Consider the following 72,089-nt stretch of genomic DNA (forward strand, 5'->3'; position numbering starts at 1 on the left):
ATGCTGGTATCAGTCCTGGATCAATAACACTGGATGGATGCGTTCAGCATGGAGCCCTTGTGTTGCTTTCTTGGTTAGAGTTCCTCACAAATGTCCAGATGATTCTTCTAATGAGGTGTCGACCATGTTTTCAGTTCTTTGGAAGAAAACGTCGCCCTTTGCCATCCTTACTTTTCTTTGACTTCTTCAAATGCAGCTGAACTCCAGCTGGTATTTTCTTGGACTTTGCAGCTGTTTCTGGTCATCAGTTCATTCCTGCAAACCTCTGAAGCTGAACAAGAATGATGCTGCATTGCTGGCTGATCCCAAAAGGTTGATTCTGTTCATCTGGACGTTTTCAGAAACGTTTGCTCACTGATCAGGTGACTTCTTCAGTCTCAGCTGACTGCAGCTTTACAACCTTACAAACAGCACATTTGCACAATGACTGAAAGCAGCAGCAGCAGCACCTGATATATATGATACTAATATAATACATATACATATATAATCCATACTAATGATGAAGGAACTGAGCTCACAGTCCATTGTTCATTCAGTGAACTACTCAGTTTATTTTTGTTTGTACATCACTTATTGCAATTAATAGAGCTCATTCTGTAGTGATATCACATAAACACATGTGACATCACTTCCTCTTTGTTTTTAATGCAGCGTTTGATCAAATTAGAGCTGCATGAAAAACAACGAAACAGCTTCTAAAAGTTTGACATCAAAGCAAATCTAATGTCTGTCACCAAATTCCAGCAGATTCTTCACCAGGTCCCTTTGTGATAGTTTTCATGTTTCATACAAACTAAAGTGATACACAACATATGCAGTGCTATAGGCTGTATCCCAATTCAGGGTCTGCAGCCTTAAAGGCCGCATTTTAAGGCCGATTACATCACCGCGACGCGACGAAGGCTGTCCCAATTCGATGGCTGCTTGAAATGCGGCCCTCAAATGCGTCCTTCATTTCCCTGAATTTTAAGGCTGTGGTAGTGTAGACTTCGTGGCCCAACATATCCCAGAATGCATAGCGCGGCGGTGGGTGTGGATAATTTTGCCGGAAAAAAACGGCAGATGAGGGGCGGCCGAAGAGTAAACTTTAAGTAAGTACTGAATATTATGTCACTTATTTATGTGCAAATGTTTAATAACATGTCGGCAAAGTTATGTGACATTAGTGACGTTTGTACTAACTTGGTTTTAAAGCCTTTACTTTACAATATACGCCGTTCAATAGCTGAGCTTAATCTTACAGAGAATGATCAAAGCTCATGTAGAAACAAACAAACAAATGAACAAAAGATCTTCTCCTTCATTTCTGTCAAACAAAGCTGTATGACACGTTTCCAGCTGTTAGTATCATGGTTGCTAGGCAACCTGGGCAGCGCAACGGAGGCTAGACCGTCCCATTTCACAAGCCTCGCACTTCCGGCCTTAGCAGTCTTTAAGTACGCGGCCCTTGAGGATCGTTGAGGCTGCGTACTTTAAGGCTGCAGACCCTGAATTGGGATACAGCCATACACACATATTTACATGTTTCTAAGAGTTTGATTACCAAGCTGTTACCAACATCCTGCACCATGTTCTTGTTCAACATGGGAAAAACACAAGACTAGACACAAGGATTGAAGCCTTTGCTGTTTATTAGATAAGCCACATGCATTATCATCCCTCAATACAATCAGATTCTGCTTAGAACTGCATTCAAAACTACTGAGCCAATATTTTCAGCTTATATGGCTGAAACATTTTCAAATGATGAGCTTCGAAAAATGAGTGAAACAGTAAGAGCATGTGGAGAGTTTGGAAACATCCCATTAAGAAAGAGAAATCAAACATTTGGATTCAGGCTACGTCCACACGTACACGGGTATTTTTGAAAACGGAGATTTTCCGTTTTTGTTTAAAAAAAAAATCCTGTCCACACGTAAACGCAAAAATGAAGGAAAATGCCGCCAGGAATATGCCAAAGCAATAGGTGGCGATATATTCCAAACCGTGTAGAAATGTTGGCCGATCAGAAGTCTAGAAGCCTGGGTGGTGTGGAGAGCAGGAAAAAGTATTTTACTGCTATTGTTAAATAATCATCATCATTACTATTGCATTAATAATATAATTTACAGTATTGATATTGCATTCAGATGTTTAAACAGTGTGTGTGTCTTTCAGAAAGACTAAGTTGCAGGCTGACAGGAAGTTGCAGAGAGTTTGCAGAAGTGAAAGCAGAGTCTAAGTTATTCTAAGGAGCAGGTTAGACGAGGCTATTTGAATTACTAGGTTATTCAAATTGTCTGTTATACTTTTATATTCTTTTATTAAGCTTTTAGTAGAGGTTCTTGATTAGAACATTTATTCAGTATAGTACATATAGTTTCAGTTAGGTTATTGTACCTAAGGATGAGCCTCTGTTCTGGTGAAAGGTCAGAAGTGCAACGGGTGAGCTGAGAGAGCATGTGAGGACGACATATACACACACACTCAGTTAGAGGGAATTATTTATAGGTGAGAGGTTAGTTAAGTTTACTCGCAACTGTGAAAGAGGAACAGCGTCTGGCAGGATGTGGGGCTCGTGTTCCAGACGAGATAGAAGACAATGTTCTTTTAAAAACCGTGTTAAAGGTCATTGTGGTTTTGATTTGACGTATGTCTATATTCTGTCTGTAAAGTATGAAGGGGCGTCATTAATTCAAACCCTGATGCTATAAAAATCTGTGTATGCTTTGATTAAGTTGGAGATCAGTTCCTGTCTGCGAACAGGCACTGGTCTTCCCACGCGTGTATTCATTAAAATCAATTGGGAAAAAAAAAAAAAAAAAAAAATCAATTGTTTGACCAAGATCTTCTGGACCTGGTTGTTTGTACTCTCCTCCTCAATATTTGAACCTTAACAGTGGGAAAGAGTAAACAAAGATGACGCATAGAAGCAGAACTGAGTCATATGTGTGGAGGGACGATAACTGTGTGTGTATTAGTAAGCATTTCAACACTGCAGAGAATAAAATTAACAGTAACTAATTTCAGCAAAACAAAAACGTGGCGCACAGTGTGACGTCAAAATAGGCGCACACCTTTGACGCTGCATTTTCTCCGTTTTCCTCGTCCACACGTAAATGCAAAAACAGAGTTTTCGAAAATCTCCACCCTCGCAAGCGTTTTTAAAAATCTCTGTTTTCAGTGACCGAAAACGCTGTTTACGTGTGGACGAAAGGTGCAAACGCATAGAAAAATCTGCGTTTTCAAAAATACCCATGTACGTGTGGACGTAGCCTCATTTTAATGAGCTCACACTTGTTGAAAATGCAGAGGAGCTGGTTGTGAACTGAGCTTCAGTGAAACACAACATACTGAGATTCACTGTGGAGCTTTGAGTGGAAAAAGACAGAAAAACAACATGTGGATTCTGGAATAATGGGAGCTTCCATCTTTAAAGGACTGAAGAGGAAGAAGTTTACAAGGAATCGTTTAGAAGAGTTTCAAACATCAACTGATTGAATCCATGAATCTGAAAACGTGTTTGTGAGTGAAAGAGACAGACATGTACAGACTGAACTATCTGTTCAACAGTCAGAGTGTTTCTCTAACAGGAGACACTCTTTACACTCAACTCAGCACAGGGACACCGACGAACCAGGCCAGACATAAAATCCAGGATAAAGAGGTTCAGTGAATGTGGTGTTGAAGGTGTGGAGGTGGATCAGAGTGTCAGAGGAGACTCTGTAGAAGGACAGAGTGCCAGCAGGACAGTCCACATACACTGCTACTCTGTTATCAGAGGAGGAGGAGGAAAGAACGGAAGTTGATCTATCATTGTGCCAGATGTGACGAGGGCCATCATCAGTACAGTACAGACTCCAGGATTGTTGATTCCCTCCAAACAAACAGTCAGCACTGCGCCCTTTACGTCTGATTGTTTTGTAACTCACTGATATATGAACTTGTCCTTTCCACTCGACCTCCCAGTAACAGCGACCAGTCAGACCATTTCTACACAGCAGCTGAAGCTTGACTTCAAATCTGTTTGGATGATCAGGATATGACTGAACCTCCATTACATGTGACACCTTCCTGTTGTTGTCAGACAGTTGGAGGTTTCTGTGTACTGTGTTTGTGTCGATTGTGAGTTGACAGGAATCTGATGGAGAGAACAAACACAATCCAGCTGCAGTTATTGATCCATCATCTGTTCATTGATTGACACTTTGATGATGACTCCTGACATGATGAAGATGGTTGAATGTGTGCTGCTTTGTTTTCATGAATCACATTAAAAACACACTTACACTTCCTCAGACCTGGTCTCAACCATCGGACTCCAGCAGGCTCCACCCTGAAAGGAGGAGGGGGGCTCAGAGCAGGACAGTCTCTTTCAGCATGCACACATGGACATTACATGGCTCTCACACACACACTGTTACACACTGATAAAGGAACAGTCCAACATTTTCACAAATACAGTTCAATCCATACGTGGATCAAACTACTGATGATTTGGACTGATCCTGGATCTGTCAGTACACAACTGTACTGAATGAAATATGACTGTGTTACATGGAGGACCCCCGCATACACACTGTTGTCCTGTCAATGAGGGTTTACAGTGGGGCAAAAAAGTATTTAGTCAGCCACCGATTGTGCAAGTTCCCCCACCTAAAATGATGACAGAGGTCAGTAATTTGCACCAGAGGTACACGTCAACTGTGAGAGACAGAATGTGAAAAAAAAATCCATGAATCCACATGGTAGGATTTGTAAAGAATTTATTCGTAAATTAGGGTGGATAATAAGTATTTGGTCACCTCAAACAAGGAAAATCTCTGGCTCTCACAGACCTGTAACGTCTTCTGTAAGAAGCTTTTCTGTCCCCCACTCGTTACCTGTATGAATGGCACCTGTTTGAACTCATCATCTGTATAAAAGACACCTGTCCACAGCCTCAAACAGTCAGACTCCAAACTCCGCCATGGCCAAGACCAAAGAGCTTTCGAAGGACACCAGGAAAAGTATTGTAGACCTGCACCAGACTGGGAAGAGTGAATCTACAATAGGCAAGCAGCTTGGTGTGAAAAAATCAACTGTGGGAGCAATCATCAGAAAATGGAAGACATAGAAGACCACTGATAATCTCCCTCGATCTGGGGCTCCACGCAAGATCTCATCCCGTGGGGTCACAATTTCAATTCAATTCAATTCAATTCAATTTTATTTATATAGCGCCAAATCACAACAAAAGTCGCCTCAAGGCGCTTCATAGATACAGAGAAAAACCCAACAATCATATGACCCCCTATGAGCAAGCACTTTGGCGACAGTGGGAAGGAAAAACTCCCTTTTAACAGGAAGAAACCTCCGGCAGAACCAGGCTCAGGGAGGGGCGGCCATCTGCTGCGACCGGTTGGGGTGAGAGAAGGAACACAGGATGATCATGAGAACGGTGAGCAAAGATCCCAGAACCACACGGGGGGACCTGGTGAATGACCTGCAGAGAGCTGGGACCAAAGTAACAAAGGTCACCATCAGTAACATACTACGACGGCAGGGAATCAAATCCCGCAGTGCCAGACGTGTTCCTGCTGAAGCCAGTGCATGTCCAGGCCCGTCTGAAGTTTGCCAGAGAGCACATGGATGATACAGCAGAGGATTGGGAGAATGTCATGTGGTCAGATGAAACCAAAGTAGAACTTTTTGGTATAAACTCAACTCGTCGTGTTTGGAGGAAGGAGAATACTGAGTTGCATCCCAAGAACACCATACCTACTGTGAAGCATGGGGGTGGAAACATCATGCTATGGGGCTGTTTTTCTGCCAAGGGGACAGGACGACTGATCCGTGTTAAGGACAGAATGAATGGGGCCATGTATCGTGAGATTTTGAGCCAAAACCTCCTTCCATCAGTGAGAACTTTGAAGATGAAACGAGGCTGGGTCTTCCAACATGACAATGATCCAAAACACACCGCCCGGGCAACAAAGGAGTGGCTCCGTAAGAAGCATTTGAAAGTCCTGGAGTGGCCTAGCCAGTCTCCAGACCTCAACCCCATAGAAAATCTGTGGCGGGAGTTGAAAGTCCGTGTTGCTCGGCGACAGCCCCAAAACATCACTGCTCTCGAGAAGATCTGCATGGAGGAATGGGCCAAGATACCAGCTACTGTGTGTGCAAACCTGGTAAAGACCTATAGTAAACGTTTGACCTCTGTTATTGCCAACAAAGGTTATGTTACAAAGTATTGAGTTGTATTTTTGTTATTGACCAAATACTTATTATCCACCCTGATTTACGAATAAATTCTTTACAAATCCTACCATGTGGATTCATGGATTTTTTTTTCACATTCTGTCTCTCACAGTTGACGTGTACCTCTGGTGCAAATTACTGACCTCTGTCATCATTTTAGGTGGGGGAACTTGCACAATCGGTGGCTGACTAAATACTTTTTTGCCCCACTGTATTTGGAGTTTTTATCCCAAGACTGCTCTGTGCAGCCTTCTAGCTGACTTGTGCATGGTGCAGCTCTCTCCTTCGGGCCGAGCTGCCTGCCGAAATAGCACTACTGATTACCAAATCAGTTCCAGTTGCTCTGCCAGCCTCCTGGCAGTACCCACCCTCCCCAAACCCACTGCACCACCACTCCTCTGCAGCAGAGCCACAGACCACACCCCTACCATATATCTGCACCACCTGTCTAAGGTTGGGGAGCCATCCGGATAAGCCTACATCCAACGAGCATCTGCACCACTGGCCTATGGACCACCTTGAATTTAAAAAGCTGCAGGGCCAGATACCACCAGGTTAACCGCCCAATGGCTTGTTGTACACCCCTCCACAGTGCTATATTTCTGGCCGTTCTCTCTAATAGGTTTCCAGCTGATGTATATGGCAGGGCGTTGGAACCCCCTCTTACCTATTGGGACAAAATAGCCCCCGGCTATCTGATCGAGGGATATGTCTGCAGAAAGTAAGGGAGTGAACAGTCGGAGTGTGAAGCAGGGGGTTCCCACAGAGAGGCTTCTTTACTTGCACAAACACTGCCTGGTACTGTTCCATCCACTGAACCAGATCTGTGTCACCCTTTTGGGTGAGAGCAGTCAAAGAGCTAGTCAGTCAAACTTCACCTTGAACCAGCAGTAGTAACCGGCAAGCCCCAAGAACTGCCTCACCCCTTTTTTGGTCTTGGGATGTGGCAGGATACGATGGCTGTTGTTTTCTCTACCTGCAGGTGCGCCCACCTCTCACGTTATGCCCCAGATACTTCCTTCTTTTCGCATATTTCTTCAGGTTGGCCACAAGCCCTACCATCCTCGGAGTCTCCAGGATCACAGCCACCCACTGCACACTTGCAACCCAGATGACATCATCATGGATGATAATACCATCCATGTAGACGGCACCATGCCAAGTATGTGGATGCAGCACCTGGTGCTGCTCTTCGCTCCCTCAAATATAACAGAACACTTGCACTAATGATAGTTTCATAAGAGCAGATGCATGCTGGTGCAATAAGCTGTACGTTTTACGTCCAATGGATGCATGACCTGATTAGTTGACTAACAATTGGTGTCTAGTCGACTATCTAAATAATCGTTTGTGGCAGCCCTAGTCCATGAGGTGCTGGAACGTGGCTGGGACTTTGATCAAGCTGAAAGGAAGTGCTACAAATTGTTAAAAACCATAACCAAATTTCCATAGCAACCTATCCTATCACAGAATTCATACCGCGGCCCACCCAATTCCAGTTTCCAACAATGGTGGCAGCTACTTGTTGTAATATTACTCCAGGGAACTGGGAAATATCAAACCAGGGAACTTTCCCCCATTTGCGCTAGCATACAATCTGTGCAGGGGTTTGCAAGTAGTCAAAGTTGTGCTAGCAACATAAGTACTTTTTTTTTTGTCGTGGATATAGTTTGCACTTTAGTATTATGCTATTACCCTTTTGTGCAATAAAAATAAAATTTGCCCACACTGTAAACTGTCCTGCTATTTTCCTCTGACAACTGAAATCAGCTGATTATAGCGCAAGTGCATGAGGCGATAAGTGAGATTGATAGGCAAGCAGACCTTTGATTCCAAGAAATTTTACTACTAGGAAACGTTTCTTGTACAGACCCAGTTCTCGATTCCCATCCGTAATGGCAACAGGTTAATGTTGCGGTAACAATTATTGAGTCTTAACCTGACAGTGACGAAATATATGATGGAAATTGAAAATAGAAATATAGTGAAATGCGTCAGGCAGAGTTTACTGATGGAGCCGTGATATAATTTACCCAGGCAGCAACACACAGAGTGATCTACACTTTAGTTATTTTTTTATTTTTCTATTTCTATTTATTTTCTTCTTCTTATCCATTCATTGTCACGGAGGAAAGCTGAAGCCTTTCCCAGCTGTCGTAATAAAAGAGGTGGGGTACACCCTGAACAGGTCCTTCATTAGCATGCTGACCATAAAAACTTAAATGATAGCCCTGTGCATCCTTGATTTTAGCTAAGAGAAATTTTGTATCTGTCACGGTCTTGGGTCTGTGACCCAGTGTTTTGATTTTGTATTATTGTTTATTAGTCCGTTTTCTTCTTGGTTCATGTTTGCTAGTGTTTTGGTTTCTGCTTTGTATTTCTTACCTTTTGGATTCCTTTGTCCCTCATGTCCCTCTGGTTCCTGTACTCTCTGTTCTCTCTATTCTGTCAGTATCGTGTTTCTGAATTCAGTCAGTGTATTTCCTGTTTTACGTTGAAGGTCCATGTCTGATATCAGTGTGTTCAGTTTCACTCCCTCACTGTTTCGTCACATTCATTAGGTTTGCAGAGAGTCCTTCCTGTGTGTGGTTTCCTCGTTTCCATCTGTGTATTTACAGGGAGTGCAGAATTATTAGGCAAATGAGTATTTTGTCCACATCAACCTCTTCATGCATGTTGTCTTACTCCAAGCTGTGTAGGCTCGAAAGCCTACCACCAATTAAGCATATTAGGTGATGTGCATCTCTGTAATGAGAAGGGGTGTGGTCTAATGACATCAACACCCTATATCAGGTGTGCATAATTATTAGGCATCTTCCTTTCCTTTGGCAAAATGGGTCAAAAGAAGGACTTGACAGGCTCAGAAAAGTCAAAAATAGTGAGATATCTTGCAGAGGGATGCAGCAGTCTCAAAATTGCAAGCGTTTCATTCAAAATAGTCAACAGGGTCGCAAGAAGCATGTGGAAAAACCAAGGCGCAAAATAACTGCCCATGAACTGAGAAAAGTCAAGCATGCAGCTGCTAAGATGCCACTTGCCACCAGTTTGGCCATATTTCAGAGCTGCAACATCACTGGAGTGCCCAAAAGCACAAGCTGTGCAATACTCAGAGACATGGCCAAGGTAAGAAAGGCTGAAAGACGACCACCACTGAACAAGACACACAAGCTGAAATGTCAAGACTGGGCCAAGAACTATCTCTGATTTACTAAGGTTTTATGGACTGATGAAATGAGAGTGAGTCTTGATGGGCCAGATGGATGGGCCCGTGGCTGGATTGGTAAAGGGCAGAGAGCTCCAGTCCGACTCAGACGCCAGCAAGGTGGAGGTGGAGTACTGGTTTGGGCTGGTATCATCAAAGATGAGCTTGTGGGGCCTTTTTGGGTTGAGGATGGAGTCAAGCTCAACTCCCAGTCCTACTGCCAGTTTCTGGAAGACACCTTCTTCAAGCAGTGGTACAGGAAGAAGTCTGCATCCTTCAAGAAAAACATGATTTTCATGCAGGACAATGCTCCATCACACGTGTCCAAGTACTCCACAGCGTGGCTGGCAAGAAAGGGTATAAAAGAAGAAAAACTAATGACATGGCCACCTTGTTCACCTGATCTGAACCCCATTGAGAACCTGTGGTCCATCATCAAATGTGAGATTTACAAGGAGGGAAAACAATACACCTCTCTGAACAGTGTCTGGGAGGCTGTGGTTGCTGCTCCACGCAATGTCGATGGTGAACAGATCAAAACACTGACAGAATCCATGGATGGCAGGCTTTTGAGTGTCCTTGCAAACAAAGGTGGCTATATTGGTCGCTGATTTGTTTTTGTTTTGTTTTTGAATGTCAGAAATGTATATTTGTGAATGTGGAGATGTTATATTGGTTTCACTGGTAAAAATAAATAATTGAAATGGGTATATATTTGTTTTTTGTTAAGTTGCCTAATAATTATGCACAGTAATAGTCACCTGCACACACAGATATCCCCCTAAAATAGCTAAAACTAAAAACAAACTAAAAACTACTTCCAAAAACATTCAGCTTTGATATTAATGCGTTTTTTGGGTTCATTGAGAACATGGTTGTTGTTCAATAATAAAATTATTCCTCAAAAATACAACTTGCCTAATAATTCTGCACTCCCTGTATGTGTGTGTTCTCTTGTGCTCGTCACTGGTTCTTCTGCGTTACCTCCCTGTGTAATTCTGTGTCTCACCCTGGCCTTTCCCTGCATATCATCCAAGGTGTCATGGTTTCAGGTTTGTTTAGTTTTTCCCAGTTAGGTTATTTCTTAGTTCCTGTCCGCCACTTCCGTGTCACTCAGTATTTTCCTCCCGTGTCAATAAAGCTCACTCTTCTCATCTAAGTCAGTGCCTGCAGTTTTGGGTCCTTATCTCACCTCCACACAGCTTGCCTCACAAGCCATGACAGTATCACATAAGAGTAGTATTCCTTTTTAATTCATTAATTTTAGTTTACTTAAATTCTATTGATCATTTTATGTAAGTCTTTATTTCTCATTTTGTTTATGGGTATCTAGTGTATGCGGTTTGCATATTTTTGGCTTATGCTATGTGTAGATATATAAATGAATGAATGGGTGAACAAATCTAACTATGATACGTTATTCTTTTTATCACCTTGTTGTAGGCTAAAAGATACCTCTGTTTCCAGTTTCTGTGCTAAGCTTTAGGATTTATCTGAATATGGGTCAGAGGGAAATAATACATTTTCTTCAAATGACTGGTTTATTACAAATACATAGAGAGCTTGGTGAACTAATGGTGACAAAAAGCAGTCATCATCTCTGTTTCTGGACATGTCAGCGTTAAATATCTAATTATTTTTAAATTGCAAAGGACCAGAAACACTAGTCTGTATATATTTTAGAGAAAATGTTTTTAGCTGTTCTTTTTATGCCAGACATTCTCTCCATACCTCAGAGAGTCCAGCTGCTCCTTCAGTCCAGCCAAGAGCAGCTTCATTCCTGAGTCTCCTGCATCATTGTAGCTCAGATCCAGCTCCCTCAGATGGGAGGCGTTTGAGCTCAGAGCTGAGGCAAGAGAAGTAAAGCCTTCCACTGTGATCGCGCAGCCCGAGAGACTGCAGACACAAAACAACAATTCACCTGTAAACATGTCATTGGATGGTTTTTTTTGCCATCCATTGATTAAATACTTTTTGTAACAGTTCACAAAAAATAACAGTTGTAAAAGTTGTTTTAAGTTGTGTAAATACACACAGAGCAGAGTGCAGGTAGAGTAGAGTGAGTATAGATGAGTATTCAGGAGTGATTTGTGACACAGGGATAATAGCAACACTGAAATTGGATGTTTACTAGACAACAGGGACATTTGCGTTGATGTATGTTTTGGAGACTGATGTGCACATTAAAGAAAAGACACTAGTTAAAGTCTTAGCTTAAAAATGTCTAGCCTGGACAAATGTATTTCAAATCATAAACAAATAAAAAAACAAGACAAAATTTGAGACAGTAATTCAGAGGAAACACTGTATTCTGACCTGAGAATTTCCAGTGTACAATGTGGACTCTCCAGTCCTCCAGAAAGAATCTTAACTCCTAAATCCTGCAGGTTGTTATTACTCAGGTCTAATTCTCTCAGACTAGAAGACTGAGAGCTAAGAATAAATGACAGAGCTCCACATATTCTGTCTGTGAGGTTACAGCCACTCAACCTGAAACAGAAAAAGAAAAAAGCAATAAAACAAACAAAAAATAAAGACATACACACATACACACACGCTTACTTTTAAACACTCTAGGAACCAGAAGTAAGTAACCAGTCAGACAGCAACGTTTTCTATTTTGGTGATATCGTACTATGAGGTAGTTAAATAAACAAAGTGGAAACTATTCAAGCCACTTCAATGCAGTACCTGTAATACCTATAACGTGCTCTAATCTCCATCCATCCATCCATCTTCATCCACTTTATCCGAGGCCGGGTCGCGGGGGAAGCAGCCTAAGCAAAGAGGCCCAGACCTCCCTCTCCCCAGCCACCTCCTCCACCATTTGGTTCGGGGATTACCACCACGGCAGGCACCAACCACCTTGCGGCCGCAGCTCAATGCAGCAGCTTCGGCAATGGAGATGCTGAACATGGTCCATTTGGACTCAATGTCCCCAGTCTCCCTCGGAATGCTGTTGAAGCTCTGCCGGAGGTGTGCGTTAAAGATCTCGCGGACTGGGGCCTCTGCTAGACGTTCCCAGCACACCCTCACTACGCGTTTAGGTGCACCAGGTCTGTCCAGCGTCCTCCCCCGCCACCTGATCCAACTCACCACCAGGTGGTGATCAGTTGACAGCTCAGCCCCTCTCTTTACCCGAGTGTCCAGAACATATGGTCGCAGGTCTGGTGATACGATTACAAAATCGATCATCGACCTACGGCCTAGAGCATCCTGGTGCCACGTGCCCTTATGGACACTCTTATGTTCGAACAGGGTGTTCGTTATGGCCAAACTGTGGTTAGCACAGAAGTCCAATAACAAAGCACTGCTCGGGTTCAGATCAGGGAGGCCGGAGCATTGAAGTCTCCCAGCAGGACAACAGAGTCTCCAGGTGGAGCACCTTCCAGCACCCCCCCCCCCCCCAGGGACTCTAAGAAGGCTGGGTACTCCGAACTGCCACTCGGCGCATAAGCGCAGATGACAGTCAGGACCCGTTCCCCGACCCTAAGGCGCAGGGAACAAACCCTCTCGTCCACCGGGAAAAACCCCAACGTACCGGCAGCAAGCCGAGGGGATATTAGAATACCCACCCCAGCCCGCCGCCTCTCACCAGGGGCAACTCCAGACTGAGACAGAGTCCAGCCCCTCTCCAGGAGACTGGTTCCAGAGCCCAAGCCATGCGTAGAGGTGAGCCCGACTATATCTAGCTGGTACCTCTCAACCTCACGCACTAACTCAGGCTCCTTCCCCACCAGAGAGGTGACATTCCATGTCCCTATTGCCAGTCTTGGCAGCCGGGGGTCAGTCCGCCAGGGCCTCCGCTCCTGGCCGCCACCCGGCACACAATGCACCCGACCCCTATGGCGCCTCCTGCGGGTGGTGGGCCTGCGGGAGGATGGGCCCATGTCTCCTCTTCGGGCTGTGCCTGGCCGGGCCCCATGGACTAAGGCCCGGCCACCAGACGCTCGCCCTCGGGCACCCTCCCCGGGCCTGGCTCCAGGGCGGGGCCCCGGTAACCCTATCCCGGGCAGGGTAAACTGTTCCCTCGATATCCTTTTCATAAGGGTCTTCTGAATCGCTCTTTGTCTGGTCCCTCACCCAGGACCAATTTGCCATGGGAGACCCTACCAGGGGGCAAAAGCCCCCAGACAACATAGCCCCTGGGATCCCTGGGACACACAAACCCCTCCACCACGATAAGGTAGCGATTCAAGGAGCTCTAAATTCTGTAATAAAATTTTGTGGTCAACAGTATCTAATTCTGCACTGAGGTCCAGATGATGAGTTAGCTGTTTTACAACTACTCTTTAGTAAAGATTGATTTTCATATTACTAAGAGAGCTGGATCAAGTTATTACTTTTTAAGTGATGGTTTAAGTACTGCTACCTTAAAGGTTAGTGGTATGCGGCCGAGAAATAGAGGTAGATTGATCGAACTTAAAACTAAAGCTTTAATAGGAATTCTTTGAGCAATGTGGTAGGAATACAGTCTAAAAGACATGTTGATGGTTTGAAGGAAGTAATTACTGAAGTTAACTCTGAAAGATAACTCAACGAAATACCACTGAAATATTCTGAAAGGTATACCACTAAGTCAACTACTTCTGATTAGTAGTAAACCTTTTTTCAAAAATGTTTCCTGTTTTTTTTTTCTTGTCCTCTCAGGAGCATCAGTGTCCAGAGCTTTACGTAGTGAATATATAATACTGTTAACAAGATAACTGACCTCTGTGGGAGTAGAGTTCTGAATTCAGTAGAGTTAAGGCTGCTGCTCTGCATTGTCTTGGCACATGTTAATCCAGGACAGTGGAGGAAGTATAGCCTTAAACTTTATTACAGCACTTATAAAAAGATATCTACTATGAGAACGGACTGCTACACAATCCATCCATCCATCCATCCATCTTCATCTGCTTTATCCGAGGCCGGGTCGCGGGGGCAGCAGCCTAAGCAAAGAGGCCCAGACCTCCCTCTCCCCAGCCACCTCCTCCAGCTTATCCGGGGGAACACCAAGGCGTTCCCAGGCCAGCCGAGAGATATAATCTCTCCAGCGTGTCCTGGGTCTGCCCCGGGGCCTCCTCCCGGTGGGACATGCCCGGAATACCTCACCCAGGAGGCGCCCAGGGGGCATCCTTGTCAGATGCCCGAACCACCTCAGCTGGCTTCTTTCGATGTGGAGCAGCAGCTGCTCTACTCTGAGCCCCTCCCGGATGGTCGAACTTCTCACCCTATCTCTAAGGGAGAGGCCAGCCACCCTTCGGAGGAAGCTCATTTCCGCCGCTTGTATCCGCGATCTCGTTCTTTCGGTCACTACCCACAGCTCGTGGCCATAGGTGAGGGTAGAGACGTAGATTGACCGATAAATTGAGAGCTTCGCTTTTACACTCAGCTCACTCTTCACCACGACGGACCGGTGCAGCGTCTGCATTACTGCAGCTGCAGCCCCAATCCGTCTGTCGATCTCCGGCTCCCTTCTCCCATCACTCGCGAACAAGACCCCGAGATACTTGAACTCCTCCACTTGGGGCAGGAACTCATCCCCGACCCGGAGTGGGCACTCCACCCTTTTCCGGCTGAGAACCATGGCCTCAGATTTGGAGGTGCTGATCCTCATTCCCGCTGCTTCACACTCGGCTGCGAACCGTTCCAGTGCGAGCTGGAGGCCCTCACCCGATGAAGCCAACAGAACCACATCATCCGCAAAAATCAGAGATGAGATTCTGAGGCCACCAAAGCGAAAGCCCTCCGCCACTTGGCTGCGCCTAGAAATCCTGTCCATAAAAATTATGAACAGAACCGGAGACAAAGGGCAGCCCTGGCGGAGCCCATCACCCGCCGGGAACAAGTCCGACTTATTGCCAGCAATGCGAACCAAGCTCCTACAACGGTTGTATAGGGATCGAATGGCCCGTAGCAATGGGCCAGACACCCCCGCAACACCTCCCACAGGACCCCCCGAAGGACACGGTCGAATACCTTCTCCAAGTCCACAAAACACATGTAGACTGGTTGGGCAAACTCCCATGCACCCTCAAGTATCCTCGAGAGGATGAAGAGCTGGTCCAGTGTTCCGCGACCAGGACGAAAACCGCATTGTTCCTCCTGTATCCGAGGTTCGACTAGCGGACGAACTCTCCTTTCCAGCACCCTGGCATAGACTTTCCCAGGGAGGCTGAGTGTGATCCCCCTGTAGTTGGAACACACCCTCCAGTCCCCCTTCTTAAAGATGGGGACCACCACCCCGGTCTGCCAGTCCACAGGTACTGCCCCTGATCTCCACGCAACATTGCAGAGGCGTGTCAACCAGGACAGCCCTACAACGTCCAGAGCCTTCAGGAACTCGGGGCGGACCTCATCAACACCAGGGGCTCTGCCACCAAGGAGTTGTTTAACTGCCTCAGTGACCTCACCCCCGGAAATTGGCGGGTCATTCCCCTCATCCCCCGCCAGCACTATACACAGTGCAGGTAGAGCACCGCTTTCCCCTCCTGAGACGCCTGACGGTTTGCCAGAATCTCTTCGAGGCAGTCCGAAAGTCTTTTTCCATGGCCTCTCCAAACTCCTCCCACACCCGAGTTTTTGCTTCAGCCACTGCCCGAGCTGCATTCCGCTTGGCCTGTCGATACCTGTCGGCTGCCTCCGGAGTCCCACAGGCTAATCAAACCCGATAGGACTCCTTCTTCAGCCTGGTGGCTCCCTTCACCTCTGGTGTCCACCATTTGGTTCGGGGATTACCACCACGGCAGGCACCAACCACCCTGCGGCCGCAGCTCAATGCAGCAGCTTCGGCAATGGAGACGCTGAACATGGTCCATTTGGACTCAATGTCCCCAGTCTCCCTCGGAATGCTGTTGAAGCTCTGCCGGAGGTGTGCGTTGAAGATCTCGCGGACTGGGGCCTCTGCTAGGCGTTCCCAGCACACCCTCACTATGCGTTTAGGTGCACCAGGTCTGTCCAGCGTCCTCCCCCGCCACCTGATCCAACTCACCACCAGGTGGTGATCAGTTGACAGCTCAGCCCCTCTCTTTACCCGAGTGTCCAGAACATATGGTCGCAGGTCTGGTGATACGATTACAAAATCGATCATCGACCTACAGCCTAGAGCGTCCTGGTGCCACGTGCACTTATGGACACTCTTATGTTCGAACAGGGTGTTTGTTATGGCCAAACTGTGATTAGCATAGAATCCAATAACAAAGCACTGCTCGGGTTCAGATCAGGGAGGCCGTTCCTCCCAATCACGTCCCTCCAGGTCTCGCTGTCGTTACCCACGTGAGCATTGAAGTCTCCCAGCAGGACAACAGAGTCTCCAGGTGGAGCACCTTCCAGCACCCCCCCCCCCCCAGGGACTCTAAGAAGGCTGGGTACTCCGAACTGCCACTCGGCGCATAAGTGCAGATGACAGTCAGGACCCGTTCCCCGACCCTAAGGCGCAGGGAACAAACCCTCTCATCCACCGGGAAAAACCCCAACGTACCGGCAGCCAGCCGAGGGGATATTAGAATGGTACCTCTCAACCTCACGCACTAACTCAGGCTCCTTCCCCACCAGAGAGGTTACATTCCATGTCCCTATTGCCTATTACACAATCCATTATTATAAATTTAAACCTTATTAGGAGATGATCAGACAAAAGAGGGTTTTAGGAAAAAAAACTGTTCAATGTTCAGTTTGACATTGTTGATGACATTTGTTAGAATACGTTCCTGAGTGGATTGCAGAGAAAAGCATCAATCGGTGATACAAAGTTATATATACCAATAAGAAAATGTATTTAGAGTCTGCCACATTAGGAACGACAAAGAAAAATTCCTGGAGTTGGACACAAGATTGCAAATGATGTTACTTTGTACATGTAAGTAACATATTTCTAGTAAGGCGATGTTCATTGCTATGGAGCAGCTGACAATGATTTCACTCAATATTTTTAGAAGGGTTTATTTATTTATTTGAACTGTTTTAATTGTCCGTCTCTGATTTATTCCTGAAGAAAAATGAACTAAAATAAATAAATAGTAGGGCTGTAAGTGTCAAAGCATTAATGCGGCGTTAACACGGATTAAACGCATTAACGCAGTCATCATGATTAACCCTAGAACACTATCGCTATAAATAGTAACACGATCACTAATGCCGGGTGATTTTTACCCGATATAATATAACCAATGAAAGGTAATCAAATATATCAAAATATGACAACACATGACAAATTAGAGTGGTCTTCTTTTACTTTCAACTGTGCCATGTCTAACAAAATGAAAAATAAGACTCCTAAAACAAAATAATGACTCTGGAAAGCTGGTCTTTGGTCCACCCATTCCTGGGACATTTGAGACTTCCCTGGTGATGGCACAGGCTCCTCGACACGCAAACAGCTGCAGGAGAGTGAAATCATATAAATGTATTTTCTCGGGTGTAAATCACCCAGCGATAGTGTTCTAGGGTTAAAGTGATTGAAATTTTGAACGCAGTGAACCCATCTGGAGCGCAGAATGGAAAAACTATGGACAAACTGTCCATAGGTATTTTGAGTCAGTCTGTCTCCAGATGGTTTAATCGTGTTAGTTGTGATGACAGCATCAACGCCACATTAACCCGTTAACACCGAGTAACCCGTTAAGACTGAGTAACAGATTGATCTGTTAACTTGTCAACGCGGATTAGCTCGTTTTAATGCAGATCAGTCCGTGTCAACATTGACAGCACTAATAAATAGATAAATGAATAAAGCAAGCATGAATACACATTTACTCACAAAGCTTTGTTGGAGGCTTTGATCACTGGCAGCAGCCTCAGAAGAGCCTCCTCTGAAGCAGAGTATTTCTTTAGGTCAAACACATCCAGATCTTTTTCTGATGACAGTAAGATGAAAACCAGAGCTGACCACTGAGCAGGAGACAGGTTTTCTGTGGAGAGACTTCCTGAACTCATGGACTGTTGGATCTCCTCCACTAGAGAACGATCATTGAGTTCATTCAGACAGTGGAACAGATTAATGCTTTTCTCTGCAGACAGATTCTCACTGAGCTTCTCCTTAATGTACTGGACTGTTTCCTGATTGGTCTGTGAGCTACTTCCTGTCTGTGTCAGCAGGCCTTGTAGGAGAGTCTGATTGGTCTGCAGTGAAAGACCCAGGAGGAAGCGCAGGAACAAGTCCAGGTGTCCATTTGGACTTTGTAAGGCCTTGTTCACAGCAGTCTGGTAAAATTGTTTCTGTGCAAATTCCTTTCTTTCAGACTTCTGTAAGGTTGTTTGCTGTTCTTCCAGCAGATTGAGTCCAGAGTTGATGAAGGTCAGATGGACATGAAGAGCAGCCAGAAACTCCTGAACACTCAGATGGATGAAGCAGAACACCTTGTCCTGGTACAGTCCTCTCTCCTCTTTAAAGATCTGTGTGAACACTCCTGAGTACACTGAGGCTGCTCTGATATCAATGCCACACTCTGTCAGGTCTGATTCATAGAAGATCAGGTTTCCTTTCTGCAGCTGATCAAAAGCCAGTTTTCCCAGAGACTCAATCATCTGCCTGCTCTCTGGACTCCAGTGTGGATCTGTCTCAGCTCCTCCATCATACTTGACCTTCTTCACTTTGGCCTGAACCACCAGGAAGTGGATGTACATCTCAGTCAGGGTGTTGGGCAGCTGTCCTCCCTCTCTGGTTTCCAGCACATCCTCCAGAACTGTAGCAGTGATCCAGCAGAAGACTGGGATGTGGCACATGATGTGGAGGCTTCGTGATGTCTTGATGTGGGAGATGATCCTGCTGGTCTGCTTCCTATCTCGGAATCTCTTCTTGAAATACTCCTTCTTTTGTTGATCAGTGAAGCCTCTGACTTCTGTCACCATGTTAACACATTGAGGAGGGATCTGATTGGCTGCTGCAGGTCGTGTGGTTATCCAGAGGCGAGCAGAGGGAAGCAGTTTCCCCCTGATGAGGTTTATCAGCAGCACATCCACTGAGGTGGACTTTCTAGGGTCAGTTAGGATTGTAGTTTTGTGGAAGTCCAGAGGAAGTCGACACTCATCCAGACCATCAAAGATGAACACAACCTGGAAGTCTTCAAAGCTGCAGATTCCTGCTTCTTTGGTTTCAGTAAAGAAGTGATGAACAAGTCCCACCAAGCTGAACTTTTCCTCTTTCAGCACATTCAGCTCTCTGAAAGTAAATGGAAACACAAACTGCATGTCCGGGTTGGCTTTGTCTTCAGCCCAGTTGAGGGTGTATTTCTGTGTTAAGACTGTTTTCCCAATGCCAGCCACTCCCTTTGTCAGCACTGTTCTGATTGGTTCATCTCTTCCAGATGACGCTTTAAAGATGTCTTCTTGTCTGATTGTTGCTTCTAGACTGTCTGGCTTCTTGGATGCTGTTTCAATCTGTCTAACCTCATGTTCATCATTGACCTCTGCAGTCCCTCCCTCTGTGATGTAGAGCTCTGTGTAGATCTGATTCAGAAGGCTTGGGTTTCCTGCTTTAGCGATCCCCTCAAACACACACTGGAACTTCTTCTTCAGGGTGGATTTAATTTTATGTTGACACCACTGATGGTTCCCAATGGAAATTCCTAACAATAACAATAGACAAAATATCAAATAGTCACCAAGTGCATATTTGTTGAATATTCGTGTGTCTCTTCAATTCAATTTCAATTCAATTCAATTCAATTTTATTTATATAGCGCCAAATCACAACAAAAGTTGCCTCAAGGCGCTTCATAGATACAGAGAAAAACCCAACAATCATATGACCCCCTATGAGCAAGCACTTTGGCGACAGTGGGAAGGAAAAACTCCCTTTTAACAGGAAGAAACCTCCGGCAGAACCAGGCTCAGGGAGGGGCGGCCATCTGCTGCGACCGGTTGGGGTGAGAGAAGGAAGACAGGATAAAAGACATGCTGTGGAAGAGAGACAGAGGTTAATAACAGATATGATTCAATGCAGAGAGGTCTGTTAATACATAGTGAGTGAGAAAGGTGACTGGAAAGGAAAAACTCAATGCATCATGGGAAACCCCCGGCAGCCTACGTTTATTGCAGCATAACTAAGGGAGGATTCAGGGTCACCTGGTCCAGCCCTAACTATATGCTTTAGCAAAAAGGAAAGTTTTAAGCCTAATCTTAAAAGTAGAGATAGTGTCTGTCTCCCGAATCCAAACTGGAAGCTGGTTCCACAGAAGAGGGGCCTGAAAACTGAAGGCTCTCCCTCCCATTCTACTTTCTACTTCAGAACTCAGTAAACATTACTATCCATCAGCTTAAATCTTTAGGGAGAATTTATATGCCACTATATATCCTCTTACTGCTCTGCAGACAGTCAGCCAGCTCCTCCTGCTTCATTGTTCTCAGGAAGTCCAATGTGATCTTCACAAATGCCTCTTTGCAGCTCCTACTCTGCTCATCATCCTCCCTCTGAGTCTCTATGCATTCTGGGTATCCTGGACTCAGAATTGTCTGGATCATCTTCAGCTCGTTCTTCACAAATGTTATGATGTTGTTCTCCAGCAGCTGGAAAAGAATACTTTATGAATGACTGAATTACTGCGCAACTTTAATCAGTTGAAAGGAGAAGGGAAAGATAACGGACCAATTCCAGACTGAAACAGAGTCCGGCCCCTCTCCAGGAGTCTGGTTCCAGAGCCTAAGCCGTACGTTGAGGTGAGCCTGACCACATCTAGCCGGTATCTCTCAACCTCATGCACTAACTCAGGCTCCTTCCCCACCAAGGGTTGACATTCCATTTACACTACAATCTGCCTTTGGTGGCTTTAAGGCACCAATTGTAACATTCACTAGCAGAACTAACACACAAAGCACAACAACGACTACAACATCACAAATCTCTCACGTATCAAAACTCACTCTCTCTCAATTCTGTTCATCTGGACGTAGCGTTTTGTGGGAGAAACGTTTCATCATCATCCAGGTGACTTCTTCAGTCTCAGCTGACTGCAGGTTTCCCCAACCTTATAAACAGTACATTTGCATAATGACTGAAACCAGTCCACTGGGGGAACAATGGGCTGGGAGGCCAGTTCCTTAATCTTAATTATACAAATTGTCATGACCATTGATCAACAACCACTGACCAAAACCCACTTATCAAAGACCACTGATGAATGGCCATGAGTACCATTCACACAGAGTTGGGGAATGGCTGCAATCACAGCATTGTAAGATGGTGAAAAATTGTACCCTTAGGCCCCCTCCTCGATTCAGAGATGGTCTTTCCCTTTTCATGTAAATGGCCTCCTTGACTCCACGCTCAAACCAGCGTTCCTCCCTGTCCAAGATGTGTACATCCTCATCATTGAAAGAGTGTCCACTGGCCTGTAGGTGTAAATAGACTGCAGAGTCCTGGCCTGACAAGGTAGCTCTTCTGTGTTGTGCCATCTGCTTCGCCAGAGGTTGTTTGATTTCCCCGATGTATAAATCCTGGCACTTAACAGCGTACACTATGTTACTCTGTTTGTGTCAGGGGACCCGATCCTTGGGGTGGACCAGTTTTTGGCGCAGTGTGTTTTGGGGTTTAAAAGCCACAGAGACCCGGTGTTTAGAAAAAATGCGTCTCAACTGCTCCGATACTCCTGACACATATGGGATCACTACAGATTTTCGCTTGGGCAGCGGTTGTCCTTCTCTCCTGGATTGGCTGGAGCTTTCTTTAGGTGCCTTTTCAGCTTTGACAAAAGTCCAGCTGGGATAACCACATTTACTCAGGGCCTTCTTGATGTGATGTTCTTCTGCCTCCCTGGCTGCTGTGTCTGTGGGGATGGTGTTTGCTCTGTGTTGTAGCGTCCTAATGACACCCAGTTTGTGCTCCAGTGGATGATGAGAGTCAAACTTTAAATACTGATCCGTATGCGGAGGTTTACGGTACACGTCAGCTTTTAGATGTCCCCCATTACTGATGGAAATCTCACAGTCTAAGAAGGCTAACCTGCCACTTTTCATATCCTCCCTGGTGAATTTGATGTGTCGGTCCACCGAGTTAATGTGATCCGTGAATTGTATTATGTCTTGAGATTTAAATTTCATCCAGGTGTCATCCACATACCTGAACCAATGACTTGGTGGTGTTCCAGGGTAGGATAGCAAAGCCCTCTTTTCCACTTCTTCCATGTACAAATTGGCTACAATGGGTGAAACTGGGGAGCCCATGGCACACCCATGATTCTGCCTGTAGAACTGACCCTTGTATGCGAAGTAGGTGGAATGAAGACATAGTTCCAAAAGCAAACACACTAGGCCGATGCTGAGAGTGGTCCTGATGCTGAGGTTGGGGTCATCCTGTAACCTACGGTGGCCCCTAGAGACAAAGCACGTACAAACTCCAAAACACTTGCAAACTCCAAAACACATGCAAATTCCAAAACACATGCAAACTCTAAAACACTTGCAAACTAAAAAACACATGCAAACTCCAAAACACATGCAAACTCCAAAACACTTGCAAAATCCAAAACACATGCAAATTCCAAAACACAACGGAAGTGCTCCAGGACGCTAGGGGCAGTGTTGAGCTCGATTTGCAAAATAAACGGCAAGTTTGTCTGTATGGGACAGTCTAGTCTCCGTTGCGCTTCCCAGGTTGCCTAGCAACCATGATACTAACCGCTGGAAACGTGTCATACAACTTGGTTTGACAGAAATGAGGGAGAACATATTTTGTTCATTTGTTTGTTTGTTTCTACAAGAGCTTTGTGTGATTTGATAAGTATCTGAGGCTGAGATCACAGGACAGTAAAACATGATTTTTGGGCTTCATTTCTGTACTGAACAGTTATTTCAAGATTAGTTAGTAAATAAGAATTAGCTGATGTTGTTCATGAGACTAAAGTCATATCACTTTGGTAATGTAAATATAATATGGCCAATATTATAGTTATTATCCATCTTCATCCGCCTTATCCGAGACCGGGTGGCGGGGGCAGCAGCCTAAGCAAAGAGGCCCAGACCTCCCTCTCCCCAGCCACCTCCTCCAGCTTATCCGGGGGAACACCAAGGCGTTCCCAGGCCAGCTGAGAGATATAATCTCTCCAGCGTGTCCTGGGTCAGCCCCGGGGCCTCCTCCCGGTGGGACATGCCTGGAACACCTCACCCAGGAGGCGCCCAGGGGGCATCCTTGTCAGATGCCCGAACCACCTGAGCTGGCTCCTTTCGATGTGGAGCAGCAGCTGCTCTACTCTGAGCCCCTCCTGGATGGCCGAACTTCTCACCCTATCTCTAAGGGAGAGGCCAGCCACCCTTCGGAGGAAGCTCATTTCTGCCGCTTGTATCCGCGATCTCGTTCTTTTGGTCACTACCCACAGCTCGTGGCCATAGGTGAGGGTAGGGACGTAGATCGACCGGTAAATTGAGAGCTTCGCTTTTACACTCAGCTCCCTCTTCACCACGACGGACCGGTGCAGCATCCGCATTACTGCAGCTGCAGCCCCAATCCGTCTGTCGATCTCCGGCTCCCTTCTCCCATCACTCGCGAACAAGACCCCGAGATACTTGAACTCCTCCACTTGGGGCAGGAACTCATCCCCGACCCAGAGTGGGCACTCCACCCTTTTCCGGCTGAGAACCATGGCCTCAGATTTGGAGGTGCTGATCCTCATTCCCGCTGCTTCACACTCGGCTGCGAACCGTTCCAGTGCGAGCTGGAGGCCCTCACCCGATGAAGCCAACAGAACCACATCATCCGCAAAAATCAGAGATGAGATTCTGAGGCCACCAAAGCGAAAGCCCTCCGCCACTTGGCTGCGCCTAGAAATCCTGTCCATAAAAATTATGAACAGAACCGGAGACAAAGGGCAGCCCTGGCGGAGCCCATCACCCACCGGGAACGAGTCCGACTTATTGCCAGCAATGCGAACCAAGCTCTTGCAACGGTTGTATAGGGATCGAATGGCCCGTAGCAATGGGCCAGACACCCCATACTCCCGCAACACCTCCCACAGGACCCCCCGAAGGACACGGTCAAATGCCTTCTCCAAGTCCACAAAACACATGTAGACTGGTTGGGCAAACTCCCATGCACCCTCAAGTATCCTCGAGAGGATAAAGAGCTGGTCCAGTGTTCCGCGACCAGGACGAAAACCGCATTGTTCCTCCTGTATCCGAGGTTCGACTAGCGGACGAACTCTCCTTTCCAGCACCCTGGCATAGACTTTCCCAGGGAGGCTGGGAGGCTATAGTTATTATATTAATCATTATTAGCTATTACAGCAGTGAACATGAACTCTGTGTCAAATACTGAGCTTCAGTACAGATTCAAGTTGCAGTTATTTATATGTCTTAACACCTTAAATCTTCACTCAAAGACAAGTATCTTTGACAGTGCATATATAGGTGTATCATATATAAGAGACAAATGTTGTTCCTTCAGTATGTTGGCATTACTAAATTTGGCTCATTGCTTACATATATTTATAAAAAGAAAATGTACAAGCTGTGATAACTGTTTCTGATAAAATGAAGAGTAGAGTGATATACGAAATATTCCTTTATTGGGTGAGAAAATCAGACCATGTCATAACTGCTTTAAGTCATACAGAATAGATATCAGAGCCTTAAACAGGCTGACTTCTGCTAAATGGGTCAAACTGGGCAGAAAGTATACAAACACATAACATCCTTATAGAATATGATGTAACACTATAGATCAACTTAGCTCAGAATATATAAAGCATATAAACAATTACAGCAACATGATGCAACACACACAGCAGTGCTACTGATCCAAAATACTCAAAGCTTCATAGAACTGAAACAAACATTTATTTTTAGCTCCATTCTGCTGCTGATACATACTTTAGGTTTCTGAACATTAAACTTGTTGCTGCCTTTCATAGTGTGTAACTTGAAGGCCCTGAGTACTTTCTCTCACACTGAAAACACTGGGATGATAACATTATTTGAACATTACCTAATAAGACTGATTCAGGACAGACAGTTATGTTAAACTTTCCTAGCTGTCCTTCACAAAGAGGGAACAGTCTGTCTATTCTCTCCATCTGTCAGCTGCTGCTGGCTCTTCCTCCTCCTCTTCCTCACACACTGCTGAGTTTGTCCTGGTGGATCATCAGGGGTGCAAAGCCTCACAGATGATGTGCAGCAGTGGGTCCCTCAGTCTGTCCTCACTCTGGACACTTGCAGTTGTCACACATGGAAATCAAATGTGTGATAAGCTGCAGGATTCAAACACAAGTGTAAGTTATAAATACATGTTCATACTTTTATTCCACAATCAGAGAGAAAGAAACAGAGAGAGTGTGCAGGACAGACAGACAGGTGACAGTCTCAGGTGTATACACTGCTACAAAACAGCACAAAAGAAGGATTTAGTTTCTGTTATTACGAAACAAGAAGAGTTCCCAGATGGTGCAGTGGACCCATGTGTGACTCCTGTGATTAAAGCATCTTTCTTTCAGCTTAACGAGTGAACCGTCAGCTCGTTCAAACACACATTAAAGTCCGTTTGGCTCAACACCACCGAACAGAGGCAGCAATATAACATAGCTAACATTAACAGTGCAGTGAATCCTGCTTGTGCCGTGATGTTCAGGACTGCAAACCGAGCAGCATCACTGACTTTCAGCTTGTTGTGTTTGTGGATATATAACTGACTTTAATTATCCACAAAATCATCACAATCTCTGTAAGATTAAGGTCGACTATATATATATTTTTTTTAAAGTAAAGGCTTTAAAACCAAGTTAATTCTGAAAGTACAGACATCGCTAATGTCACATAACTTTCCCGATATGTGGCCAACAATAATGGTTTAATGTTCTTCATTAAAAAAAATATTTGCGCATAAATAAGTGACATAATATTCAGTACTTACTTCTGAAAGTTTACTCTTCCTCCGCTCCCACCATTTTTTTTCGGCAAAATTATCCACACCACCACCGCACTATGAAGTCTGGGATATGTTGGGCCATGAAGGCTACACCGACCCATCCTTAAAATTCAGGGAAATTAAGGACGTATTTGAGGGCCGCATTTCGAGCAGCCTTTGAATTGGGACAGCCTTCGTCTTGTCGCTGGTCGCTGTGACGTAATCGGCCTTAAAATGCGGCCTTTAAGGCTGCAGACCCCAAATCCGGTCATTGGTACTTCCTGGCTTGTGTAGTTACTAGGTAACAAAAGCTCAACACTGCCCCTAGCGTCCTGGAGCACTTCCGTTGTGTTTTGGAATTTGCATGTGCTTTGGAGGTTGCATGTGCTTTGGAGTTTGCATGTGCTTTGGAGTTTGCAAGTGTTTTGGAGTTTGCATGTGCTTTGGAGGTTGCATGTGCTTTGGAGTTTGCATGTGCTTTGGAGTTTGCAAGTGTTTTGGAGTTTGCATGTGCTTTGGAGTTTGCATGTGCTTTGGAGTTTGCAAGTGTTTTGGAGTTTGCAAGTGTTTTGGAGTTTGCATGTGCTTTGGAGTTTGCATGTGCTTTGGAGTTTGCAAGTGTTTTGGAATTTGCATGTGTTTTGGAGTTTGTACATGCTTTGTCTCTAGGGGCCACCGTAGTAACCTCTTACGGACTACCTCCAACGCTTCCGTGACTGGGATGCAAGTGAAGAGAGATGTAACGTCGTATGAGACCGTGGTTTCATCTGCCTCCATAATGACATCTCTCATCTTCTCAACAAAATCCAGGGTGTTCTGGATGTGGTGTTCAGAGCTGCCCACCAACGGGTTGAGGATCAAAGCCAGAAACTTGGAGATGTTATAGGTGACAGAGTTGATCATGCAGACAATCGGTCTTAAAGGTGCACCCTGTTTATGTATTTTTGGTAAACCATACAGGCTTGGTGTAGATTCCCCTGGGTATAGCCTGTGGCAATCTTTGCATAATTAAGATTAAGGAACTGGCCTCCCAGACCATTGTTCCCTCAGTGGGCTGGTTTCAGTCATTATGCAAATGTACTGTTTATAAGGTTGGGGAAACCTGCAGTCAGCTGAGACTGAAGACGTCACTTGATGATGAAACGTTTCTCCCACAAAATGCTACGTCCAGATGAATAGAATCAACTTTTTGGAGATTTACTTTCCTGGATGATTGAGAATGCATCAAGATCTCTCTCTCTCTCTCAACATTACTCATACACATACTGTTAGACATTGATAGAGGAACAGTCCAACATTTTCACAAATACACTGTCCCAATTGCCAGTCTTCATAGCCGGGGATCGGTCTGCCTGACTCACAAAGCACCCCACGGTGCCTCCTGTGTGTGGTGGACCTGCAGGAAGATGGGCCCATGTCCCTTTTTTGGGCTGTGCCCGGCCAGGCCCCACCCACTAAGGCCCTGCCACCAGATGCTCGCCCTTGGGCCCCCACCCCAGAAAAACAAAATACAATTTGAACTGAGTTTAACCCTCTGGGGTCGAGGGACGCGCCGGCGCGTCAAAATCACACGACCAATTTAAAGGTGAAATATAGAGGTCAAATCAAAAGCAGTGAAAAACGGCCAGTTATACCCTGGACCCCAGAGGGTTAAAGAAAATTTAGCGAAGAAGAATGCACATAAATTCCTCCACAACAATGTAAAAGACCTGATTGCTTTTCCTGCTGTCAAGAGTGGCACAACCAGTTATGTAGTTAAGGGACAATTACTTTGTTTTTTTTTAATCAAATTAAATCATCAAGTAATTTAGTTGTTCACCTTCAGCTCAAACATTATTATGTTTGGATCAATTTGGATCAATTCCATTTAATTTATATAGTGTCAATTCACAATATGTGAATTCACCTTGAGAATACAAGGTGCTTTGAAACAACTAGACATACATACTGTAGACATACAGTATGGAAATGACTGAAAAGAATGGCTGTAAAAAGTATTTGGTCTACATGTACAAACCGCAAATATGGAGTCCAGGTGTGTGTGATGATGCACAGCAATTTGACCACAAGGAACCTCTGAACTCTCCCTGTCCATTCTGTGGAGGAATCATTAAGAGTAAGAATAAAACAACAAAACATAAAAAGCTAACCAAAAGCTGCCCATGTCACAGAAACAGCTCCTTTGCAACCTCACAGTGAGATTTCAACCCCCCAGAACAAAATCTCACCAGATTGCTTTTTTTCCACTTGTTTTTTCTGTGGTTCTCTGCTGGAAAATGGTTGCGTGCTCACTCCTGGTAAGGGACAAGTTGTTTCACTAATTGAAGGAGTTTCTCAAGGGTAGGTAAAGGTAAGAGTAAGTATCTCAGTGTCTTGTTAAGAGGTGAGGGGAGAAGGTGTTACGTCTGGTTCAGTTTGGGTAAGAAGGAAAAACAGCCGAGTCCGTGTAGGTGACAAACATAGTGATTTTATTACACACTTCTAAGACAGAAGCATGGGAAGACAAGCGTACAGCCACAGATCTCCACAGAGTGGACCATTCCCCATCCTTATATAAACCCATGATGACATCACACAGTTAGACCTTACTGGAAATAATAACAGTCTCCCCATAGTCCAAAGTTCTCCTTATACAAACATCAGATGATACTTTAGAGAAAAACCAAGTGTGTGACATGTCATGTTGTGCAGTTCGGTGAGCCTGTGTGTCCAACTAGAGAATGTCCTGACATGACCTCCCTGTGTAAATAAGGGTGAACGTGCGTGTTTACATAACTCTCTATGTGCATGTTCTGATGTAGGCCTGCAAATGAATTAGAACAAGGTCCTGCTAGACCCTCCAGTTATGGACGGTGAATACAATGCTGTGGATACCATTTGAGACTTGATTACAATGATGATAACCTGCATACATTAATCTTTACTCAGATTACCATAGATATAAAACAAAGATTATACTGTCATCAGATTCCACAATGGTAAATGATTAATGATTGATACTTCTAATTATAACTGTGATCATAAGAATACAAAATAAAATATCTCCTGGTCACATTCCTCCTCTTTGGGCTGGCTTGCCAGCCCAACTCACACCAGGATTTGTCTCCAAACCAAACAAACACGTTATGACACTTATCAACCCCAACACCTCCGTTGTTTTCCAATTTTCCCACAACCCAGCTGTTCTTTTTAGCTTCAGACTCGAGTTTCAGCCTGTCACGCTTCAGGCCCCTTTACCACCTCCTCTTGGAGTGAAGAAACGCCCTCGGATTCTTCTTTCTTCGACTTCCGGGGTTAGACCACGCTTCAGTCGTTACACAGATCTCGTTGGTCTCTGGTGTTCCTAGCTTTTGCCAACCCCTTCCTGGTTATCGCTGTGGTTATGGGATCCATCTTCTCAAGGAGCCCCAAGGCCATGACACTTGACCCCAGTTGCTGTGAAGGGTCCCCATATCTCCGTGTCCCCGTCTGGTGTCTGTTCCCTTCTCTGCAAGAGACAGAAAGCCAACACCTCTCCTGCGCTGGCTCTCCTAACCTAATGTTGTTGACTTTGTTTATTCCAATCCTATGCCATGCTTATGTGTGTAAGCGTGCATGCACTTAACCCTCTGCACGTGAAGTCAATAGCTCCAATATATCAATCCGATCCGTTGTCGGATGAAGCTTTTGACCTTCACAGACTAAGTGCCAGCTCCTTATAAGCACATTTGCAATGTGTGTATAAAAATGAACAACAGACCTCAAACAAATTGGGCATTCTTAATTCCAACTTAAGTGTAGTACTCAGTTTCTGATCATCTAATTATGCTTCTCACTGGTCCCCTAAATTGTCTAAAAACCTTTAATTTGCCATACCTAAATCATTAAAACACAAACCAAATGATAGACCCCCTATATAGCTTTTGCCTTTATGAGCACACTTCAATAATGAGCAACAACCTGCAATCTGTACCAAAAATCTTCATGGTCACACCTGCAATTAAAGATCAAATGCACTTTATACCTGTTTTAATTCTTCCTTATATAGAACCTCCTCAGTTTCAGGTTAGTTGCGATTAGTCTCAATTAATCGTTCTAGTTGTATTTTGCAATTCAGCTAAAAAGCAAACCTGTTAAAGCAAACAGCTTATTTACAACCACCTGCAAATCATAAGAGTAATAAAAGATTCAGCACAACAGACAAGTATCATGTTCCGGTTTCTCCAATCATTAAACCACTATTATTGCCGCAATTTGCTTTATTCACCCTTTGGGCAATGTTACTCCAAGAGAGAGAGCCCCCTAATGGCCAGTTAGTGGGCTCTAGGTTAAACTGTCCCCAAATTTGTTATTTGTTATCATTACTTGTTTTCATGTCACTTGTCTGTTTTCTACTGCACCCTTCTCACCAAAGCAAAGCAAACATTAGCAGCATATTGACCGTAGTCAGCCATCCACATCCCATAGATGCTATAAAAACATTTCCTGTAAAAGAATCACACATAAATTCATCCACCCTCTTGTTCTATCTCGGTGGAGGTTAACCTTAAGTCGTAGTCAAGTCTTATCAGCTTTTACCAGTCAGTCCGTTTGTTTTATTTCCAGTCTTTCATCCATTCATTCATTCATCCATTTTTTCTTTCTTTGCTGATAGTGGAAACCATCGCCGCATTTAGATTTCCGCCCTCAGCAAAATGAGCTCATTTCAAAAAGAAAAAGAAGAACTTGAGATCGGATTACCTCGCTGAATCCTTTTTTGGGCAGGGACTCTCATTTTCTAATTGTCCCCATAAGTGGTTTCCTCCAGAGCCAATTTCAATGCGGAGAAACTCACTTACAACAATTTTCTCGCCGACGTGTAATGCTTGTAATGCTTTCCGATGTGCAGATCTGCTTAAAGAAAAGATTCACAAACAAAAATCAGTGCACTGTCCAAAATATAAAACAAAATAAAATAAAAGATAACAAAAACAAAAATACCAACGCCCGGGTCTTAGGACTTGTCACTGAATATCCCTCCCATCAATAAAAATACCCACCTAAACCTACACAGAGTCAAATCAACACCACCTCAACCTTTTCCTATTCCTAAACCTATATGTTTTGCGTTCGTGAAACAAAATAGAACCGTTTCCATATTAAGTAATTTGAGCTCTTGAAATGTTTTAATTCTCTTAATTCTGCCAGTTTATTTCAACACTTATTCAATGACTTTTATTCAACTGCTACTTGGTCACTCAAATTTTACCTGTTCAAATTGCCTAGGGTTCAACAAAGTCTAGATCCCCGTTATCATGAAACTTGAACGGGTGTACGATGATTTACTTACAGTAATTAAGAATCATCACTCAACCTAGCTCTACTACTGGCACTGCGTGACTTTTCTCACACTGGAAACCAGAATTTAGTACAGAACTTTAATACCTCAAGCAATCGTGCTCAAGGGCTGCCCCCCCCTTTCTCTTCTTCTTTGTCCGTGTGTTCCTCCTTTTATTAAATCTCCATCACAATGATGTGGCGCTCTGAAATAAAACTCACACTGTTAATTCATCGTTTTCACTCTGCACCACTGCTCAGGCTGTTTTCTTTTCTTTTTGGTGTACAGTAAACAATTGAGTCGAGGCCTTAAGCCCCAGATATCTCGCACAGGCATCGTTTTCATAACCAAACCTCTCCGGACTCTGCTCCCCAGACCACACAAATGCCCTCTGGGCTTATTATTGTAACAGATTCTGTATTTGACTTTGTTGTGTGCAGCATTGAGCCTTTGTCAGTAAAGCATTCTTCATTGCAGCAGCTGGAGCATTGTGTGTCACTTCTTAGTGAATTAAATCAACATTTTGATTTTGGTGCATGGGTGTGTATCAGTTTTCACTCACTCAACGAGTGCATAAGTGTTCATGTGTGTGTTTCTCTTCATTCTAAGTCGGCGGATGGAGAAGTGTGTGTTTGTGTGTTTGTATTCATCACCTTCCTGCTCTGTTGTTTGGGTAAACCAGCGGCCTGAAGCATGCCCTGAGGTCCTGCCCTCCTCTTTGGGTCTGTTTGCATCCGTTGTTGCAGCTGCCTGCATCTTCTCCTTGTAACTTGACCCTTTTGCTTCTGTAGCTCCTTCAGGGCTTGCTCCTGCTGTTGGAGCTTTGCGTCAAGTCTGACGACCTCCTGCTCCAGCAAGCTTCCGCCTGATTTCAAGTCCTGTACGTGAAACTCCACGTCTGACTGATGAGTTCAACTAGCAACCAGCTCCTCCGGAGCCGTGCTCAGTTTCTGCTCCGATGCCTTGAGCTCTTACTGAAGGCAAAAACCTCAGAGTCTTTTCCTTCCACGTCAGATTGGAGTCTGTTTATGTTGTCCTTACTTTGCTCCACGGCCTTCTGCAGCTCTGCTGTTCGGCTCTTCTCAGAGGTCAGCATTCTTTTGCTCACCCTCCCTTTTCCTCCGGGCTTAATGTGCGTCTCGTCACAGCTTTGTCAGCTGACGCTTTAGCGTTCTCCATCTCCGCTGCATGAGATTGTTTTCTGCAGCACTGTTGACATCCTCAAGTTGTTGTTGTGAGTCCAGCTGCTGTGGCCTTCAGGGGTCAAAGGGTCAAAGATGGTCGCGGAGAGGGCAACGATGGTAGAGGGGAGGGTAGGAGTCCAGGTCAGCTTCGGCTTTCAGAAAAAACAAAAACAAAACAAAACAGGCGAACAGGAAAATGATGTTGTGCTGGCTGTGTTGTGTTGGCTGTGTTATCCCCCCTTTTTTTGTTTTTTCTCACCATATAATCAACTTTTAACCCCCCAAGTTGACAGGACAACCCAGGTACGTGTTAAAATTCTTAAGATCCTGTTTAGAAACCTAAAACGGAATTTTCTACCATTCAGTAGTCATTTGTCTTAAACAATCAACAAAAACATGTCCCAATTTAACCACTAAATTTGTCGTATCCTCACTTATTCATCAGACCAGTGTCTTTGTCTTTTGGCGTTAAGTTGTACTTAACAGGTGTATGTTAAGTGTCGCTACTTTAATCTTGCATGTACGTGCACATGTATGTAAGCTGTTTCTTCATTGCATGTATGGGTGCGTCTGTATATGGGTTAATTTAACTTTTTCTCAAATGAGGCATTTCTCTAACACGCACATGTGTCTGTTCCTCACACTTCTCATACCTTTCTCTGGTTGTGTGTGGTTTTATTTGTTTCAGTCATTTACCAGGAACATCTTTTCCTTTTTTCCATGTCTTCCGCCAGAGGTTAACACTGGTGAGATTCAGGGACACAGCACCCAGAGCAGTTCAGCGAGAAAAACCTGCCTAAAACTACATTCTCTCTTTTTTTTTCTTTTTGTTTTCCGGGAGGGGTGGGGACAACTCTGGTGTCCAGCCGTGAATTTTTAGCCAAAGCTTGGCCTGTCTTCTGCTGCCGTACTCAGGTTTCCAGGTTAAGAAAAAACACCTGTATGAAGACACTAAACATACATTTAGTATTTGTATAAACATAACTGCCTAAATTATTGAAGTCTTGAGGAGGGTAGATTTAACTCTTTACTAACTTTAAACCCCACAAGTAAAAATTTCATATGTTCTTGACTGCAAACACAAAAACTGCTTGATGTTATTACTAATCATTTTCCTCCACAACACTCCAAATCCTGTTCTCTCTTGTGTCCAGCAGGGGAATAAGGTGACCTCTACTCCCACTGCTTCCCCAGTCAGAGACAATATCTCACTCACACTTCCACACTTTATTGTTTTCCCTTTTTCTTGACTATTATTATTTCACAGAAAATCAACTGACCTACTTCTCCTCTTCTGTCATGCAGAAAGTCACACACACACAGCACTCGGCCCCCACCTTGTCTTTCTCTCACAGACACACCTACACACACACACACACACACTCTAATCGTCCTTTCACAACAAAACTTCACAAACGTCTAATACAACAGTTTTAAGCACGCAAAGCCAGCGAAAATTCACTCTCACATTCACTTCCCTAACAACTACAAAGTTCTCACATACAAAAATAATCCAGACAATCTACCATGCACCGTTTTCCCTCCTCATACGAGAGGCTCAACCAACTTTTTTTTTTTTTTAAAAGACTTTATATACACAACATCAAATGAAGCACAGATCTCTGCCTTTTCCAGGTAAAGAAGAAATACGACCCAACTAAAAAATCTCCCAGCAATCACACAAAGTTCTCAAATTTTGTCAAGATATTTATCCCCGCACTCCTACCTTACGGGAGTTTTACACAAGGGATCATTACTCCTTGAATCCTATTAAACCATAGTCACATTAGGAAATCACAAACACAAGACTACAAGGTTTAGTTTATTTAATATACTGAAATCTTTTAACCATACTTCTGAGACCCCCTTTCACCTAACAAAGAGAAGCTCAGAAGGACAGAAATGGAGAAATAGGGAGATGAAACCAAGGGCCGCAGCTGTACACACACACACTCCGCTCGTACTCGCGCGTCTGCCCGCTACTGCGCAGCACCACACAACCCCTCCTTTCTCCTAAGGAGAAATACACACACACACTCTGGATCCACACAGAAGAAATTCAACAACACAAGACAGTTTATACACTTTACACTTTTAAACGCACAGACACACGGGTAATTTATATACAATATACACACGGGCCCACATAGACGTCCTATGCTAGAAGAGGTTACACCTAACTTTTTGACTAATTTAAAAGCACCTATAGCCCAGGCCTAGCCTTGCTGGTCAATACACACCTCGGGAACGCCCTCCCGATAGCGCTCGAATTCCTAAGAAAACACCATATGCCAGAACAACTTTATCTCACTTCTCTATTTCTCTGCTGGTGTTCCTAAATTTTTGACTAATTTAAAAGCATCTTTCAGCCCAGAGCCTAGCTCTTGCTTATCAATTACACGTCTCAAGTACGCCGCCTTGAAAAACGGTCAAATTACTAAATTCTACTTACTTTTAAAACTACTTCCCCGCCAGGAAAACACGGAGCTCCACCGGCCACGTGACACCTCACAGTTCACGCTTTCGGCTTTACTTAAAGCTCAGTGTGCCCAACGTTTAGATAGGATGCAGCCAGGTCTAACCTTCTTAATCAATCAATGCAGTAGAAGGCAATCACTCATAGATTACCTGGCCAATTAACCGGGAGTCCCAAGTCCCCAGCGGGAGGCCAAAACCGGGCTAGAACCTAACCACGCGTCCGGGATCAGGTGTCAGCGCCACCTGCTGAACAAACTGCATTCTTAGAGAGCCTAGCTTCTCAGTCCTAAACGAATTTACTTTTTTTAAAAGCCTCACGGTGAGCTCTCAGCCCCCCCGTTTAATTATCTGAAGCCCGAGACCGTCTCTGCTACCCTATTAAAACCAAATTATCCCTACACTACCGATTGACTGGCTGGCATTCCCAGTCAACCCACATTTAACCTCTTAAACCGTATCTATTTGTTTCCACACACCTTAAACCGTATTAACTTAAACACATAACTTCTTAACTCAAAATTCACCCCCAAAATAAACAGCAATGAATTTAGTCAGACTACTATGCCCTATTTTAAAACTAATTACACAAGATCACTATGGACCAACGCCAGAAGCCCAGACCGAGTGAATATTATTTAATTAAATTTAGTTTTAACTTCCAATATAGCGCCTTTGGATAAAAATCAACAGGTGGCACTCACCTTTTCTTATGTCGCCTGGCGTCACTCAGATAGGCTGCTGGCCCCCGCCCCTGTTTGTCACCCACACGATAGCTGCAAGCTCCCCTCTCCCCCAACCGGAGTTTCGGCACCAAGTTGTTACGTCTGGTTCAGTTTGGGTAAGAAGGAAAAACAGCCGAGTCCGTGTAGGTGACAAACATAGTGATTTTATTACACACTTCTAAGACAGAAGCATGGGAAGACAAGCGTACAGCCACAGATCTCCACAGAGTGGACCATTCCCCATCCTTATATAAACCCATGATGACATCACACAGTTAGACCTTACTGGAAATAATAACAGTCTCCCCATAGTCCAAAGTTCTCCTTATACAAACATCAGATGATACTTTAGAGAAAAACCAAGTGTGTGACATGTCATGTTGTGCAGTTCGGTGAGCCTGTGTGTCCAACTAGAGAATGTCCTGACATGACCTCCCTGTGTAAATAAGGGTGAACGTGCGTGTTTACATAACTCTCTATGTGCATGTTCTGATGTAGGCCTGCAAATGAATTAGAACAAGGTCCTGCTAGACCCTCCAGTTATGGACGGTGAATACAATGCTGTGGATACCATTTGAGACTTGATTACAATGATGATAACCTGCATACATTAATCTTTACTCAGATTACCATAGATATAAAACAAAGATTATACTGTCATCAGATTCCACAATGGTAAATGATTAATGATTGATACTTCTAATTATAACTGTGATCATAAGAATACAAAATAAAATATCTCCTGGTCACATTGGGAAGCGGGAAATTGACAGATGGATTGGAACTGCACCTGCAGTAACACAGACAGTGTACCAGTCTGTCATGGTTAAAAGAGATTCTGGTACTGGTCAATCTACGCCCCTACCCTCAGATATGGTTGCAAACTCTGGGTAGCAGTGTTGGTCAAGTTACTTGAAAAAAGTAATCAGTAAATAATTACTGATTACTTCCCCAAAAAAGTAATCACGTTACTTTACTGATTACTTTTTTCAAAGGTAATTAATTACCTAGTTACTTAGTTACTTTTTAAAAACACAATTTACAACCTGAAGAGGTGATAAAGTGATAGATCTTTCCACCCAATTCTACTTTTTCTACATAATCCATCATACAAAATGTAATCAAATGGAAAAGTCTCTTTTTAAAACTTGTTTTATTAGTTTTAATCTTTTACCTTTATGCATCAAGCAAAAATTAATTATATGCAACATTCTCTGACTGGAAGAAATTTAACATTTAAACCTATTTTCTGCACATTCCAGCACATAAAATAAAATATTTTTTGTGTTTACACTCACTCTTTCAAATAGATGCAAGTAAAACACAGCAGAAAATAAATAATATCAAAGAGTCAACGGTCCTGTTGCTCTATTTTCACCTGTATAGCAGGCAGATGTTTGCCCTGGTGCAGGTGTGCCGCTGCAGTCAGTGGAAGAATCCACGATTTTCTCTGTGAATTTCCCTGGTAGCATACTCTGCGCTTGCTTGGAAGTAAAGGGTTTTTTTTGCTGTAAAAATAAGTTTTCTTCCCACGCACAGCGGACGCTAATGTTTTTGTCACTTTTTATGGAATCAAACTCAAAGTAAGGTCAGTGCTTCCACGCTTTAAACGCTGCACGCTCATACTCTCTCTGCACTCGATATGTGATCCATTGTTGATCTACACACAGCTGTTGTCACGAACGTCGCACTCGCTTACGTCACTGTCGTGAGACACTCTCGCAAAAAAATCATGGTTTTACTAACGCAGTAACGCAGCGTGCTTACGGGAAAGTAACGGTAATCTAATTACCGTTTTTGCAATAGTAATTGTTACATGAAAAAGTAATCGCATTACAGTAACGCATTACTTGTAACACATTACTGCCCATCTCTGCTGGGTAGTGACTAAAAGAATGAGCAGTGGAAATGAAGTTTCTCCGAAGGGTGGCTCTCCTCTCCCTTAGAGATAGGGTGAGCGGTTTGACAATCCAGGAGAGGTTCAGAGTAGAGCAACTACTCCTTGACATCAAAAGGAGCCAGTTGAGGTGGTTCAGGCATCTGACAAGGATGCCTCCTTGCAGTATTCCGAGCATGGCCCGCCACTCCCCCCCCCCCTTCCCCGCAGAAAAATAACAATCAAACAAACAGCTACATGCAGACATGTAGATAAGACACATAAAAGGTTCAAATGAGCTCTACAAACAAAACTCTATAGCATCAAAAACACTGAGTGAAAACAAAATTTAAACACACATTACCTGTCTACAGGAGAACAGATGCCTGATTTAAAGTCAATATAAAAAGGTATCGACTGGACGCTCTGTAGGGACACAGAGCTGGGTGGAGGTCCAGGCTGGTCCCTGTGAATAATGATGGAGCAGTGATGTGAGTGCTGAGCTGTGACATGGAGAAGAGTCATGGACAGTTAGAGATGGTCATCTCACCTCTGAGCTTTGGTCTGGCTCTCATGTTCCCCACACAGAGTGCTTTTAGAGGGAGGGGCTCCCTCCTCTCTGTCCTCACACTGATCCATGCTGCTCAATTCACATCAGCTCACACACACTTTCTACCTGCACCTGTAGAGGAAACACAAATCATTCATGTGCACATCAGCTGAAATCCTCCTTTCATCATGTGTGCTGTCCAAATATCAGCTGCTTCTTTCCTGCTTCATCTCTGTGTCAGCTGAGAGAATGACAAACCCACTATGTGTCAACATTTGATGGATGATGACACAGAAATGTGAAATTATATTGACCTAAATCTGTCCTGGTGATAATGAGAAGCTTTCATGAGTTGTGACTGTCTGACTGTCTGAGATGTTACTAGGATGTTGAAATACTGGGGCTCAGCCCTGGAACCACAGCAGCTGTCTAAAGTTACTGAGTGTGTTTGACAGTAAAGTGAATGTAAATGTGAGACACTGTGTGCTCACAGCTAAAGGCTGCAGTCAGCTGTGTCAGAGCCTCTTTCACACAATGATCCTTTAACAAACACTCAGTGCTTCATGTTGATGAAGCAGTCATGTGTGAGCTTGTGTGCTGACATGTTGACAGTGTGACTTCAGCTTTTACAGGCCTCCTCTTTCATATTACACTTCCTCCTCACAGTCGGCCTCATTTCACAGCTGCAACTAAATTTCCTAAAGAAAATCCACAGACGGCTGAAAGTGAAGCATCACTTCCTGTATGAGGAGAGCCAACAGTCTGTTTACATGTCGTGTCTAAGTTACAGCTGGAATAAATAATAATTTACAGAGTCTGCTGCTCTGACCATCAACTAATTCTGCTGCTGCTGCTCTCATTCACACAGTGCTCAATTACATTTTTAACTTATCTCTTTAAGAGCTCTTAATGTTAGCATGCTGTGTGGCTAGCTTAGCGTCAGAGATCTGCAGGTGTCTAGTGTGTAAATAGTAATCACAGTGACACGTAGGCTGCGTCCTCTGTGGCTCTGAGAGAACTCACAAAGTACAAACTATGGCTGTGTCCCAATTCAGGGTCTGCACGCTTGAAGTACGCATTTTAAGTGTGATTATGTCACCGCCACGCAACGATGGCTGTCCCAATCCAAAGTGTACTTCAAATGCGCTGTCGATTTCCCCAAATATCAAGCGTGGTCCGGTGCACGCTTCGTGGTCCTATATATCCTACAATTCATAGCGCGGCGGGGGGTGTGGATAATTTTGCCGCAAAATACGGCAGAAGTGAGCGGCCGAAGAGTGAACTGTCAAAAGTAAGTACTGAATATTATGTCACTTATTTATGTGTGAATGTTTAATAACGAAGAACATTAAAACATTGCTGTTGGCCACATGTCAGCAAAGTTATGTGACATTAGTGATGTTTGTACTTTCAGCATTAACTTGGTTTTAAAGCCTTTACACACACACACACACACACACACACACACACACACACACATACATATATATATCATAATAATAATCTGACAATACTATAATATTGGCCATATTATATTTACATTACAATCCCCACAGCTTGTGGGGATAGGTTAATTGGATAATCCAAATTGCCACTAGGTGTGAATGTGCGAGTGAATGTGAGTGCGAATGGTTGTCTGTCCCTGTGTGTTAGCCCTGCGATAGACTGGCGACCTGTCCAGGGTGTACCCCGCCTTTCGCCCTATGACAGCTGGGATAGGCTCCAGTGCCCCCCGCGACCCTGAAAAGGATAAGCGGAAGCGAATGGATGGATATTTACATTACCACAGTGAGATGACTTTAGTCTCATGAACAACATCAGCTAATTGTTATTTACTAACTAATCTTAAATGACTGTTCAGCACAGAAATGAAGCCCAACAATCATGTTTTACAGTCCTGTGGTGTCAGCCTCAGATACTCAACTAACCACAGTGATGTCATGACAAAAATGAATGACCAACAAAAATTTTTCTCCTTCATTTCTGTCACACAAAGCTATGAGACGTTTCTCGCGGTTAGTATCATGGTTGCTAGCCAACCTGAACAGCGCGACGAAGGCTAGACCTAGACATTAGTGATGTGCAGATCGATCCTGAAATATCGATTCCTCCGATACCAATCATTTATGTTCTAGAATCGATTCTCACATTAAAATATCGATATTTTAGTAATTTAGGGTAAATTTGTAGTTTATCATTAACAGGAACACAGTGGAAAGAAACTATAACATTCGGATTGTCTACATTCAAAGGAACTACTTCCTCTTCCGCCTTTCATAGTCATTTGCGAAATAGGCTGTCTGTCTCGCAGCCCCTTGGCGTGCGCACTCACAACAATGACTGAGCGTAATTGGAGTCATGTGTGAACCTATTTTACCTCCACAAAAACTGAGACGTGGTTTGCCATACATGTGGAAAAAAGGTGAGGTGTTGTGGCCACACTAGGGAGACATTCAAAAATGCTGTTGGGGGTGGGGATAAATACATTTTACAGTGTTTATTTATCGGATAAAATATGTTAAATGTCCGGATACAGCGGGGGTGTCCAAATTCAGAGGCTGCTTCCACCCGAGGACCCGGGCCTTCGCGGTCTAAAGAAAGACGGGTATACGGCACGAGCTCCCTCGATGGAGTGAAACTGCCGTCTGCTCTTTGCTATCTAAAATATAACCGGACGCTGGCGTAAACTCTCGACCGTCTCACACTTCTGTTTAATCAGTTTTCTGTTTGACGTTTATTCAGCTGTGTGAAAACCCCGAGGAACCCTCCTGAGGGATTAATAAATTAAGTTAAATTTTATTTAATCTAATCTAATAACTTTAATCTCAGCCAAACTGATTTACGAACAAATAAAACACTGAAAAAGCCAAACAATAACATTTTTAACTTATCTAAGTGACTTATATATCATGTTTAACCCAAGTAGTGAAAGACCGCGGGGGTTTGAAAACGATGTGTCGATCGCAAGGGTGTAGATTTGATTGTGGCATTGGTGGGGACGGATGATTCAACCACTGAACCCCGCCCCGTTTCTTATTTTTTCCTTTTTGTTTTTGCTTCTTGATAAAAGGGGAAATATACTTGCCTACATATGCTATTCTACCTGCTTTTAAACCATTTAAAATTACAATTCATAGGTTTATATGTGAATTATATAATGTTAAATTACTATTAAACAAACTACTAAGTATTTTAGACTTTAGTTTACTTCAGTCATATTCCATATACATCAGGTATCATACAAAAATAAAAACAGCTTCAAATACAGTCATGACAATAAAAGAATATGACTTTAAGGACTTAACAACATTACTTCAGTTATAGTACACCAACATCTCTGACACATTAGCACTAAGGGAACACTGAATGACCTGGTGGGTTTTGTCCATAAAACTACTCGTCTAAGATTACCACAAAGTAAAAGATCTCTCAGCAACATTATGCAACATTTTAGGCACTATTGCCCCGATCAACTGATGTTTTATTCTAAACATGAACTACTGTTACAGCAACAGACATGGACTACATGCCCCACACAACAAACACATGCCTGCTCCTCTCGTTAGCTGAAATGAACTGCTGGCATATTTGTTTTACATCTATACTGTCCAATCTCTCCTGGTGGACATGGCATCACATTATTCATGGTTACATACAATTTTAGACTCATATGGACCAAGCCTAGCACCTACTTGCCAACCTTGAGACCTCAGAATTAGGGAGACATTCAAAGGGGCTGGGGGGAGGTATACATGTACATGTATATACAAAAAAACTTGAATTTTACAGTGTTCATTTATCGGATAAAATAAGATAAATGTCACCGTTATTATTGTCCGACCGTAAACAGGCCGGGGGTGTCCAAATTCAGAGGCTGCGTCCACCTGAGGACCCGGGTGGGCCGGGTCCTTTGAAAGCCGGGTAGACCGGAAATGAGCGACTGTGAAATTGGACGGTCTAGCCTTCAGAATTACGTCACCTGCCCTCTGCTCCTTGCTGTCTAAAATATAACCGGACGCTGGCGTAGATGGTCGAATAAACTGCTGTTTTCACACAGCAGTTTATTCAGCTGTGTGAGAACCCGGAGGAATCATCCCGAGGGATTAATAAAGTTTTATTTAATCTAATTTAATCTAATAACTTTAATCTCAGCCAAACCGATTTACTCACCAACAAATAAAACACAACTAAAGCACTGAAAAAGGCCAAACAATAACATGTTTAAGTTATTTGACGTTTACACAGCTACATTCTCGCCTGTGTTAAAAGTTTATTTTGCGACCCAGAAAGAGTAATAAGAGTAGTATTAAAACTAAGTAGCTGCAGTAATAGTGGCCATTGTTGGAAACTGGAATTGGCTGGGCCAGTCTGGGATATGGTTTTCAGTTTTGTTGTCCGGGTGGAAAATCGGGAGAAATTGGGGAGAATGGTCGCCCTGGGAGACTTTCGGGAGGGGCACTGAAATTCGGGATTCCCCGGAAAAATCGGGAGTGAAGGGATGTATGTCCTAGCATAGCCTGTAACGTTATTGTGACGGACACATTATATGAGTGAACTTGACTTTAAGTGACTTACAGGTTTCTTTGAAAAACAATTTCTTATATCCAGGTTCTTCCGTTTTGCTGCCGTCCTCCTCTCCTACTGGCAGCGCAGGTTTGCCGCTGCTGAAACTAAACAGAGCTCCCTGAAAGGCTCAGCCAATCACATTGGCCATATTTGTCACATGAGGTAGGACTCCAGTAGAGAACGTAATTTAACTCTTTCTGCACCGCTCGCTGAATGAGACGTTGACAGATCGTTTTTCTCTTACTATTGGGTTTGTTTTTCTTTTCTCGAAGAGATCAAATTATTGGTGGGGACAATTCAATAATCACTGGATATTGGTGGGGGCATGTCCCCTCCGTCCATGCCAAATCTACGCCCTTGGTCGATCGGCTCAGATGTTTGAAGTTTGCACGGCTACATTCTCACCTGAAAATATGTTAAAAGTTTTTGCGACCCAGAAAGAGAAATAAGAGTAATATTAAAACTAAGCAGCTGCCGTCATTGTTGGAAACAAGTACTCTGATGTCCTGTAATCATTATGACGCTATAATTTGAGATACAATAAATAAAATAAGTTTTTGTACAAAGTATCGGTATCGGATCAGTATCGTCGATACCACCCTGAATATTACTTGGTATCGGATCGGAAAGGAAATCAGTGGTATCGCACATCACTACTAGACATTTCACACGCCTCTCACTTCCGCACGTCTCGTACTTATAGTACGCGTAGTGCGCGTACTTCAAGCATGCAGACCCTGAATTGGGACACAGCCTATTTGTACATGAACGTAGCTCAGAGTGGCGGACACACTCGGCCTCGTTGGTCCAGCTGTGAGTCCGTTACCGTGAACTATGGAGCGGCAGATTTGTGCTGGAACTAAGCTGCACACAGCTGATGTTAGCCAGGAAAACATTACACACTGACTTTAACGGAGAGACCGGAAATACAAACACACACAGTTTGTTGTGTGAAGAAATCAAACATGAGCTGAACAAACAGTAAAGTTCCTAAAGACAAACTGTTAAAGGAGGAAACAAAGCAAACTTACAGTTTCTTCACACACCAACAACAAGCTCCACTCCACGAAGTTCAGGAAAGACGAACTTTGAGCATGAAGGAAACACCCAAAGAGGCGTTTTAGGACACTCGGGAGCATTGAAACACTGTGTGCTGCGTTCAGGTGCACCTAGGAAACTCCCTAATCTATTTATTTCTGCTGGTTTTCCTGTTTGAAGCACAAACATCCATCATCACTATGTTGTTCTTCTTCCTGCAGCGTTTGAATAATTCAGCTATAAACTGAATGTTTCTTCAAACCTTATTTCAACCTGTTGAAGTCATGAATGAAAGTGCAGACTGAGAGTGGATCACATGATGTCTAAGGTGTGTCATGTGACATGTTCAGTATTGTCACACATGTCTAGATTGTCCCTGATATCATGAAAACGATGAAATATGTCAGTGATGCTGATAGTGTGTTCATCACAGACGCTCAGGCTTCATGTTGACATGAATCAAAGTGAAAGCAGAGAAACTGGAATGAATCAGGTGTTGTAGAAGATGGAGAAACAGGTTGGAGAGAGGATGCTGCTCCTTCTTTGAGATCAAACATGTCGTGTTGTTCACGTGCTGTCAGCGTGACGCACAGAAACCATGGAAACAAAGTGTGAGTGAGATCAGTCCAAAGTAACAGAGTGAAGAGCAGCAGATGAAGCACAGAGGACACAAAAAGGAAGGAAAGAAGGAGACAAGGTCCATCTGTGTCCTTTTAAACAAGCATCAACGTCCAGGACTGAAACATGAATCCACTGAGAAACTGAGCGCTCCACCATCCACTCCAAATACACTCACTCCAAACAGGCCATCTTTGATATCCAGTCTATGCTCTGGGCTCCTGCAGCCTCTCCTTCAAAGCTCTGAGGCTTTCTGTCTGCACTGACTCTCTGCTTCTTCAAACCTGTCCTCAGATGTTCCAGTTTTGCTCCCACATGCTGCTCACAGCCAATCGGATGCTGACTTTCATTCTCTGAGCAGATGCTGGAGCAGATCCAGGCTGCACAGACCCTTCAGGTCAAAAAGCTCAAAGTGACAAATGTGTACAGAAAGCATTGGCAAACATCGAGTCCCAGGAGAGAGGAAGAAGGTGCTGTTTGTTCATACACCTGTACTCATACTGCAGCTTTAAAGAGGGCATTAGCCCTTCCCCCAACTGTGTGCTCCAGCCAATCACAGGACAGACTGTGCTCTGATTAAAGCTGTCCCAGTTTGTACATTTGTACACAGTATGAATCCAGAATCCAGCACACAAACAATCCAGGATTTTCAAACAGAAAAAAGGCATTAGCTCCTAGAAAAAGACAAACAAATGGAAGTTGAGAGCTTTCAAATCTTCTGGGATCCTCAGGCTGGGAATTCCAGTCATCATGTGTGGAGCGCAAAGGCCGGATCACCTTTAGTGACTAAATGAGTCTTTGGGAGCACTGAAGAAGCCACGCCACAAGGTCTGAGGCAGCAAGCAGCTCATGGAGTCAGCGATACAGCCAGGAGCCTGACCATGGAGGGCTTTAAAGATGCGTCTTTACTTGGATATCAATGAAAAATCCTCATCAATACAAAGCAGCAGAATCAAATGAATGCTGTAGTGTTTGATGTCAAAGGTTATATAGAAGCAGCACATCAGCTCGAGAGACTGTTTGGTCCAAATGTTTGGGAGCAGAAACTCTCAGCTTTGCCCTCAGTGTTAGTGACGTGTCACTTTAACCTGCTGCTAAATGAAAACAACACATTTCTGTCTATGATTCAAAGGCAGCTTTGCTCCCTGTGCTGCAGCTGTTGCTGCTGCTGTGCTCCTGGATGATGCACATGTGGGTTTGAATGCTTCTCAAACTAAAGCTCAGTTTGGATCACAGTTCAGTCACTAGTCTGAGAAATTCTTGTTGTGTCCAAGTGCCACAGTTTTATCATCAATTCGTAAAGAGGGAACTTCATCCGAGACATTTTCACAGCTTTGAAGTGGAAATGATGCTTTGAAGGAAACACAGGATGGATTTGCCTCCACAACAGAAACAGCAGCAGACTGAGGATCTTGTTAGAGGAAGAAGGTGAAAAAAGGAGATTTCATGTGATTTCCATGTGTTGCTGCTCTGGACGGTGAAGCCCTGCAGAAGCTGCTGTGCCGCTGATACTGAGAAGGTTCCTGTTTCTCTGTGTTTGATGAGCTCTGACTTCTGTAAATATGTAGACTGTATGTATGAAGAGGCAGATGGAGTTTGTGTGTCACTCATGTAGTGACTGTTGTTGTTAAACAGACACCATGACAGAGATCATTAAGGTCTCCTGATGTTAGAAATGAGACAAAGGCAGGAGGTGGACTCTGTGTAGAAGCATGTGTGTGTTACTGTTTGAAGTCTGTTCATGTTTAGTTCAGTATAGTGATGTGCTGATCTTTACTATGTTGTTCTGTAGTTTTGATCCCTCTGGATTCAAATGATGAACAGATCAGTCCTGTGTTTACTGCCATGGAGCTGACAAGTGACACATTGACACAACTCTGAAAGCACATGAATGAAAAGGTCCACCAACAACTTTCCCTTCATCTAAATGCAGATTTTTTACTGTCTGTGTACAAACTGATGTCTGTGTCTCACTTCTGACCTGATTTCAATTCATCTTCTTCAGGTCACACCTTCTTGTGCTGACACACAATGTTGGGGTTGTTACTGAAGAAATGCAATGTATTACTTTTGTACTGTTCTTAAAAGTAATGCAGAATCTTCATCAATCGCTCATTAAAGAAAGTACTCTCCCCTGAACCTGACTGTAAATGACCACGGCAGACCTGGGTGCATGTTCAACATGCTTTGCATCCTTTTATTCACACACACGGTTGCTGTCCACAATACACACAGAGCTGTAGCTCTCCCGCTGCCAGCTCAATGTAACAACCACAACAACAACAAACACAGGACCTATTACAATATCTAAGTAGGCGGGGCATGATTGCGGATGCCATGCAGGTGCGTCTGCCTTCCCTGCACGGCACCGCAAGTCACGCCCCGCCACACCAACCTTGCAGAGCCTGGTCAATGAACTGAACCAGTGCTTCTTCCATGTTTGTTACAGCCTCTAACATAAAGCTGACAGACAGACCAAGAGTGTCTCATGATAGTGTTTTAGTGTAGACTGTATTAATAGACCAGAATTCACTCAAAGCTATTCACAGGACAGAATCAAATGAATCCAAAGTGTCAGAAGAAATAAGTCCTGTGCATTAAAGTCAGCATCAGCTCTCTTCTCTCGCTTACATTATATTCATGAGAATCGGACGTGTTTTTATTTATGTTTTGGTGTTTTCAGCCAAGGAAACAGTCTTCATGGAAGTTTCCATCACCTAACTAGAAAAACTGGTAACTGCACACATCATAGTTTCAGTTTACAACACTCCTGATCTTAGTGATGCATCAACAGTAACAACATGTTATTTAACAGAGCTGTAAAAAGACTATTTTAATTTAAATTACACTTTAATCCAGATCATACATCAGATTTGTTTCATATAGATTCAGTTAAAATGTGTCTCCTCCATCTGTGATGCTGTCAGCAGATGAATAATAATAATAATAATAATACATTTTATTTGAGGGCGCCTTTCAGAAACCCAAGGACACCTTACAAAAAAACACAATTAATAAAAGGAACAATAGTCATAAAAAATAAGTTAAAATTACAAAACAGAGAATGTTTAACTTCCTCAGTGTGTCTGCATATTACCAGGTTATCACAACTTTAACTCTGTTCCTTCTGTTTGTATTCATTGACCAGTATGACCAGTCTGGACAAGACTTCTTCCAGCCCTTGCTGACCAGGAGACCATGGGGTCTCACTCAGACTCTGACCTGATCTTCTGGACTCAACCATGTGATCCTTGTTAAAGTGATTGAGACCTTTGCATCTGAACTTTTTCAACAGATGGAAACTTTTCCTCTTTATTTTCCTTTAATCCAGACGTTGTGTTTTTCATTTTAACAGCTAATGTGTGTTTAATTTGAAATAGATTTTTCAAAGGGAAATTGTTTTTTATAATGTGATCAGCTTCATGAAATGTGCTTGTGGGGGAATCAGCCCACAAAACTCACTGCTGACAAGTAGTGGCTAGAAAAGCCACTAGAAAAGTCCAGGCACTGGACAAATCAGCACTAATAGATTCAGAAATCCTAAGAAAATAAAAAGTAGTTCTTCAGCGTTAACACATCTGAAGGAGGCTCTTTAAAAAAAGCAGCTAGGCGAGACGAAAACAAAAAGAAAAAACAAAACAAAAAAGATAAACAGTCAGAAAAACAGAACTTAACTGCCAGTTTAGTAAAACCAGAAGACGAGACACTGTGCAGTCCTCGCAATCCTTTTATTAAACCACCACCCGTTCCTGCAGCCACAGCTGCAGCACCACCCATTATATACTCACCCATATCAGGATAAACATAATAATCCCTAACAAAGTGAGAAATTAGAGATCAAAGTAGAAGTTTAAAAAGGGCTGGATACAGACCCAACTGAATACATATAAATACAAGAGGAATAAAGTGGAATAAACAAGAGGCTAAATTAAATTAGAACTTATCTTTAATGTGTTCAAACTAATAATAGGAAGGATAACAACCTGTAAATTGGTATTAATAATGAAACATAGTTGGGATGACGACCATGCCCGGAATGTATGGAATAAATGAAAGCAGATAATTCACACGAAAACATATTAAATGAAATAGAGAGATGCATAAGGTACACTAAGGCTGTGTCATTGTTCAGCCAAGGAAAGTGTGTGAAAAGGTAAATGTCTCCAGCTTGGGAAAGGAAACTGCAGATCACCCGCAGCCCTTGATGGATACAAAATAAAATATAAATGAAATATTTTAATAAGTTGTTGTATATTAGTAGTATAGTGGTATACACTAATAAATATTGTAATTTACTATTGCTGTTATATATATATATAAAAAAGATGATAACATTAGTAATGACATAATGTTAATATGAAGAGGCACCTTGGTCAGTTATGATGTGAGGTGGATAATTGTTAAGAAGTTGTCTGCATTAAGCTTAAGGTTGCTCAAACTCAGTAGAATGACATATGAGATGAAGATAACGAAGAAAATAACTAAACTGATGAAGTGCATAGAGGCACTTGACCCGCCTGAAAACCTGTCATCCTGGATGAGACTTTGCTGAGATATAGAGCAAACCTATAATAACAACTAATAAGCCAAACCCTGTAGACAACAGTTAAAGCTACAGGATTGAGAAGCTGACTTAAATATGTGGACACTGCTAAGCTAATGAGCATGTTACACATTTTCTTTTATTTTTTATTTATTTCTTTTTTAGAGCAGAAGCTGCATGCTATTAAAAGCCAACACATGCAGCTGTCTGTGAGCTCAGTTTTTCCCCTCACACTTCTGCTCTGTTTCAGTAGCAGCATTTTTTTTTTCTTTTTCTTTTTGTGTCCTGACTCATGTATGTTTTTTGTTTTTGTTTGATTATTTTGTTGGTTTGGAAATGAATTTGTGACCATACTTGTGGATCACAGTGACACATAGTGATTAGGCATATGATTTACAAATGCCTAGTTTTAGAACTGTGAGCTATGCAAAGTTTTTTTTTATTTTATTTTTTTAAATCCTAACTTAAAAGTTTGAAATATGTGAGATGTGTGAATTCTTTGGAAAAAATAGAAATGACCTAAAATGCTTTAAATAAAGATGTAGTGTTGCATCTACAAAAGAAGAAGAAGAAGCATTCAGTAACTTAATTACAGACAAATACAGTTTTAGCATTGCCTGACTATGATAAGCCTTTCTACTTACATGTAGATGGTGGAGCAGGTTACATGAAAGCAGTGTTAACACAGGCATTTGGAGAAAAACAACGCCCGCTTGCATTTTACTCGTGCAAATTAGACTCCGTTGCGTCAGGGCTGCCTAGATGTGTGCAAACCTGTGCAGCCGCAGCAGAGGCAGTAAAAAAGTCAGCTGACATTGTCTTAGGGCACACTTTAATCATCAGAGTACCACACGCAGTAACTTCAATTTTACTCCAAGCCAATTTGTCCTACCTCACACATGCAAGACAACTATCATATGTTGGAATCTTACTGTCGCAATCACACATTAGCATCCAGAAGTGTGGTCAGTTGAACCCGAGCACACTTTTGGCCTCACCTGAAGAAGGTCATCCACACTGCTGTATGAAAAAATTAGATGAAGAGACAAAGCCACGTGCTGACATTTACAGCACACCACAACCCGGTTTCAGTGATATTTTTGTAGACGGCTCAGCGTCTAAGAACAGCCTAGGACAAAACTGTGTAGGCTATGCAGTGACTACAGCAGACAGAGTTATAGAAGCAAAACCGCTCACATCCTCACACTCCGCTCAGAGTGCAGAACTCAAAGCAGTCATACGTGCATGTGAATTGCACACAGGCCAAGATATAAATATATACACTGACAGCCAGTATGTTTTTTAGCAGTGCACCACTTTGCAAAAAATTGGCAGAACAGAAGAAATGGTTAAAATGTGGAGCACAACTAAAAGATGATCTGATGACTTGTGAAGGAAAACCAATACTTCCCAAATCCCTACACAGAACAGCAGCATTAGTGACACATGGGGTTACCCATGTGTCATTGGCAGGGATGATACAGATCATTAATACACACTTTTACACTCAAAATTTTGAAACTTCAGCAAAGGAATTCGTGAGAACATGCATGATCTGTCAAAAACACAATTCACAAGGTAATCTAAGGCCGAAAAGAGGACATTTCCCCACACCACCTCATCCATTTCACACCATTCATATGGACTTTATGGAAGTCAAGGCTCAAAATACGCTCTAGTGATTATAGACGTATTCTCAAAATGCCCACAGAGATTTATCCAGTGAAAAAAGCAGATGCAATCTCAGTTGCAAAATGTCTATGTAATCATTTCATCCCAACATATTGCATCCCTTCTCTGATGAGATCAGACAATGGGACACATTTTGTCAATGATGTGATCAGTAAAGTCTCTGAAGCACTAGGATTCAGCATGAGAAACCATTGTGCTTATCACCCACAAAGTGCAGGGTTAGTGGAGAGAACTAACAGCACCATAAAACAGAGACTCAGAAAATGCATGGAAGAAACAGGAAGACCGTGGCCTGAATGCATAGGTCTAGTAAAAATGTGGATGAGATCAACACAAGGCTCTTAAAAACTTACACCATTCGAGGTTGTTCATGGCAGACCTTTTCCACTACCAGTGATGAGTGAACCACTAGACAAATCTGTCAGAAAAACAACTCTGGCAGAATGGATGGCAAAACTACTAGAAAATAAGGATGTTGTTTTGAACAATAAACTGCCGTACGACGCTTCTCCAGTCTCTTGCAGGTTGAAACCAGGTGATTGGGTCGTAATACGGGTGCTCCAGAGGAGAAATTGGAGCTTGCCTCGCTGGGAGGGTCCCTATCAAGTGTTATTGACCACACCCACAGCCTGTAAAATTGCAGAGAGACCCTCCTGGATACATCAGAGCCATTGCAAGAAGGTTGAGGACTCTGGACAACTGGACAAAAGGTTCTCAACTCACTATTCCCGTGGGCAGGAGTCGGAAAACATGCTCTCAGAAGTGAGACACTGGACTATAGATTCGGCTTGTTCCTCAATGCATCCTGTAAGGTCAATGAGGGACAAAACCAAGAAATAGACGCTCTCAGAATTGCTGTAATGCAACATCGTCTAGCACTGGACATGATCCTGGCTGGGAAAGGAGGATTGTGTGTCTTATTCAACACCACAAGCTGCACCTACATACCAGGACAGGGATAGCTCAGTAGGTAGAGTGGTGGCCCCATGATCGGAAGGTCGGGGGTTCGACTCAACTGAACGGCTACCCTGAGGTACCCCTGAGCAAGGTACTGTCCCTACACACTGCTCCCCGGGCGCTGCATTGGTGGCTGCCCACTGCTTCACTGGGTGAATGGGTTAAATGCAGAGGAACTACACTCAACAAAAATATAAACGCAACACCTTTGTTTCTGCTCCGATTTGACATGGGATGGACATAAAGACCTAAAAGTCACTCCAGATACACAATATAACCATCCCTCCCAAACATTGTTCACAAATCAGTCTAAATGTGTGATAGTGAGCACTTCTGCTTTGCTGAGATAATCCATCCCACCTCACAGGTGTGCCACATCAGGATGCTGATCTGACATCATGAGTAGTGCACAGGTGTACCTCAGACTGCCCACAACAAAAGGCCACCCTGGAATGTGCAGTTTTTTGCTTTATTGGGGGTCTGGGGACTCAGAACCGGTCAGTATCTGGTGTGACCACCATTTGCCTCATGCAGTGCAACACATCGTCTTCGCATGGAGTTTATCAGATTGGCAATTGTGGCCTGTGGAATGTTGGTCCACTCCTCTTCAATGGCTGTGCGAGGTTGTTGGATATTCGTGGGAACTGGTACACGCTGTCGTATACGCCGGTCAAGCACATCCCAAACATGCTCAATGGGTGACATGTCCGGTGAGTATGCTGGCCATGCAAGAACTGGGACATTTTCAGCTTCCAAGAACTGTGTACAGATCCTTGCAACATGGGGCCATGCATTATCTTGCTGGAACATGAGGTGATGTTCATGGATGTATGGCACAACAATGGGCCTCAGGATCTCATCACGGTATCTCTGTGCATTCAGAATGCCATCAATGAAATGCACCCGTGTTCTTCGTCCATAACAGATGCCTGCCCATACCATAACCCCACCACCACCATGGGCCACTCGATCCACAACATTGACATCAGCAAAGCGCTCACCCACACGACGCCACACACGCTGTCTGCCATCTGCCCTGAACAATGTGAACCGAGATTCATCCGTGAAGAGAACACCTCTCCAACGTGCCAGACGCCATCGAATGTGAGCATTTGCCCACACAAGTCTGTTGCGGCGACGAACTGGAGTCAGGTCAAGACCCCGATGAGGACGGCGAGCATGCAGTTGAGCCTCCCTGAGACGGTTTCTGACAGTTTGTGCAGAAATTGTTTGGTTATGCACACCAATTGTTCCAGCAGCTGTCTGGGTGGCTGGTCTCAGACGATCTTGGAGGTGAACCTGCTGGATGTGGAGGTCCTGGGCTGGTGTGGTTACACGTGGTCTGCGGTTGTGAGGCCGGTTGGATGTGCTGCCATATTCTCTGAAACGCCTGTGGAGACGGCTTATGGTTGAGGGATGGACATTCAATGCACGGGCAACAGATCTGGTTGACATTCCTGCTGTCAGCATGCCAATTGCACGCTCCCTCAATGCATGTGGCATCTGTGGCATTTTGCTGTGAGACAAAACTGCACATTCCAGGGTGGCCTTTTATTGTGGGCAGTATAAGGTACACCTGTGCACTACTCATGATGTCAGATCAGCATCTTGATGTGGCACACCTGTGAGGTGGGATGGATTATCTCAGCAAAGCAGAAGTGCTCACTATCACACATTTAGACTGATTTGTGAACAATGTTTGGGAGGGATGGTAATATTGTGTATCTGGAGTGACTTTTAGGTCTTTATGTCCATCCCATGTCAAATCGGAGCAGAAACAAAGGTGTTGCGTTTATATTTTTGTTGAGTGTATTTCCCTATGGGGACTAACACATACACATTATACATTATTATACAGATAATGTACATTCTTTAAACATGGCTTCAGATTCTAAAGAGACTGTTGATCGGCGTTGGAGTTTCCCTGGTTTTATTTTATTTTTCTTTACTTGTGTTATTCTTTGTTTAAAAGCTGTAATTTCACAGATGTACCGAAACCGATGAAGATCATGAACACTTCTTTTCCTATTTGTAAGATGAAGATGACGTGCAACTAATGATGTAGTAACTAATAATGTGAAAGACAAGTGGTTACTTACTGATGACTAGTACATTTCATTTTTTGATCAACAGGAGGGAATGTCAAAGGAATATTGTTTTTATATAATGTGATCAGCTCCATGAAATGTGCTTTTTATTGATCACTAAGCAATCTACATGTCTACGTGACTTTTCACCTTATAACTTTTGTGATGATGAACTTATTCAGCTACTAACTGCTTCCTGTTTTCAGAGAACATTCAGATGTAGAAAAGGGAAAAACCCATTGCTCTGAGTGACGTTGTTATTTTTGTACACACACACACACACACACACACACACACACACACACACACACACACACACACACACACACACACACAGACACACAGAAAAGTATAAATAAAGCACGCAGACAGTGATGAGACGCAGGTCGTGCGTTCATGACTGCCCTCGCGAGTGAAAGACAACTGCAGTGTTTGTTTTCTAACTCAGGTGTCTCAAGCTGAAGAACTGTAGGTTATTCTTTGAAATCCCCTGTCAACAAGAATAAATAAAAAGATAAAATAAGGATAAAAAATAACTTAAAAAAATAAAAGAAAAAGATAAATAACTGCAAATAAGTACAAATAAGTAACTGAAGACACGTGTGGTCTGCAGATGTCGATGTACATGGATGTACATGGAGTTTAATGTGCAAAATGAACTTAGTGTGCAAAGTGACCTGATGTGCAAACTGCAGTTTGAGGTCGGTCAGCTGTTCAGGAGTCTGATAGCAGTGGGGAAGATGGAGTTGTTGAGTCTGGATGTTCTAGATTTCACACTTCTGAACCTTCGTCTCGAGGGCAGAGGTGTGTCTCTCCTCTGGACTCTGTGATGGTAGCTGCTCTGCAGAGAGGGCAGCGGGGTCCTGATGATCTTCTCCACAGTTGTTATCACTCTCTGAAGGCGTTTGCGGTTTGCAGTAGTGCTGCCGTACCATGCAGTGATGCAGCTGGTCAGGGTGCTCTCCACAGTGCAGCTGTAGAACCTGCTGAGGATCTTGGCCAACATACCAAATTTCCTCAGCCTCCTCAGGAAATACAGCAGCTGCTGAGCCTTCTTGACCAGCTGTGTGGTGTTCAGTGTCCAGGTGAGGTCCTCACTGATGTGGACGCCCAGGTACTGCTGCTCACCCTCTCCACTTCACGCTCCTGGGTAAACAGCGGCTGGTGAGGCCTCTTCTTCTTCCTCGTGTCCACTATCATCTCCTTTGTCTTATCAGTGTTGAGGGTGAGGTTGTTGTCCTCACACCATGACACCAGACCAGCCTCCTCTCTCCTATAAGCCACGTCGTCCTCTCCAGTGATGCGACCGATCACTGCAGTGCCATCCGTGAACTTCAAAATGATGTTGTCTTTGTTGGAGGCGACACAGTCATGGGTGACCAGGGTGTAGAGGATGGGGCTGAGGACACAACCCTGTGGGACGCCAGTGTTTGTCTGCCAGTCAGAAAGCCCTGTAGCCAGTCACAGAGGCTGGGGTGCAGGCCGAGTGTAGCCAGTCACAGAGGGTGGAGGGTGCAGGCCGAGTGTAGCCAGTCACAGAGGGTGGAGGGTGGAGGTCGAGTTTAGCCAGTCACAGAGGGTGGAGGGTGCAGGCCGAGTGTAGCCAGTCACAGAGGGGGGAGGGTGCAGGCCAAGTGTTGCCAGCTTGTGAGTGAGTTTGTGGGATCACAGGATTGAAAGCCGAGCTATAATCAACCAAAAGTACCCTGATGTTTGTTTTCCAGGTGGGAGAGGTAGTAGTGAAGGGCAGTTTTCCCACAAAACAGCACAACCAAGGACTCAGAAGCACAACATAAAATACAACAAGTTAAAATGCTGGGTCACAAAGACCCGTGACAGACTCACCTTTAACTGCCCAAGACTGCGTCTGAATCTTTGGACCAACTTCAGGGATGAACTCAGTGATGTCAGTAAGACAGAAAAGGTTTTCAAATCAAGCTCACTGGGTGTGTTGCAGACTATACAGTTAGTGTAGTTGTTGTTTTGTGTGTCAGTTCTACTACTAAGTGTCACAGTTGCTGCAAAAAAGCCACCAAGTAATAATAATTTACCTTCAAATCGTTCCTCCAACTCATTTAGTCGCCATTCAAGCAGTTTGTTTCTTACAAAATCATCCAAGAAATGAACCTGAAAGATAAACTGTAATATTTAACCAGACTAGATCTTTGTAACACATTTCTGTGTCATGTTCCTGTTCCACACAGGTGCAGACTGTGGAAATCTCTTTGGCCATGTAGTGGTGAGGTTGCTACCCAGTGTGGTTATGGGGTTTAAATAGAGCGGCTATTGGACAAGTTTCACCAGTGTCACCAATTTTCTAAAGAAATATATTTCACAAGGTGCTGTTGACATGAAAATCTCACCAGATGTGGCAACAACCCATCAAATCCACACATGCAAAGTAATCAAACCACACGTGTCCATAGATTATGTGTAATAAAGAGAAATAAGACAGGGAAAAAGTCTTGAACACACTTGCTGCAGTTTGTTTAACACTTTGTACAAAAGCCTTTGTGTATGATGACAGCATCAAGATGCCTCCTGGTGGACAAATTAGTCGTACGCATGTATTCTGTGCGATGTGGGCGTGGCTCTACACAAAGTGACAGATAGTCTCCGAGGTAACCACCATGAGATGCTCAAATGCTCTTAACTTGCACATTACAAAGAAAAGCCCCATCACAGATGTTTTGCTGACAGCTGTGTTCAGCTCACAGAATAAAGAGTTTGAGTCCCTCACTGACTCAAACTCCTTCAGTGACACTTCCAGCCTTGCAGATTAGTTTGCTGATCCTGATGCATCTCTGGAGCTGATGCTGTCCCCCACCAGACAACAACAACATAGATGCACTCACTAGTCCACTTTACCCTCTAATCACATCTCTGACATCTGCAGGTTGCTCCAGTAGAGACTCTTGTGCAATGCCAGGTGTTTGTGTTTGTATTTGTCTGTAGGTACACATTAGATATGACCATAGACGCACACACACAAGTGAACACAGGAGCACAGATGGTTTCCATCTCCACCTGCTTCCCTCTTTCTTCCCACAACTGTGAGGATGATAAAGAGGTTTCAGGATGAGGTGGTCAGCAAGCACAGGATAAAGCAGGGCCATGAAACTCTCTCGTGCAGCAGATGTTTAATAAGACTCAGCTTTAGGGTTCTTTTCCCACCTGGCAGCAAAGTAACAGCTTCACTAATGTGAACAGTCACAATGTTAAACGTTTCTATATTTTCATATATTTTTATACGTCATCTGTTGATGCTGCAGAATAAAGTCTGTTAACAGAGTGCAGGATGTGTAGAGCAGGTCCAGCTCTCCCTTTACTGTGTCCACCTTCATCAGCCCCTGTGAAGTGACACAGAGTGCATGTGTGTCTGTCAGCTGTTGTTTATTGTGAAGAAGACAGATGGAACAAATGAACACACACTTTTAGAGAAATCTGAAAAAGCAACACGTGCTTGGGCTCCTTCTGTGCTTGTCTTTATTAATGCTGATCTTTCTTTCCTGTTTGTTCTTTGGCACAAGCTTCAGTCTTTTCTCCCAGGGCTCCTTCACACTTATAAATACACCTACATTCATTTATACACAAACATCATGAAACAAAGGGGCGGCTTTGTAAAAGAGGACATGAGATCCTCTCTGAACAGCACATTAATATCAAACACAGGACTAAACAGGATATACTAAGTCTGTAGTGTTTTCATTGTTACTTGCTAAGTATTTTTCCAGTGGTTTGAAATGTGACTCAAGTCTGATTCTTCTACTGTGTGTGAACTCTAAGCAGCTGCATTAAACAGCTGCTTTTCAAACCAGGCTCAATCCTATGACTCTGTGAATGTAAACTTTTGTCACCTGCATGAATAACAATCCTTGATCTAGTAAGGACTGCAGTGCTCCTATGATCCCAGCTTATAGATGGAGGCTAGCATAAGAGGCTCACCAGCTAAAGCAGCACACCTGGGTCTCCCAGCCTATTAAAAGCAGCCCTTTGCTTCACCTGCTTCACTAAACATTATTGTTATTATTTAAGCAGAGTGGTGTGATTTATGTAGGCATTGCTGTGTGACAGGATGACTTTTCTTGCACACCCACTGTTGTGGATAGGCGTAGCTTTGGGTCACGTGGTGTCGGTAATAGTAATAGTGATCGCTATGTCACCTGTTCACGTCCCGAGGGAATTTTTGTGAATGAGTGGGTGATGGGAGAAGTCGACTTTTGCTGAGCGCTCAAGCTTAGAATGTTTATTTTGATCACTGTTTTTCTGGATTTTAAGGATTTGATAACAAATAAAGACGTTTTTAATCTGGAACTTTGACTTACGTTTTGAACAGCGGGCGCGTCAAAATTATTCCCCTATTCAGCTGCTCGGTGACTCAAAGGCTTGACAGTCGCCAATACCCACCAAATGGGGGCGCACATGCTTCCACGCCCACTGGTGACTGCACACATCCTTTCAAGGAAGCATTTCATTCATCCCTAACAAATGGAACAAAACACTGTGCAGCGTGTTCAGGTTTGAACGTGGCCCTGGCCTCTCTCTGCGTCCACCTGGCACATACGACTCACATCCACTCCCTGCTGAGCTGCTTGTATTTGATGTGTTGAAGTTTTGGTAAAGTTTGAATAAATTCCACTTTATTTATAGGAACATTTCATCTGTGGACTCCTGCTTCCCCTCTCCTTGAGCCAGTTTGTGATGGGAACATGACATAAGAAAACTAATTTATCCCTTTTTGATTCTGTGTATCTGGCGCTCATCCAGTGAGTTCACACTTGGCAGAAACAGACTGAATTTGTCTGGAGAACTTTGGCTTCAGCCAAGTTAGATAAACACACTGTGTCTTTTTCAAAACAGCAGTGTGGTAACTTGTTCATTGTTATACTTATATAGTTTTCCCATTTTGTGAGCCGTGGATGTGGAAAGTGTCTCAGTGACACATCCACATGAAAACGGCGTTACCTTCTTTCATTTGCACGTCAAATGAACGAGCTGTTTGGACTTTAACGTCACAGCTGATGCTTCGATACTCGAACTCAAGAGTTCAGCTTCAGAATCAGAATCAGAATCAGAATACTTTATTGATCCCTGGGGGAAATTATTTTTTGTTACAGTGCTCCACTTTAAACCAACATTAAGACAAGACAGACAATACACTAACTAAGAATAGTACAATATATACATATATATACATACATACATACATAAGTCACTCAGCTTCTACTCAGAGGTACAAGTACACACAGCAAAGATAAACGTGTACACAAGGTGGAAACCACAAGTGCACAGCTCCGACCAGAGATGGGCAGTAATCCGATTACTTTTTTCAAGAAACGAGTAAAGTGAGGGATTACTATTGCAAAAAAGGTAATTAGATTACAATGGATAATCTATCGAGTGCGCAGAGAGTATGAGCGTGCAGTGTTTAAAGCGTGGAAGCACTGACCTTACTTTGAGTTTGACTCTGTAAAAAGTGACAAAAACATTAGCGTCCGCTGTTCACTGCGTGGGAAGAAAATATGCTCACTCACTATGTGTTAATAGGCATGCTTATTTATAACTTTGATAAAAGTGTCATAAAAATAAGGAAGTGACGACTTTTCTGGGCATTTAACATTTGCTAAGGCTAAGCTGTGCTTTCTACCACAGTTAGGAATTTCCTGAGTTACAACAAATTATATTTTAGGTTTTTCACATTTTTGTTCATATGTGTCTTTTTCTACTTTTATTCTTACTTTTGTTTAGATTTCGTTTACAAAAGTAATCTAGCCGTCGTGGTGGGCGTGGTTTGTGGCACAGGAGAGGCCGACACACTGCAGCTCCATCAGTGATCAAGCGTCCCCTGCATAAAAAGACTGAACTGAATCCTGAGTGTTGTTGTGTGTGTGTGTGTGTGTGTGTGTGTGTGTGTGTGTGTGTGTGTGTGTGTGTGTCTGATTAACATTATTGTGTAAACGAACCAACAGAGTTTGATTCTCCCATGAAGCTGCTGATGAAACTTATCACAGTAGATCACCACCTTAGTTAAAGTGGGTGAAAGGTCACAGATAGAGACAGGGTGGGGCTGAGTGTCAGTGATGTGGGTGGAGACGGTGGAGATAAAGTGAGCAGACCAGAGGCGTCCTCGCTGAGTCTCCTGTGAGACGAGCAGTTAAAGGACTCCAGATGTTCACCACAGCAGAGACAGTGAGGGGACGGAGGCCTCCTGTGGACTCACAGTCAGCTCCATGTCTGTCTGTTTGTGTTATTATCCTGTCAGGAGAGCTTAGAAGTTATTATTACATATGTGAGGAGAATATAACCGAGACCTTAGTGAAGGGGGGGGGGTTGTCTAAAATATCTGTCAATGTCCTGTTACTGAGACAATGTGACAATGTACATCAAAGGCAACACAATTTGTCTAACATACACCTTTACAGACTAGTGTCTAAAACAAGTCTGTGTATAAGGGGGCCCCACAGTGTCAGGATCAAAGATAAAGTCATTGTATAAATTCACACTGAAATATCACTTTATAAAACTCGCCCCATTATGAGGAGACCGGTGTGAGTGGTATGTGCACGGACGGAGGGATCAGGTCTGGACGGGGTGGGAGGGGGGTGCCCGCGCATTCATGAAGGTGGTGTGGACGTGGAGAAGACAGGACCCACTCACAGGCTGAGGATGTGGGGGGGGTTTATGGTGATGACAGGATGAAGTGAACATGACGCACAGACGGGTTTCACCTTAACTCTGGAGGAGGAGTTTCACATCCTGAACATGTGACAGCCTGGTTTAAAGGGACCAAAAGTAACTGGACACCTGATTCAGTTCAGGTTTATTCATCCGCTCAAACCACAGCAGCAGTCACCTCCAGGGAACCAGCTGATCCATGTAACTAGGGACAGACCACAGCCCAGAGCACTGGTTCATGATGTGTTTGTGGACTGTAGGTTGTTTGGATAGAGATGAGATGTACACAGCAGTCTGTCTCTAATGATTAATGAAATGTTCTGAAGATGATAATAACTTGTGATTTTCTTTTGAATGAATCTTTAATTGTGTTGTAGGGACTCTGACTCTCATGAAGATTTTCACATCAATGTGCTTTTCACAAAGATATTAACAATGAAAATGACGTGCAGCCCTGAACTACTCATGCGTTAAGTCAGCGGTTCCCAACCCCCGGGTCACGGACCGGTCCGTGAGTTGTTTGGTACCGGGCCGTGAGAGTCGAGGCTCGGCGTGAAATTGATGGTTTTCAGGGTTTTTATCGTTAACTTCGTTTCCCTGGGTCTTTTCCCGTGTTGTAGTCGTGTGTCTTATTTTGAAAGAAATGTTTACGCGTTACCATAGCGACCAGAGAGCATTAAGGGTGCAGACAGGTGCATCCAACCAACATTTTATTTTCCCTTATTTGATTTATGGACCTAACTGTATGAACTGGACTTTGGCTTTAATTCTGCTCCTCTTCATCATTTCTGTGTTGCATTTCCATCATCCTGCTGCTGGATTCACTGCAGGCTTTAACAAACACTCCTTTGGGTCCAGGCCCAGCCACGTGTTTGTAAGCTGCTGTGCTCCTCACAAATAAAGCCTGAAGCAGCTCAGACTGTTAGAACCAGCACTGAGCCCTGTTACAGTTATAGTGTTAGGGCAACGGCTGCAGCCTACAGCATTTAAACTAGCTGACAGTAAACACATCAGTCCAGATGTTACCACATTACTTTGTGATGCTGAGAGTTAAAGGAGACTGGCTGATTAAAATCCCATTCCTTACATCACCGTCCTCTGCTCTGACTGCTTTCACTTCATTTAATCAGAATCAGAATACTTTTTTGATCCCCAGGGGAAATTATTTAGGTTACAGTGCTGCAGCACAAACAGGAACAAAGACACAATACACTAAGTAAGAAATAGCACAATATACACAATATATACATGCATATATATACATATGAGTCACTTATAAGTAATATGTGAGTGCTGGGGTCTATGACAGCAGGCAGGTCTGTATTTATGTCCAGGCTGACATGAACAGCTAGTAGTTCAGGGTTCAACACTCAGGAAAGTGTGTGACCTTCCACACTGACAGAAGATGCTAAACATGACTTTAAACTGCTGTTTGTTAAAGCCTCACAGATCTGAGAGCAGGGCTCAGTGGGTACATGAGCCTTTAAACATGAAGGGTTTCTGTTTCTGTTAGGTTTTGTATTGTTGATTGTCATTTATGCTTAGAAATATTTACTCAAAAATGCTTATAAGTATATAATCATTTGTAGATTGAAAGAATGTCTCATCCTAGGAGGTCTGTAACAACTCTGTGTAGCATGAAGAGGGGAGTGCGTTCACTCCTCTACAGAGTGTTCTGGCATAGATCACACACCTCCTAGGAGAGGTTTTATCTTTTCTTATTGATATATGATATAGCAAACACACGTATGTCTGTTTGAGTGTTGTGAAATGTTCTTTTATTTGATACACAATATGAAGTTCATAGTTTTCTTACAAATAAAACTCTAATGACAAACATGAACAGCTGTGCTTATTTCTGAGACATGAGTTTTTGAATGTGTTCATATTTAGACAGTGTGCATCTGTATGCTGAAACTGTAATGGTGAACCTGAGGTGATGGTCAACAGAAGGCAAATATATATCAATATAAAACAATATTGAAGTAATGTCTTTACCCTCTGCAGCGTGTGGACGCTGTGCACGCAATCACCTTATTCACTGTAAACATGCACCGCTAACTCACGTGACTGACTGTCTCCATGGTTACATCGTATATTATTAGCTATGTAAACAGCTTCCATAGATACCGCCATAGCTCTCTGCAGCTGTAACACTTTCACACTTTGCAAATCATTTCATGTTTTTGATAGTTATGAAGACAGGATATGTTTCTAAGGTCATGCTAGGTGGTTGCTATGGTGGTTGCTGTGGACTCGGGTGGACCGCGTCCGATTCCTGTTATTAGCTGTCCGCCACAGGAAGGCTGCGTTCCATTTACAAGTAGTGACAGTCTGCCGCAACTCGAACTCAAACCCTGCTTTGTTCTGTAATTATAGGCCTTTTATAGCCGTTCATGACACGCACACACACACATAAAGCACTTTGCCTCACCATGAGAATGCAACTTTACCTAACCTAACCTTAAAGTGTCTGATATAGGATAGAAAAATGAAGCAACCAGAGATTTAATGATGAAGACTCTGGGTTCTGTAGTTCACGTTTTACAGTCCTGAATGACTCTTTGCATATGATTTATTGAAGAGGACTTTAGAATGCACTTTACATTTAGACTGTTGCTGTTTCATTTTTTACATTGTTGCCGTGTTATGTCATGAATAAGGTTCACCTGCTGGGGGTTTGATGGATCAGCTGGACAATACAGTCAAAGACAGACTTCATTCATCATATGCAAGAATCCTAGTTGGATTTTTGTTGTCATTCATGTTTTTGAACCAAATATTGAAAACAATTCTGACAGACTGGATACCTGGTCAGGGTGTACGTTACCTTGTACTCAAGCATCCCAGGACAGAGCCCTGCCCCACCATGAGCCTGGGTGGATACGTGGTTATAATATAAAAGGACCGATACTGAATATGAATATTTCATGAAAATTGAATTATAATACAAATTAGTAATAAGGGTTTCTCTGCGCCCTTATCTACCCCATACTCAAAGAGCTGCGGGCAGAGAGGGTGACAGGAGAGGATGGCACTGAAGAGAAGATGCTCGGTTTCTGGAGTCTCCTGGTCCTGTCAGTATTAGTAGGATGCATCTGCTGTGTCTTCTCGTGGATGCTCACCTACCTTGACTCGTTCCAGCCTGGTATGGATTTCCCAACACTGCGGACAGTGGCCCACGTCAGAGACGTTTAATATTGATTACATATGTCTGAATTGCTAACCCTAACCCTAGCTCAACAGACCACAATGCCCTGGACTGTCAGTATTATTACATGCTGTGAACATAAGTAGCTTTGATCACAGTTTATGTTGTAAAAGAGAAGGAATATTGGAAAGAAAGATCAACATTGTGATATTATTTCTTCCAAACTGACCAGAAACATGCTTGTCAGACTCTCACAGCAAAGGATCAGACTCACTGTGCATGACTGCTCAGTTGTTTAGTGCTTCTGTACAGTGAGGGTCACGTCTCTATTTCAGAATAATTAATATGCGGAAAACACTAAAAGTTGATTGTCTTCCAATATTCTAGCATAATTAAAAAACTTTGACTTTGTAAGTACATATTATTAGTCCTAATGCCAGCATGATTCTTCATAACTCCTGCTTTGAAATACTGAACTTTAAAATGTACCTGATGAAAGATCATTTACAGTGGCACTCTGTCAGGATCATTCTGACTGTAAGATCACTGTATTAATCTGAATCCTTCTGAAATGTGCTGTGAATGAATGCTGATGCAACTCACTGTGGGAAAGCTGTTAATAAAATGAATCTGTGACACATGCAACACATTCACAGAGGAAGAGGACACAAAGGGAGGACACGCAGAGGCTGTGTTGAAGTCAGGAATCCAAATCTTTATTAAAAAACAGGCGGCGGTAACAAACAGGAAGACAAGCAGCCCATCAAACAGTCTACAGGGTCAAACATACAGAGAATTCAAACAGCAGTAAAAAATAACGACACTGAAAAACTTAAAGCAATGTGTGATGCAATAAAAGGAAGCAGCGCAGTATATTCACTGAATTATCATCAATTACAAAAGAGAAAAACGACGATTTCTAAGGATTATATAACTTAAATGCAGTTAGAGTGTGGCTGGTAAAGATGGAAACATACAGAATGTAAACTGTGTGAGTTTGTGAACTTTGTTAGTAACAAATGAGGTAAAAAAACAAAACAGACAAAACACAGAAAGAGGCTCTCAGTATTCATTAATAATTAGAAAGAAAAATTCTGGTCGTGGATTTTTACAGTCTTAGTTCCGCTCGCTGTCATCATTATAATCATCATGATCAATGAGTCCTGAGGTGGGCGGGGCTGTCTCTGGTGATGTCACCATGAAGGAACAGCATCTGGCACGTGTTGCTGAAACATCCCAGTACACTGGTGTAGTTTCCTCTCCAGCTGTTTGACATGTGACCAGTGTTGGGTAAGTTACTTTAAAATAGTAACTTAGTTACATTACTAGTTACTTCTCTCAAAAGTAACTCAGTTACTTCAAGTTACTCGTTACTTTCAAAGTAACTAGTTACTAGGGAAAGTAACTTTGGTTTTACTCAGACTTCTCTTGTTAATGTGTTGCTTCCATAACTTTGCCAGTCTTCTAGCTTGCTTACTTGCCACAGTGCACTGTGCCACCTACCAATAGAAAGGAAAAGATAATGTGCATATTTCCACGAGAGAAATCCCACGCCTGGACCGTCATTGACCGCTGCCATGATTCTAGCCTACGTCACAGCGTCATGTGCGCCTTTTACATCCAACACAAAAACTGCAGTCGTGGTGCTTTCGATTGTACTCAGAACTCGGAAATTCTGCCTTCTGAATAGGAAGATGTAGGCAACACCAGACTGCAGATGAGCTGCATACAGGGCTGGACTGGGACAGAAAATTGGCCCGGGCATTTTGACTAGAGACCGGCCGCCATTATAGGAAAAATCATAAAGCCTTTGAATGCAAATAAATGCTGTTGTGACAGTGATGTACACTGTTCTGATGGTATATATGCATCAATCTATCAATCGTTTGTTGTAAGACTCAGATAATTATTTTTTAAAAGCGAGACATTTTAAATGAGAATAAGAAAGAAAAGTATTTCTTTGTGCCCCCCTCTCCCTGTTAATGCCCTACATGCCCCCCTGGCAACACTTTGCTAGATCCGCACCTGCACAGTTACCAGCTGTCAGCTGCTTAGAAAAGGATCCTGGTGTTATTTGTCTCTCAGAAACAGTTCATAACTTCAACTCATTCATGTCACCTAAAAGGTAAACCTGTTTCTCCATCACCTGTTCAGCTCTGATGATTCAGTAAGGACATCTCCTGGTTTCATCTTCATGTTTCCCTCTCACCAGATAACCAAACCATATCATGACCAGCAGCTTTACAGCTGTGGCTCCAGCAAACATCAGCTGATACTAGAAATTAATATTAAATAAATTCTAACAACAGCTGATCAAGCTTAAACGTGCTGCTGTTGTTTAGCGCGACATCCGATGGTTTCCTCTTTCTGGCGCAAAGTGGGCGATAAACAAACAAGAGAGAAAAGCCGATCAGCTGATCATTGATCAGTTTTCATGATTGAAGTAGAAACAGGAGAGAGAGGGGGGAGAATGAGAGAAGAAGAGGCAGCTGTGCAGCAAAGACACAGAATAACTCCAGCTTTGTGCCTTTTTCATTGTAGCTGAATTACGGGACAAACTGTTCCTTTTCACCTCAATAAGAAACGCGTAATATTTTCTCTGAATACCAGACCGGACGGTTGGCAACTCTAATAACTTATGAACAAAATAAAGTTCAACATCATTAACTTCATAGCACCCACCCAGCTGTATAGAAACTCCGTCATGCTAGCTAGCACGCAGTACGGAAAAAGTCAGAATAACGAAAATAAACTCCACCTAAACTTGGTTTATATCTGACCCAGAGAGACTGCAGGTCATAACTTCTTACCTGAAGTTCAGTTCACACTTGGACCGGCGGCCGCCTCGGGTCACTTTTCCTTCTGCGTCCCTTTTCCTTCATCCACCTGCTGGCCTCCACCACTTGCTAATGTTACTGAATCTGTGGAAGCTCCGCGATAGCCACCACACGAAGTAACGAGTAACGACCCTATCTAAATCCCAGTAACGACTAACGCGTTCCTGATTTTGGCATAATAACTAGTTACCGTGCTCGTTACCACAATAATAACGTACTTACTGTAACGCGTTACTTAATAACGCGTTAGTCCCAACACTGCATGTGACACTTGAACATTAAGGGGAAGAAGAAGAAACAGTGTTAGGTCAGGTGACCACATGGTTTTTAAAGTAACTGACAGGAAGTAACCAGGCCGTTAGAAATGGATGGATGTGTTTAGAGTTACTGGAGTTGGGTAACTCTACTTACCAAAAGCAGCAGCACACAGATGAAGGATCAGATGCTGAATGTTGCAGGAACATGCTCATGTGTGGTGGTCATTCAGTGCTGCAGGTCAGACAGTCCAAGACTGATATCCTGCCCATCTGAGAGTTTGAAAACACACATGCAAAGATTTATTTTGTGTTACAGTCAAAGTTGGATGTTCATTTTTGTCCTTTAAAAATGTTTGTGTATTTGAAAGCACTAACATTTAAGGATGACTTGGATCGTCTCCTTTAAAGGGGAGACAAGTGTGTCCACTGATCCACGTCACTTTACCTGGATGATGACTCCTCCCCCCTCACTCAGAAACACTCCTAATATAACCAAGCAAATAAATAATATTGAAGATTTACTTACATCATTACAAAAACATCAAAAACATCTCCCTTTGATTCTATATCTCCATTCCTGCTGAACATCAGGCAACAAATATCTCAATAAATCACAGGAAAATGTAAAGCACATGTTTTCTCTGCTTTGTCTAACCTCTGCAGAGCCTCTGTCAAGAAAAACATATCTGTAAGCATAAAACAAATATACATTCATAACACGTCACTGGACAAACCTCGGTCAGCTGATTTCCTCTGTGCAGTGCAGACGAGCATCAGTCAGAAAGTCAAGGTGGTGAGATGGACTGGTGCCCTTTGTGACTCTGCTGGTTCTTCTGAGGAAACACCACCGTCTCTCCACACCGTCACCATCTGTGAGCACAAACTGCTGCTCTGCTCTGCCAGCATGTAGGAAATCACATATCACACACAGGGGTGAAGAAACATCAACTTTGGATACTTTAGATCAAACAGATCAAAGCAGCTCTTAGCTTCAACAATCAGTGAGCAGACAAACAATAATACCAAACTGATTCTGTATGAATACAATATGGTATTTTCAATACAGCTGTCAAATTAATTTATTAAAACTAATACAGATATATGTACATTTTTTTGATAAATTAGTTTGCTAAATTATAAGAATATATATATATTTTTTTTCATTTAACAATTGCAACTGAAAGAAATTAAATATTGAACAAAAATATATTGTCACATTCTGAGCATGCTCAGCACGCTGACAGACTTGAAGTTGCTACAGATTTTAAGAAGTGATAATTATAGGGAAGAAACTTCTCTTTTTCATCCGTTTAATCAAACATTTGATGCCTTAGATGTCTCAGTCTATAGCGTTCTGCAACTACAACTAACCTGAAGCTTGGATTTGGCTGCAGGTGCCCCTGTACATCCTTCTCAACATGTGGGTACCATTTAATCCCACTTCTTCCTGAGCTTTGCTTCATCACAAGACCAAAGGTGGCATCCCGTGTCACAGTCTTATCATCATCCAGAAGAAACATTTGAAGAAACATCATGGAGAAGAAACATTTACGCGCCTCCTGGTTTTGTTTTCTGATCCTGCAAAAAGACTGAGGACAACAAAGCCCAGAGAACACGAGATACACAACATCCAACATTCAGACTCAACAGCCTCCATAAATGAACAGCACCAGGTTGGTTCAGTTATAGTAGATATAAGCATGCTTCACATTACTGGGTATGAATAATAATGAGGAGGCAAACTTTGAAGATGCAGAGCATGATGTCCCATCATCAGACTGTAAACAAACAGCCACCAGGCTCTTTGTTGGCAGAGGTGATGATTCTCCCACCAGGGATCAGTAGAGTGTATTAACCTGTGGTATAAGCAGCAGTCACTGAAATATTACTGTTTCAGATAAGAAATCTAGCACATAAAAGCCAGGGTGGGAGGGATCTCTGCAAACTGACTTACCTCTGCAAGTGTGAAGCTCAACAAAAATCTGCCTCTCCAGTCACTGACAAACAAAAACTCCAGCTGGGAGATAGAAAATGCTGTCTGGGTCTTGCTGGATGTTGCTGGTCAGAGTCCACACATTAGCAGAGTGCTTCTTGGTCCCACTGACCCATGTGGACAGTGACTGTGGAGAACTGTTCTGGAAAACAGAGAAGAGAATTAAAATAACAAAAAGCCAAACAGGATTTCCACAAAGACTCCCTTGGAATCAGCAATCAAAAAATCACTGGTTCATATTAAATATGAACAGGTTCCTTAAATGTACGCAGTTCAGATCTGATTTAATTTAATTTCCTTCACACAGCACATTCGTCCAGGCTGACAGGTAAACATAGAACTAATCTCAGGTAAGATGACTCATAGTAGAGATTCAGTAAGAAAGATTGCAGGCTCTAATATTATTACCACACAATCCAAGGACACACCAACAGCTCAGATTTGTAGAACTATTTAAACAAATGTCTTCTGAATATTCAATTCATGTTCACAGTGGGGGGGTGGGGGGTGTCGTGGAATTTTTAAAATAAAGTCTGCAACACAGAAAGAGCTGTGATCAAGCTATTTATTACTGCGCCAACACACATCAAACATCACAGTTCAGTCATGTCAGCGCTGCCACAGAGGTCGTGCTCCTCCTCCTTTATGCATTCCAAGGCAGGGCTCGCAAAATTTCAAAATCCCTGGTAGCCCTTCGGGCAGGGACTCTTCAGTTTTTGGTAGCCCAAAATAAATTTAAGTAGCCCGAATAAAAAAGAGAGCAATTTTTTTTTTATTGATGTTTTGTTTCCTGTTTTGTTTCCTTTACAATATTATAAATTAAAGTATAATATTGTAAAGGAAACAAAACATTAATCAAAAAATTGTTGAAACACAAATTACAACATTGTATAAAAATTACAAACATCAACTCAAATACTTGGTTCTAATTGAACAGAAGGGGTTAGGGTGTGGGGAAAGAATAGGCCCGGCTATGCCGGAACCTAGGTGCACGGTCCATCCATGGGACTGGTATTGGTGCCCCCTGATCAAAAAATTACCCTAAGCGGGTGTAGTGCACTGTGGTGGGCCTTCGCGACGTTTCGGCTTCTCTTGAGCCTTCTTCAGGCTGGCCCACCCGCTTTTGTGTTCTGTTTCGCCACTCTTGGCCTTTTATACTTTTCTTTTTCCTTTCTGTTTTTCTTAACTTTTTCTGTTTCTTAGTTTTTTCTTTGCTCTCAGTTTTTTCTGCTTTAGCTCTCCCTTTTTCAAACTTTTTCTGTTCTTTGTTCTTTCTGTTTTTCTTTATCTTTCTCTTTGTATTTCTGTTTGTTCTTTATTCTTTCTTTTGTTCTTTATTCTTTCTGTTTTTCTTTATCTTTCTCTTTGTATTTCTGTTGTTCTCTAGTTTTTCTCTTGTTCTTTATTCTTTTTCTTGCTCTTTATTCTTTCTTTAAATGGCACCCCCTTCCTTTTAGACATCCCGTCCTGTTCTGTATTTTTCTTTTATGGCACCCCCTTCCTGTAAATCCTTTCCGTTTGTACTTTGTCTTTTTTCTGACCTTTCTTGTCTTTTTTCTCTTAGCTTAGGTTTTTAGGGCTCCCTCAGTTAGGGCTAGAAGGGGAGGGGGGAGGGGGGCAATGGGGTTAGGGTAAGGACAGGGTAGTGGGTGGGGGGCTCCCCACAATGAGGGAGAGAGGCAATGGGCAGGGGCACCACCAATCCCAGGAGGCACAGGCTGGTTAGGGTGTGGGGAAAGAATAGGCCCGGCTATGCCGGAACCTAGGTGCACGGTCCATCCATGGGACTGGTATTGGTGCCCCCTGATCAAAAAATTACCCTAAGCGGGTGTAGTGCACTGTGGTGGGCCTTCGCGACGTTTCGGCTTCTCTTGAGCCTTCTTCAGGCTGGCCCACCCGCTTTTGTGTTCTGTTTCGCCACTCTTGGCCTTTTATACTTTTCTTTTTCCTTTCTGTTTTTCTTAACTTTTTCTGTTTCTTAGTTTTTTCTTTGCTCTCAGTTTTTTCTGCTTTAGCTCTCCCTTTTTCAAACTTTTTCTGTTCTTTGTTCTTTCTGTTTTTCTTTATCTTTCTCTTTGTATTTCTGTTTGTTCTTTATTCTTTCTTTTGTTCTTTATTCTTTCTGTTTTTCTTTATCTTTCTCTTTGTATTTCTGTTGTTCTCTAGTTTTTCTCTTGTTCTTTATTCTTTTTCTTGCTCTTTATTCTTTCTTTAAATGGCACCCCCTTCCTTTTAGACATCCCGTCCTGTTCTGTATTTTTCTTTTATGGCACCCCCTTCCTGTAAATCCTTTCCGTTTGTACTTTGTCTTTTTTCTGACCTTTCTTGTCTTTTTTCTCTTAGCTTAGGTTTTTAGGGCTCCCTCAGTTAGGGCTAGAAGGGGAGGGGGGAGGGGGGCAATGGGGTTAGGGTAAGGACAGGGTAGTGGGTGGGGGGCTCCCCACAATGAGGGAGAGAGGCAATGGGCAGGGGCACCACCAATCCCAGGAGGCACAGGCTGGTTAGGGTGTGGGGAAAGAATAGGCCCGGCTATGCCGGAACCTAGGTGCACGGTCCATCCATGGGACTGGTATTGGTGCCCCCTGATCAAAAAATTACCCTAAGCGGGTGTAGTGCACTGTGGTGGGCCTTCGCGACGTTTCGGCTTCTCTTGAGCCTTCTTCAGGCTGGCCCACCCGCTTTTGTGTTCTGTTTCGCCACTCTTGGCCTTTTATACTTTTCTTTTTCCTTTCTGTTTTTCTTAACTTTTTCTGTTTCTTAGTTTTTTCTTTGCTCTCAGTTTTTTCTGCTTTAGCTCTCCCTTTTTCAAACTTTTTCTGTTCTTTGTTCTTTCTGTTTTTCTTTATCTTTCTCTTTGTATTTCTGTTTGTTCTTTATTCTTTCTTTTGTTCTTTATTCTTTCTGTTTTTCTTTATCTTTCTCTTTGTATTTCTGTTGTTCTCTAGTTTTTCTCTTGTTCTTTATTCTTTTTCTTGCTCTTTATTCTTTCTTTAAATGGCACCCCCTTCCTTTTAGACATCCCGTCCTGTTCTGTATTTTTCTTTTATGGCACCCCCTTCCTGTAAATCCTTTCCGTTTGTACTTTGTCTTTTTTCTGACCTTTCTTGTCTTTTTTCTCTTAGCTTAGGTTTTTAGGGCTCCCTCAGTTAGGGCTAGAAGGGGAGGGGGGAGGGGGGCAATGGGGTTAGGGTAAGGACAGGGTAGTGGGTGGGGGGCTCCCCACAATGAGGGAGAGAGGCAATGGGCAGGGGCACCACCAATCCCAGGAGGCACAGGCTGGTTAGGGTGTGGGGAAAGAATAGGCCCGGCTATGCCGGAACCTAGGTGCACGGTCC

At 43.3% G+C, this 72,089-nt stretch overlaps 1 protein-coding gene and 1 long non-coding RNA gene across 2 annotated transcripts; both read right to left on the minus strand.

The window, feature by feature from the left end:
* Positions 1 to 3,596: 3,596 nt before the first annotated feature.
* Positions 3,597 to 43,987, minus strand: LOC308410202 (NLR family CARD domain-containing protein 3-like; the record flags this gene model as incomplete). Its single annotated transcript, XM_080903373.1, has 9 exons — positions 43,938 to 43,987; positions 38,341 to 38,466; positions 38,163 to 38,256; positions 20,707 to 20,911; positions 18,165 to 19,971; positions 11,741 to 11,914; positions 11,156 to 11,320; positions 4,272 to 4,318; positions 3,597 to 4,123 (listed from the first exon to the last, which is right to left on the minus strand). The coding sequence occupies exons 2-9, from the start codon at positions 38,427 to 38,429 to the stop codon at positions 3,597 to 3,599; spliced, it is 3,108 nt and encodes a 1,035-aa protein (XP_080759499.1). The 5' UTR covers positions 38,430 to 38,466; positions 43,938 to 43,987.
* Positions 43,988 to 67,046: 23,059 nt separating this feature from the next.
* On the minus strand, positions 67,047 to 68,558 carry LOC308405063. The gene is made up of 3 exons (XR_013973266.1): positions 68,133 to 68,558; positions 67,496 to 67,657; positions 67,047 to 67,244 (listed from the first exon to the last, which is right to left on the minus strand). It is a non-coding gene; the product is annotated as an uncharacterized lncRNA (long non-coding RNA).
* Positions 68,559 to 72,089: the final 3,531 nt, after the last annotated feature.

The sequence above is a fragment of the Rhamphochromis sp. 'chilingali' genome, assembly GCF_963969265.1.
Source record: "Rhamphochromis sp. 'chilingali' genome assembly, chromosome: 1".
NCBI classification, from domain to species: domain Eukaryota; kingdom Metazoa; phylum Chordata; class Actinopteri; order Cichliformes; family Cichlidae; genus Rhamphochromis; species Rhamphochromis sp. 'chilingali'.